Raw genomic sequence first — 72089 nt, 5'->3', positions numbered from 1 at the left:
AATCTGTAGGGTTGCTTTATCTGCTGATTTCTTCAGTTATTTCTGACTGAGGCGGCCAAATCTCTCATCTTTTCAGCCAGATTGTGTGTTGCAGATTGTCTCCGTGTGTACCCGATGAAAGGGTTTTCAAAATATTATAATTGCTAAAAGTTTGCAAACCCTAAATTACTCGGTGTGCTACAGTCAAGCTTTGGAAGGATTTTTAAATGCTGATGGCAGTCGCTCCAGATTTCCTCTCTTGCAGGTTCAAAATCTTTTACAGAAACCACAGCGATTCGCCTGCCATTATATGTATGATTAGTAAATCAATAATCAATAAATAATAAACCATAACAAAGTGACTAATTGCCTTCTAAAAGATGCGAGTATAAGATTGCTCTCAAATTTTTATAAGCAATACCAGTGACTAGAGTACACCAAGACAAAGGATTTAATCTATATGAGCATGATATTAAACTAAATAGATGCAAGACGAATGAATAATTTAAATAATAATGATTCAAGCAATAATGGATTCAAGCAACAATGGATAAACTAAATATGGATGCAAATAATCTAAAAAAGCACAATGTATTCAATGACTCTAGAGCAAAATCCACGTAATAATAATCTCCAAGCATGTTCTCAAAAATCCTTGGGGTGTTTTGAATGAGAGCTGAAGGCTGAATTTATAGAGAATTACAAAAAAGCTCAATTTAGGATTAATTGAAAATAATTGAGAAATCAGGTTCAGTTAACCTTGAGATAGATTCTAATTATAGTTTAATTGAAATGCATCTAAATTAGAAGTTCAAGTTGCATTGGAAATAAGATTTAATTAATTCCATGCACTTGTGATAAAAATAGATAAATCTTTGATTTATTCAAGAAAAGAGTCTTTTCAATGCAATTGAACTTCTTTTTCTGAAAAGCTTTGAGTTCCAATTTTAGAGAATGATCAATAATTCAATTAATTGTTTTTCCAATTTCAGGTTCTAAATTTAGAAGAAATAATATCTCAAGTTTGATTTCTCTCTCAATTCAATTATTTTATTTTATTTTCAATTCAATTCTTGCTTTGTAATTAATTCCTCTTTTGTAATAATTTTTTTTTTTTTGCATGATTAAATGACAAATTTATTAATTAATTAAATATGCTAGGATATTCAATAAATTAAACAGGATAATTGATCAAAATGATATTCTTGGAATGATTCAATTAATTAAATAAATATTTAATTAATATTGAGTAATTGATTTGCCATGTGACATTTGATGATTAAAAAATTAATAATGTGTTCAAGATTGATTTAACTGCTTTTGGTTAGGACCATGGTAATGTTGTCGAGATTAGGGGCCCATGGTTTAGATGACCATTTTTAGGGTATTACATTTGCCCCTTTTTAAATTAATGTGCGAGCGATGCATTGGTTCAAAGAATAGTGGATGTCTAGGAGATACCAGTTCTGAACTTGATTGATCATGAACCAGATAAAAAACGAGGTGTTTAGCTTGATTTGAAGCAATGAAGTTGAACATAGTCTGATTAAAGCGATACCGATCCCGAGCTTGATTGAACTAGGAACGATAGAGAGCAAAGATACCGAACTTGAACTTTATTGATCAAGAAGCAGATCTTACTGATCTAGAACTTGATTGAACTAGACACAGCGAGAGAAGATAAAATTGATCTTGAACTTGATGGATCAAGACACAATGAGCGAAGATAAATTGTCCAGCTTGATTTGATGTAATGAAACTAAACACCTGCTTAGGTTGAGCATGTGATCGAAGATACTCTTTAAACCCTTGATTGAGTTTAAATAAATAGTCAGCTTGATGTAAAGCGGTGAAGTTGATTAACGTTAAAAGATTGATTCAAATGAAGACAAATATCAGCTTGATTTGAAGCAATGAAGCTGAGATGCCCCTTAGCAATAAGGATTTGTTTGATTTTCTTTAGTTGAAAATATTTTTGCTCGACTTTTGATGAAGATTTGAAAATTTTCTCGACTTTGAATATGTGACGTCATAAAGTCATGAGTATGCCCCCTCGGGAGAGAAATCGAAAGATAGCGAGGGTACATGATTATAGGCAATTTTTGGTGATGATAATTATTTGAGCACAAATGATTCTGAGGAATATTTGAATATTTGGTTTTGATGTTGAAGTTGAGTGCAAAGTTGTTGTGTAGGATAAAATTGAGATTCAGCGTTGATTCATGAGAAATTGAGCGCAATTTGAAGAAAGAATGAGCATTTGATGAAAAAGCGCTAAGTGGTCCAAATTTTGTGAAATTGACTAGCAAAATGATCTCGAATTTTGATTTTGATCCCGAAAATGGAATCAGAACGAGTGAATTAGCTAAGGGTACAATTTTCATGTCCATCGGAGCAAGTTGAAAAATTAGGGTTTTGGCTATATAAGGGGTAAAAGTGTCATTCTCAAGTCATTTTAACCTTCCAAGTTTGAAAATTTGAAAAGCCTTTTGTGAAGAAAAATGGTGGTCCCCATCCATGAGCATCGATTCGAGTGACAAAGATGACATAATCGACCTCGGGACTATGAGCCAGTGGTAAGTGATCGATCTTAAGTCTGTTATTCATTTTAATTTTGAATTTTTTTATTGATTTTTCAAGTTTTTGGCACGTTTATAGTTGTGCTTTCACGTTTTGTCGTGTGAGACAAGATCTTGTCTCGTATGACAAACTGATAAAGTGTATTTTGTCATTTAGAGTCATTAGTTTTTTCATGCGAGGCCTACCCTTGTATTGTACGACAACATTCATAAGAGACCATTTTGTCGTCCTAAGTCTAGTCCTGTATCGTATGGGATTATTTTGTCCTACGGGCTCTAATCCTGACTCGTACGAGTTTCTACCCTTCTGTGTTTTATCGTTTGGAAAACAGTGAGCATTTTCGAAGGTTCAAACTTGAAATTTTGACTTGGCAATTGACGTAGTTGAATTTGCGTGTTTTTTTACTTCTCTTATAGGCTTATTTGGAATGTTTTCTGATACTTTGTTGTTTGATTTTTTGCAGGTTCGTTTGCCTCATGTTCTTTTCAGATGCATATATCCACCCACTATGACATTAGTTCAGCAGTTGTCAAATGTTGAGCAAGCAGATATTTAAATGTGCAGTCTCACCCACCTTCATAGGTTACCCGGTATCTGTGTGAATCACAGGATGTTCACAGCGTTGGTAGAGAGATTTCATTCTGAGCATAACACCTTCCATTTTCCAGTTGGGGAGATGACCATCACTCCCAAGGACATTTACAAGATTCTTTGTATCCCTTTTGTTGGGGGTAAGGTAGATTATGATGCAGCACAACTTCCTAGATTACAGGCTGTCAGACGTGTATTCAGGGATCCAGATATCTTGACACGTTCTATCAGTTGGGACATTATGATGAGCAGGTATAGTGATTCTTTTCCTCTGGCTTGTGTTATAGTAGGGTTAATCAGTTTTTTTCTTATGCCGGATAGAGGACAATAGGGATTCCTTTGTGGATGGGGTAGGATGCTAGAGAGGCTTGTTGAGACCCCTAAGAGACTAGGTTGGGGTTCTTGTATATTGGCCCACATCTATCACGAGATGCATGAGATTGCTTATCGGGAGGGGAAGAGCATGGATGCAGGAATCTTGATTTTACAGGTATGGGCCTGGGAGCACCTTCCAGTTTGCAGGTCGATTGTAGATGACAGCAAGGAGCCTGGTCAGCCGATTGTATATAGATATTCAGGATCTGTCACGTAGCCCCATCTGGGCAAGACTGATTTCTAGCGATAGGAGTTAGATGACTTGATAGTTGTGGTATGGAGACCTTATAGGAGCCTAGATCCATGGGATGACTGGAGGATTGTACGTAGAGATCTGTTTGTTATGCGCCCACTCATTGGCAGATCGCAGAATGTGGTGGAGCGATTCATGGTATCTCAAGTGATGAGGCAATATGGTAGGCCTCAGGGGATCTCGTCGGAGTTCACAACATACACGAGATATGTCGATGAGGAGAGGTGGGGATGGGCACTGAGGTTAGCTTATGCCTTAGGTATGCAGGAAGTGACTGGATTGCAGCGACTCCAGTGAGACTACATGGATGGCATTGGAGATGCGAGGGTATTGCCCCAGTACAGGGATTGGTTCCAGCATCATCCATTCCCTAGATTTACAAAGCAGGAACCTCATATTGAGGAGATTGAGGATGATGCCCCCACACAGGGAGAGGGACAGAGAGTCAAGGCTCCAAGGTGGATAGGTGGTGATCCTGGTGCTAGCAGCAGCAGGGTTCCAACTAGAGTTAGACAATAAAGGGGTGAGGGTGGATCCCTAGGTAGTGTTGGTGTTAGGTTGGGTGGAGGTGAGGAGGAGCAAGTAACACCTAGACAGGTCCGACAGAGGCGAGAGGAGCAGGGTGGAGGTGGAGGTGGAGATAGGGGTAGAGAGGTTGTGAGAGAGCAGGGGGCCAACACAGCACGGTCGATGAGGGTACGTCTAGCAGAGATGCAGTCACAATTGACAGTGGCACAGACTCAGCTGGCGGAGCGAGACCAACATCTAGCAGAACTTAGACTAGAGAGAGATCATCGAGTCTCAGAGATGAGAGCAGAGAGGAGGGCAAAGATAGATGCTTTGCGACAGGAGGTTTTGCACCAGATCAATCAAGTGGCTTATTACATTGCAGCTTACAGTGTATCTATTCCTGTAGCGCAGTAGGTTGTACCGTACTCGTAGTATATGGCATGATCAGAGGGAGCTCAGGCACCTCGTCAAGATCCCAATCAGTAAGCTTCACCTCCTCCACCAGGCGATGAGGGAGAGGCCGAGAGCTAGATATTCTTTTTGTAGCTCTGAGAGTTTTTGTAGACATGCCCATTTTTCGTAACCCTTACGATTCTTGCTCCGATGGGAGTTTGGACATGTCAGTTGACATTTTTTTTTTGTATCCTGAGACTTGATGATTATATATATACGAGATCTGATTGGACTTCATAGTACTTGTGTTGATCGATTATGAGATGCTTTCTATATGCTTTATTCTATATGTATGCATATTTATTTTATTTATTTTTTATTTTTTTTAGGACTTTCTGATTTTTATGATTTTTTTCAAGACTTTTTCAGATGTACAGATTGTTGGAGCAGAGAATGCTAAGTGAATAATTTCTTCAAATGGATGGTGTTAATCAGTTCACAGAGTTGTTCTCCTTTCGATGTTGAGAGTTGATAGGCACCAAAGCCGAAGACTACAGTAACGATGTAGGGACCTAGCCAGTTGGGTTCAAACTTCCCTTTGTTGTCTTGAAACTGCTGATTTTTAGGATTTTTTCTCAAAACTAAGTCACCAACTTGAAATTCTCTTTGGCTAACCTTCTTGTTATATCCTCTGGACATTCTCTTTTGATACACTCTAAGATGATCAAACGCCACTTGTCGACGCTTATCCAGCAATTCAAGTTCTTGCAATCTAGATATTCTATAGTCTTCATCAGTAACAAGACCTTGCAAAGAAACTCTTAGTGATGGTATTTCCACTTCAACAGCTAATACTGCTTTGGACCCATACACCAAAGAGAAAGGTGTAGCCCCAGTAGGTGTTTTGATACTTGTTTTGTAAGCCCATAATGCAGGATTGAGCTATAGATACCAATCCTTCCCATATTTGTTCACTGTTTTGTGCAAGATAGTCAGTAGATTTTTATTGGATGTCTCAACTTGTCCATTACCTTGGGGGTACTATACAGATGACCAGTGTTGTCTAATTTTGAATTTCTCATAGAGATCATCCAGATCTTTATTCTTGAATTGTCCTCCATTGTCAGCCACAATGGACGAAGGTATCCCATACCTACAAATGATATGATTTAGAATGAACAGAGCTACTTGTTTGTTGGTTGCTTTGATGAGTGGAATTGCTTCTACCCACTTAGTGAAATACTCAGTGGCAGTTATGATAAATTTATGTCCATTAGATGATGCAGGATATATCTGACCAATGAGATCAAAGGCCTGTTGCTGAAAAGGCCAATGTGTAATGAAGGGTATGAGATCCCTTGCTAGAGCATGTATGAGATTTCCATGTAGTTGACATTTCTCACAAGTCTTAGAAAACTTTATAGCGTCCTTCTCCATGTCTGGCCAGTAGTAGCCAACCCTTAGTAGTTTTCGAGCTAAAGTAAGACCATTCGAATGAGATCCACAAATACCTTCATGGACTTTCGATAAAGCACGTTTAGATTCTTCAGTTTCTAGACATCTAAGCAATGTACCGTCCAAACCTCGTCTAAATAGATCGTTAGCAATGATAATGTATCGTGAAGCGTTTCGGGTTAGGTTTCTTTTCTCATTATGGGTAAGATTTTCAAGTATAATTTGGTCTCGTAAATAAGAGTAAATGTGGTTGTATCAAGATGAGTCATGTCCAATAATAGAACAGACTATTTGGGTCTCAGGAGAATCATAGGCAGGGTAATGTAGCTCTTCCATCAAGAATTCAAAGCGAAAATTGGATTCTTGTAACTCAGGTAGAGATGCCAAGGTGGCCATAGAATCTGCTACTCTATTTGTTGATCATGGAATCTGCTGGAATGATACAAAAGTAACATATTTCTTGAGATCATCCACCATTCTCTTATAAGGCATCAGTTTCTCATCTCGAGTCTAATATGTATCATTGATTTGATTGATGATCAGCTGAGAATCTCCATAGATGTGTAATTCTGCAACCTTCCATTTGATAGCTAGCTTTATCCTGTTTACCAAAGCTTCATATTCTACAATGTTGTTTGTGCAAGGGAAAAGAATCTTATAAGACTTTGGGATTGAATAATTTTGAGTAATAAATAGTATTCCAGCACCGGAACCATTTGGGTGAAAGATCCATCAAAGAACATCTTCCATAATTGTTGAGTAAGGTGCATTATTGATTCATCTGGAAACTCTATATGCAGCAGTTGAGTGTCTTCGAGCAGAGCTTCAACAAGTTGATCAGAAATTACCTGTCCTTTGATGGCTTTACATTCCACATATTTAATATCAGACTCTGTAAGTACCATGACCCATTTTGCCAATCTTCTGGTGAGTGTTGCTTTGTTGAGAAGATACTTGAGCGGATCAATCTTATACACCAACTTGACTGAATGAGCTAACATGGAGTGTCTCAATTTTTGTGATGCAAAGACTAATGTCAAACATGTTTTTTCTATTATAGTGTAGTTCATTTCATAAGACACCATGTTATGTTGATGTAATAAATAACTTGTTCCTTTTTATTGTCATCTCGTTGTGCCAGAAGTGCCCCCAGTGATGAATCAGTTGCTGATATGTATAAGATCAATGGTTTACCCTAAATTGGTGGCATCAATATTGGTGGATTGGATAGGTACTCTTTGATTTGCTAAAAGTGTTGTTCACATTCCTGATCCCAGTTGTATATTACTCCTTTCCTCAATACTTTTGTGAAAGGTTGAGCTTTGTCTGCTAGCTGAGAAATGAAGCGTCTGATTGATTAGAGACATCCCTGTAAACTTCTCATTTGATTGATGTTCTTCGGAGGCGAAATTTCTATTATAGCTTGGACCTTCTCAGGATCAACCTCGATTCCCTTCTTTGAAATTATGTAGCCAAGTAATTTTCTAGATGTCACTTTGAATGCACACTTTTTTGGATTTAACCGGAGTTTGAATTTTTCCATACTATCTAGTATAGGGCCTAGCTCTTGAATATGTGTGGATCTCTTCATAGTCTTTACTAAAGTGTCATAAACATAATCTTCCATATTCTTATGCATCATGTCATGAAAGATAGTAGTTATTGCTCTTTGGTATGTTGGTCCTGCATTCTTTAGCCCAAACAGCATGACATTCCAGCAAAAGGTTCTCCATGCACAGGTGAAGGTTGTCTTTTCTTGATCTCTAGGAGCTATTTTGATCTGATTATATCTAGAGAATCTATCCATTAGTGAGTACATCTCATTCCTAGCAGTCATGTCGACTATCATATCAATGTTTGGTAATGGAAAGTCATCCTTGTGACAAGCTTTGTTGAGATCTATGAAGTCTGTGCAAACCCTAATAGATTTGTCGGCCTTTGACACAGGTACTATGTTTGAAATCCATTTGGCATAGTCTACAACTCTAATGAATCTAGCTTTTAGCAGTTTTTCTAGCTCAGCCTTGACTAGCAGTGCCACATGAGGGTGCATCTTACGGAGTTTTTGCTTAATTGGTTTAACTCCTGATGTGATAGAAAGATGGTGCATGATAAGATCAAGATCCAGGCCTAGCATATCAGAGTATGTCCATGCAAAATTGATCTTCTTTTCTGAAAAGAAATGAGTGAAATCTTTCAATTCTTCCGCTGATAATGATTCAGCTACATGAATGATGTGTGGTGTCTCTTGACTCCCAATGTTCACTAGCTGAGTTGGCTCAATCAATATAGAAGATATCTCCTGGAAGTGACTTGGTAGCATATCAAGTATCTCACCTTCAGGCACCTCATAGAGGTTTTCACCCTTAGGTACGTCCTTTATTTTCTCTTTTTTAGATTCTGACACCGCCACAATGTGGTTTTCACCATCAAATCTGTTATTTTTATTTTTCTGATTTTTGCGACTAAGATACTTGATATCTATTTTAGACATGTTTTCACTTTGTTCACTGATGGAAGAGTCCATAGGTTCAACTACATTGAGATAACAGGCTAACGTATAGTCATTGGAAAAAGTAGGTATATTCACAGGCTCATTTTGTAAAGTACAGTCAATTAGTTCTAGATGTAGTAAGGATAAATGTTGGATAGGTTCAAAGGAGTTCATGGTATTGTCATCACAACTGCTGATCAAATAGTCTAGTTCTAGAAGGATACCTTGCGTAAATGTCTTGAGACCAGGAAAAGTCAGAACATGATTATTAAAGTGCACATTAATATTTAGTTGACCTAATCCAATAGACATACTTGTAGCGTTGTTCTCTACGCTAGACTGGACTTCATGTCATGGTTCGACAACAATAAGATCGGTAGACTGATTTTTCATTATTTACATTAGATGATTCAAAATTTGATGTTGAGTAGATATTGTCATCAATAGGACTATTGTCAGTCATCAGAGTCATTGGATGAAGTTTCCAAGTCTTCTTTAAGTGATTTAGTGAGTATATGTATGGTATCAACACCAACACCTTTAATGCTGCAAGTTCCTCCAAGATTTGTCTCATTCATCCTTTGTATCTGACACACCTGTTGACACGATCTTGATGTTTCTGTGATTCCCTGTCGTCTACTCCATTCAGCTTCCTCTGGGCTGATGACTGGTTCTGCTTCTATTGCTTCCAATTCTTCTTTTGTAGTGCTATACCTTATTTATTATGTCTTAGTATAGGGGTACATAGATGAAAAGCTTTCTAGTATTCTTCCCTCCTTTAGTCCTTGTTCATAGTTTGCTTGTCTCTTTTGTCTAATTTCCTATATTTCTTTTTCTAGTTTTATGTGCATCAGCTCTTGAGTATCATTTGTGGTACTAGTAGACTCTTCTGGAGTTTTTGTAGTGGATGTATCTGAGAGGTGATCTGGACCCCATTCATACTCATTTGAGTCGGTCTCTGAATCTTGTACTTGTTGCCTACCAGTGTATGTGACTGAAACCTTCAGTGGTGCAAACAATTCTCTAATTCTTTCTACTTCAACTCTTATATCCTTTGGGACTTCAACTCCTTGTATTGTTGTAGCTGACACTATCGAAGCTTGAGTGCTAACTGTTTCTTCTTTCTTGATTGTTGATTCCTCTTTCTCTTTTACACGCTCTACTTGAGTTTGTTGAGTGTTTGTTTCCTGTAATGTTGAAGGCAATATCCTTTTCTGCCACTTAGACTTAGAAGCATGTTTTTGGTCTGATGTCTTTTCAGATTGTACCCCAGTCCAGCCTTATCATTTGTTGATTTCATTTGCAGCTGAATCGGTTCAATAATACCCTCTTGATGTTTGCCCAGGGTACCAGTACCTGAATATCCCATGCGTTGAATCATCTTGTAGCCAGGACCATATTGGGTTGAGGAAATCTCACAATGTCGTACAAAAAGACCATCATATATGATATTTGGAGCTGAAGTTTTTGTTCTCATAGCCTCTGATGGTTTGCCCAACTTTTTTGGTGGAGGGAGAGAGACTGATGAAAGTATCGGTTCTATCTTGTAGCCATCCATGTCGGTATTTGTAATCTTCAATTTCTTTTCTAAGTCTTTCATCAAATCTTCTGGATTTTCATTTGTAGAAGCTGCCCTATTATGAAGTACAAAAGTATCAGCACCTTTTGTCAATGCATTACAGGGGACATTTGTATCAGCAGGAATACTGACTTCAACTCCATTGTAGGGAAATTTTAAGCATTGATGGTATGTAGATGGAACTGCCTTCATTTCATGAATCCACGGCCTGCCCAGTAAGATATTGTATGACAGAGGAAGATCAAGTACCTGGAAAAGGACATCTCTTTCTATAGGTCCCACTTTGATTGGTAATGATACCAGACCTTTAGAGGTCCTTTCTTCTTCATCATAGGCTTTAATTGTTATTTTCTTGGCGGGATCAATGACATTTTTAGAAAATCCTAGTTGTGTAAGTAGACAGTAAGTACAGATATTCAACCCCGCACCTCCATCTATCAAAACATGTTTGACTCTGTGTTTATGGATCATGGCTTCAATATGCAATGGATGGTTATGTGGATGATTTAGCAAGTTGTAATCTTCTTCAGAGAAGGTCAGATAGTGAGGTGAAGTTAGATGACCCACCATAGACTGAAACTGATCAATATCTAAATCTTTTGGAACATTAGTGTTGAGAAACACTTTGTCCAGGATCTCTCTGTGATCAGAAGAGATTTTTAGTAATTCAAAGATTGAGATTTGAGCATTTGTCCATTTCAATTGTTCAACAACGCTATATCCAGAGGATGATGTTGAAGTTAGCCTTTTAAATTTATCCAAGGTTGATTCTTTTTGTTTGTTTGACGGGGCTGGTAGGTTTGATGTTGCTTGAGCCGGGTTGGAAGAACTAGCTCCTTGGAGAGTGACTTTCTTTTGAAAACGGGTCAGAGCTCTTGCATATCGTGATTCATTTGGTTTATCTTGTACTATAATCACATTGCAATATTCAGATTGGGAAGGCTCAATCATGTTAATGATGTTGTCATTGCTGGTATAAGTATAATTTACTTTGGCACCTCCTTTGGTCTTTGAGGATTCACCTTGTTTGTAAACAAGTAAAGGGTCCTTAAATGCTTTGTGATCAGCATTGGTCGGGTGATTCCCGACAACAATTTTACCAGCGTCTATGAGATGTTGAATCTCATGTTTGAGCTTCATGCAGTTGTTTGTGTTATGACCTTTATTACGATGGTAGTCACAGTATTCATTTTCTCTCAACCATTTTGGTTTGACTTCCGGATCATATGGCCTGGAATTATCTAGTAGTGTTATCAGATTGTTTGCCAACAGAGTTTTGAAAACGGATTCATATGATTCTTAAAGAGGAGTGAAATCACGCTTAGGTTTGGAAAGCCAAGGTTTCTCTTTGAACCACTCTTTTGTTTTCTTTGGAGAATTTTCTGTTGTAGCTTCAGTAGCTTTGAGCGCTTGTGTGCCACTAGCCAAGTTGAATATCGTGGGCTTTGAGTTGAGTTTAACAGTGTCTACTACTCCGTCATTAACAAAGTTCTTATTGTTGTCTTTACCATACTTCCAATACTTGTTTTTCTCTTTAGAGCTAGATCTTGGTTGTGTTTCTTTCGAAGGTGAGATGTCCCCCTTCTTTATGAGCACATCTTCCATTCGAATAGCATTATCTACCATTTTGTTAAATGATGGGTGTACTTGCATTTGGATACTATATTTCAATTCCAGGACCAAGTTGTTGACAAATATATCCATTTTCTCAGAATCTAGGATAGGTCGTGAATACCTAGAGAACATCTTTCTCCAACGTTGGAGGAAAGTAAGAAAAGGCTCCCCTATTTTCTGTTTAGTATTACAAAGCTCGATCATAGTCACAGGATGTCGAATGTTGTATGAGTATTGTTGTAAAAATAGTTGGATTAGTTCTTCAAACATTTTTATTCCTTCGGGTAGACTTGAGAACCATTCCATAACTTGTCCTCCCAAACTCCTTGGAAAAAGGCGCATGAGATACGTTTGATCATGCATGAACTCCATATAGACAACACAAAATTCCCTGACATGATCTTGATGATCTGAGGTACCATCATATTTGTCAAATTTTGGGATTTCAACTCGTGAAGGAAATGGAGGCATGTATAGATTCTTGTCAAATGAAAAGGGGCATATTGTCTCCAGAGAATATTGTTTTGGGGACTTATCCTTATTCTTCAGTTTTGTGATCTCAGTTCGTAAGACTTGTAATTGTTTGTGTACCATGAGTATAGGTGATTCTTCTTTTTTAGTAACGAGTGTCTGAACATCATATCCAGTAGGAAGTTTGGCACCTTGTTTTGCTAGTTCTAAGAAATAGTCTTCCTTTTCTAGAGCTAGAATAGATTTCATCATTTTTCGGAAGTCTTTATCCTTTTGACAGTAATGAATATCCTTTTCTAGAGGTTCAAAATCTTCAACTTCACTTGATGAGGAATCATTATCGGTTTCATGAATACTAAGGTTGTCTTCGTCATTTTGTTCTGTTCTAGGTATAGTGAGAGATAATTGTTGATCGTAAACTGGTCTCTCTGATGATGAAGGTTTATTAGTCAGGAGATCCTCTTCGTAAAATGGATTATCTTTATATGAAAAGGGTTTCCCTTTGCCTCTGGCATATTTCTTACGACAACTCCTGGTTTGAATAGGAATTTTTATTGATTGGTGTGACCTAAAACTGTTTGTGATGCAGAATTCAAGATCAAATTCAGAGCTAGTTGTTCAGTTAACGTATTGTTTCAGAGAAGCAACTAAGATTTAATCTGGTTTCATGAACAATCTATCATGTATAAGACATTTATCAAAGTTGATCCGAGAGAAGTGACTAAGACTCAGTCTGGTTTCAAGAAAGATCTATCCTATATAAGACGTTTATCTAAGTGACTTAGGTTTGCTATGTAGTCGATTGAATTAGTTGAAAAATGATCGACAAATCATGCAACACAAATGGTAGAGGTACACTATTTTGATCTGTTTATGCTTAGGATGATGATAACCAGTATTACGTTCACTGTAAACTATTTTAGGCAAGTTTGACTGCTTTGTAATAACAAAATCAGAGATTCATACGACAGGTTTAACTGAGCCGGACGACAATTTAATAGCTTCAGGACGACAACAGTTTTGTTTCGTACGAGTTACTGCCTAGTACCGTACGACATATGAGTATGTCTAGGACGACAAAAGATTCAATGCAATTATATAGCGTACAACACAGGATTCATCTTTATATAACAAAGTATTAGGATTCGTACGACAGAGGATTGAGCTTAGACGATAAATAATCAGACTCATACGACACAGGATATGAAGTAGGACGATAAATTATCAGATTCGTACGACTGTTCTTAGGATAGAGACAAAAATTTTGAGTTTTTCAATAGCTGAGTATGACAACTGAGTATGACCAATTCTGAGATGGACTGAGTTTTGACTAGGATAAACTAGTTTTGGACAGAATTTTGACTTAGGATGGACTAGTTCTGACACGGACAGAGTTTTTGATCATTGAGCTATTTCTTGTTTTCTCCAATTTTGGTATTCCAGTTTTAGTTTGAGGGATGAAAACACAGAAAACACGTAGTATGAATAGTAACTCCAATCACAGCATGCAAGCCCTATGGAATTTGGTGAGAGAAGAAAACCTTTTCTTGTAGACTCAGGTACACACCCAATAGCTAATTAGAATATGACCACTGAGTCTCACACAATGGATTCTCAACACTGTATTATCCAACTCCAAATGCTAATGGGGGCACGAAATGACAAGTATCTTGGGAGAGTTACTATCTCTCTTGCACAAAGATTATCCCCCTTTTGGAGGTGAACCAGATAGCTTCTAATTTTAATTGGATCTAGTAAAGGGTTTGTTTGGCGCGTCGAGGTATAAACTCAATTAAGAGGTCTCCCAGCCTTGAAAACCAAGGTTCAATATACCCGAAGGTACTGAGGAGAGCTATTCTCGAGCACTATCGTTGACTTAATTTTCATCAAATCACGTTTATTTTATAGTGGGTTGGAGTACTTGGCGTTTAGCCGTTTCCACTTAGGTCATTCCCCTCACACCGACCGTAATAGCTTTAAGAGTTTTTAAGCTCCTCGGGAGGGCAGGCCTGCTAGAGATGTACAAATCTCAAACAAAGAAAATGCCTCAAGGGTTTGGATTTTTGATTGTCTAGAAAAAGACAAGAGCATACTCTCCTACCTCTCACAATTTACTTAAAACATGAAATATAGATTTGGTCTTTAACTAGATAGCAATTTAGGTTCCTAAAAATGAATTTAAAGAATACACGATGTTTGGTCGATTCTCTTCAAGCAACCTACAAATACAACAAATCAGTAGTCATATTGTCTTTGTGCGACAAGCATTCTACAAAAACTAATTAGGCTGTGAAATTTTTTAAGATAGATAGATAAACAACCAGGGTTAGTCGTTAGTATAACCAATCTGAATAGAAAACCAGAATCATAAAATTTTCTTTTTTGTCCTTTTAACCAAAAAAATACAGAATCGTACGACAGAGTTTACCAGATCGTACGATACAGGATTTCAGTTCGTACAACACCTGCAGTTTGTTGTTTTGGCCTATGAGAAATGTTGTACAATATGACGCAGAAGTTGTATGACCAAAAATCCAAAGTCTAAAATCTGAAAAATAAAAAAGTTAGTCTTGGAGGCCGAAAAATGTAGTCTTCTGCCCCACAGTGGGCGCCAGAAATGTGTGTGTGAAAAAGTAAAATAAGTCTGATAGTTGCAGGCACAACACTTCAATTAAGTCATTATATGTATGGTTAGTAAATTAATAATCAGTAAATAATAAACCATAACAAAGCGACTAATTGTCTTCTAAAAGATGTGAGTATAAGATTGCTCTCAAATTTTTATAAGCAATACCAATGACTAGACTACACCAAGACGAAGGATTTAATCTATATGAGCATGATATTAAGCTAAATAGATGCAAGATGGATGAATAATTCAAATAATAATGATTCAAGCAATAATGGATTCAAGCAACAATGGATAAACTAAATATAGATGCAAATAATTTAAAAAAACACAATGTATTCAATGACTCCAAAGCAAAATACGCATAATAATAATCTCCAAGCGTGTTCTCAAAAATCTCTGAGGTGTTTTGAATGAGAGCTGAAGGCTGAATTTATAGAGAATTACAAAAAAAGCTCAATTTAGGATTAACTGAAAATAATTCAGAAATCAGGTTAAATTAACCTTGAGATAGATTCCAATTATAGTTTAATTGAAATGCATCTAAATTAGAAGTTCAAGTTGCGTTGGAAATAAGATTTAATTAATTCCATGTACTTGTGATAAAAATAGATAAATCTTTGATTTATTCAAGAAAAGAGTCTTTTCAATGCAACTGAACTTCTTTTTTCTGAAAAGCTTTGAGTTCCAATTTTAGAGAATCATCAATAATTCAATTAATTGTTTTTCCAATTTTAGGTTCTAAATTTAGAAGAAGAAATAATATCTCAATATTGATTTCTCTCTTAGTTCAATTCTTTTATTTTATTTTCAATTCAACTCTTGCTTTGTAATTAATTCCTCTTTTGTAATAAATTAATTCTTTTTTTGCATGATTAAATGGCAAATTTATTAATTAATTAAATATGCTAGGATATTTAATAAATTAAACAGGATAATTGATCAAAATGATATTCTTTGAATGATTCAATTAATTAAATAAATATTTAATTAATATTGAGTAATTGATTTGCCATGTGACATTTGATGATTAAAGAATTAATAATGTGCTCAAGATTGATTTAATTGCCTTTGGTTAGGACCTTGGTGATGTTGTCGAGATTAGGGGCCTATGGTTTAGATGACCATTTTTAGGGTATTATAGATTTCTTATTTCCCTAAACCTACGTTTGAGCAACTTTTCCTTTTCTTCTGAGATTCTTACCTCCTCAGATTCTGACCATTTCCCAATTTCACTCAATTTTGATAAATTGGATCATGTTTCCTCTGCTAGACCTTCTTTTAAGTTTGAGAAAATGTGGTTCACTCATCCTCATTTTCTTTCTTTACTAAAGCAATGGTGGATAAGTGCTCCGTTTTGCAAAGGTACTAAGATGTTTCAATTTTATTCCAAACTAAAATTTGTGAAATCTCAAATTGTGGCTTGGAATAAATTGGTCTTTAAGAACATTTTTCATGAAAAAGAGGCAGTTGCCAATGATTTGAAAGTTGTTAATGAGGAGATTATTAGACATGGCACTAATTCCTCCACTAATGATGCTCAAAAGAAATTGTAACCTTACTAGGATATCCTTTGCTCCCAGGTTGAAATCTATTGGCAGCAAAAGTCTCGTGAGGTTTGGCTTAAAGAAGGTGATGGGAATAGTGTCTTCTTTCAAGGTGCTGGTAGGGTTTACGTAGCTTGCTCACACTTCACTTAGTTGGTGTTGCTCAATTCCACCAACCTCACCAGGTCTAGCTATGCTCCAAGACCTCCAAGTCCTTCCCAATCTCTGTTAGGACTTTCTCTTTTCCAATCTCAAGGTGTTTGCAACAAGTGTTTTACTAAGAACCCTACCATTTCAATGTGTTTCCCATATGCTCAATCTTGCAATATTGACAACAACTTATCAATTTATCACTTTTCACCCCCATGCTGTTGTGAGTCATTGCAGAGGTATGGCAGTGGCATTTACTATGAAATGAATTTAATTTGGTCCATTTGAGATTTTGCAATCTCTATCTTCCTTACCGGTTTCATAAATTTGCCTAGAAATAGGGCTACAAGGATGAGCCCCAATTAGGCCTCCTCAATCCGGTTTTCAAGGGTTTTGAGGGAATCGGTCCAAAAGACCCTGCAACAAGGTTTATTTTTCTTCAATAACTCACCCATCCTCAATAGATTTTGTAGGTTTTAGCTTTCCAACTTTCCGTACAGTGCCCTAACCCAAAAGTGAGGGTTTGCTAGGGTTTCTAGGCCTTAACCGACAGTGATTGTCCAACTTTGTGAAATGGGTATCTAAAGGACTTGTCAAGGCTTCTCCTTGCATTTGCAACTCTGTATGGACCTGATGAATCATCCCAAAGGATTTGGTTAAGGTTTTGTATTCACCCCTGTAGTATGCATTCAATTTATACCTTGCTTCCTCTAGTCGGGTTGCTCCTGGACTCGCCTAGAACAAGGTGCTAACTATGATGAAATCCACTTCCAAAAATCCTCCTTGCATATTTACACTCTACATAGGGTTTCCTTCCATGTCCCAATAGTTCGTGATGGTAGCATGGAGGGATTTTATGGGGAAACCATTTTACATGAATTTGTTATTTACAAACCAAAACTGGCTGATTGAAAACAAAACAATAAATGTACTAACACACACTATCTACAAAGCATGAAATGAACCAAATAGTATTGGAACACACCAAAGAACTACTATCCAAAACTGGATCAATGGATTCAATCCATTTGTATTCACATTTATGCAAAATAAGACAAAAACAATGATAACGGTTCGAAAATGAGAGGTTTCAGATTGTCATCCACTAAATTTAATGCTTCCAACCTTGGTAACCATGCAAGAGGAGGTTTAAATAGTCTTCCCCATGTGTGGAGGCATCCTAGGTCAACGTGCTAACCCTAACTCCACCGCTAAGCTCTTTTAGGACCAAAATTGTCATGACAACTTTTACAACTTTCCACTTTTTGTCTTTTCAACTTGGGCAACCTATTACAAGTCATTACTCATGTCTTTTTCAACATTCCTAAGACTATTCTAAACCTATATAATGCTCTCACCAAGTTATGCCTCTTTCGACCAACAAGAAGGCCATTAACCTACTCAAACTACCACCTACTCACAAAGTGCAAACCTAGAAAGAAACTAACTCAACTAGGCCTACACTTGACTTAAATCAAACATTACACACATACCTTGGACCCTCCTGGAGTCCTTATTAGAAACCTGACTTGGCTAAGGTCAGTACAAGCCAAAATTGTAGAAGCACTATGAGCCTAAGTCCTAGATGCTCCTTCACCATTCTTCCAAATAAAAGAAAATTAATTCACCTCTTTGGGGATCAAATTCTAATCAATGCCTAACTTCTTGAACTCTGTCTCAAGCACCCATGTAGCCTCAGCATTATCCATACCCTGTCACTTGATTAGGTGCTCCCAATAAATTTGGTGTCTTGTCTTCTTAGTGATCCTTGAACTCAATACCTTTTTAGCCTTTGGACTTGATTTTGCTGGTATTTGAAGGTTATTTACATCATCTAATACCTCTAAGTGACTGCAATCTAAACCTGGATTCAACCCTTTGTAAGCAACTAAGTCTTCTATGTTGAAAACCGGTGACGGTCCTATTTCACTATGTAGGTCCACTTTGTATGCATTTTCTCCATACTTGGCTAGGATGGCACATGGACCCAACCTTCTCATCTGCAACTTATTAGGTACTCCTTGTTGTAGCCTTCCCTTCTTAAGGTGCACCATGACAAGATCACCTACTTGGAATTGTAGGTTCTTCCTTCTTTTATCAATCTTTTGCTTTATTTTACTTGTGTTCTCCATCAATGCTTGCTTGACTGATTCATGTACCTCTTTCATTGACTGAGGAAAATCTTCAGCATATCCACTCCTTGTTGCTGCATTTCCTAAATCCCTTAACTCCAAATACCCCTTGGGTGAAGACCATAAACCACTTCAAAAGGACTCTTGCCGGTGGTTCTATTTATTGTGTCATTGTAAGCATATTCAGCTTGTGATAACACTTGATCCCATGTCTGACCATACTCCTTGGTAAGGCACCTCAACAAGTTTCCCAAGCTCCTATTAACCACTTCGGTTTGCCCATCTGTTTGTGGATGGTAGGCTGATCCAAAAGATAGGTTGGTGCAAAGCTTTTGCCAAAGTGTCTTTCAAAAATGACTTGTGAACTTTGAGTCCCCATCTAAAACAATGCTCATGGGTAAACCATGTATCCTTATCACTTCCTTGAAGAACAAATGAGCTATATGACATGCATCATGGGTAGTCTTGCAAGGTATAAAGTGGGTCGTCTTACTAAACCTGTCCACTATGATATAAATGTTGTCACATCCCTACTTTGTCCTTGGTAAACCTACTACAAAATCCATGCTAATGCACTCCCAAGGCCTATTTGGTATGGGAAGAGGTTGGTATAAACCGGCACTTGAAGAAGTGCCCTTCGCCTTTTGACAAACAATACAAGTTTCCACATACTTCCTAACATCTTGATTCATCCTAGGCCAATATTAATACCTTTGAACGAACTCTTGAGTCTTGTTGAATCCAAAATGACCACTAAGACTGATAACTCAATGATGAACGAATAGTACCAAACCGGTACTGAGAAGTGGGGGGTGAATCAGTACAGACAAAATACAATCCTAAACCAGTTCAACAACAAATACTCCAAATGACTGGCAAACAGTGACACTGGTTTGAAACAGAGTGCAACCGGTAAAACCCAGAACAACTAAAACAATCATAAACCGGTTACTCACTTAGCTTTCCACTCAACTCAAAACTACACTACCATTTCACCCTTATGCATGAACAGGTAATCTATCATCATATCTTCACAACAGCTAGTTCAACATGTTTTATTGACAGGCATAAAACACAGAACCATCATATGCTTAAAAGGCAATAACAAAACATCACAAGATAAAAGCATCACACATGACACACATATTTTTCACGTGGAAACCCAACTAGGAAAAACCACGGTGGGGATGAATACCCACAATCTTGTTGTTGAACTCTTTGAAAGTCTGCTCTGTTAGGAGCCTTGTCCTGTTAAAGACATTACAATAGGTTCTGCTAGGAACCGATCCTGTTAGGGATCACCTGGTTAAGGGATGGCTAAAATACCTGGTTAAGGGTTAAACCTTGTTACAGGTTACCTTGTTAGAGGATTTCAAGAACTCAATAGCTAAAGGATTTCCAGAGCTCTCTAGCTTTCCAGATCTCAATAACTTCGAGTTACCTTGTTAAGGGATTTACAACAAGTTGGTTAAGGCTACCTTGTTAAGGGATTTCACAACTGTTGAAGTGATTAAAGATCAACAGGTATATCAATGATCTGATGATAGCACTAAATGCCAATGCAGATCCGCTTAAGCTCCTCTTCACCTTCTGCACTTACACTCTGCAGGTATCACTTCTCTCCTCTGGTCTGGCAAGAAACACGTATCTTTTCTCTTGGATACTCACACACAACTTTTGCCAACAACTTTAGAAAGAAACACAACACCAACCTTATAGGAAACAGACAGGTTAGTAGCATAAACCCTAAACCCTAAACCTGTTAGGTTAAGCAATTTCAAACGGTTCAATCTTGACCGTTGAACATACTGCATTAAATGCAATAGATCATGAATAAATCTCAAGACATTCTCCATCATTCATTATCCACCGATTTCATGGCAATTGATAATCCATCACGCATTTCCACTATTTACAAAACTTCGCACATTCCCAAGGTAGATAGAGATAGTCTTCTTCATGCAAGATCCTTCACGCGCATAAGGCTGACGTGGCAACACCATCTGTTCTTTGTTATACTGCTAACTCATCACACAAAGATCACCAATTGAGTCACACAGGCTTGAGGTACTCCAACCGTAAATCCTGAAGTGGAACTACCTACCAACCGGTAATCATACAATGCTTCCATGTGCCAATTCCCATGACTACATGTCGGTTCACCTTGACATGCCAGTTCACCTTGATCAAATATACTGCTTTACTTTGGTATATATACCGGTTCTCACATATGCGGGTTCTCTCTTCATATCACATATTGACATCAATGACAACATACAATATCATTATGTCCTCATACCAGTTCACATAATGCCAACAAAGACTGCCATTATGCTTCTCTTGTATGAAATTTTCTCTCATTGACCGTCTAGGCACACAAAGTTGTCCTCTAAACAATAACCCATCTTGCAAGGTAAAATCTGAATACTCACTTTGAAAATGATTTTGATACTTCTTTGCATACCTTGTAGACATTTGAGAAGTCTTCACCATCCAGGTATAGGTCTCTAAAACTGTCAACATCTATGCTTCTTAATTGAATTTCTTGTACTGTCAAGAGTCTCCTTCTCAATGCATCAACAACCCTATTTAGTTAACATTTTTTTATGCTTGATTGTGAATGTGTAGGCTTGCATATACTCTACCCACTTCATGTGTTTGTGACTAAGTTTGTCTTGTGAGTTTAGAAAGCTTAAAGCTTGATTGTTTGTGTAGACTACAAATTCCCTAGGAAGGAGATAGTGTCTCCACTTCCTCAAAGCCTGCACTAAAGCATATAACTCCAAGTCATATGAGGATTATTTCCTCTTTGCATCACTTATCTTCTCACTATGGAAAGCTACAGGTCTTTCCTCTTGACTTAAGACAACACCTACTGCAACATTTCTTGCATCACATTCCACTGTGAAGAGTTTCTCAAAACTAGGCAACACCAACACTGGTTGAGTAGCTATCTTTTCTTTCAAGGTTTCAAAACCTCTATTTGCTTATTCATTCCACTGAAACTTTGCCTTCACTCCACCTCTAATAGTGTCCAACATTGGTGCACATATAGCACTAAATTGCCTAATGAACTTCCTGTAATACTGAGCTAGTCCATGGAAGCTTCTCACCTCTTATGCTGACTTAGGAGTAGGCCAATTTACTATGGCTTCAACCTTGCTAGGATCCATCTTGAGATTCCCATGTGACAACACAAACCCAAGGTAAACCAACTCCTTTTTAACAAATTCACACTTGTCCAAGTTCATGGTAGCTTCTCTTCATACAATCTTTGTAGCACACTTTGCAAATGATCTGCCCTATCCTTACTGAAAAATGAGAATATCATCTAAATATACCACCACAAATCTACCTATGAAGTCTTTCATCACCTCATTCATGAGCCTCATGAAGGTTCTTGGAGCATTAAATAAGTTAAATGGCATTACAAGCCATTCATAAAGACCCTATGTTGTCTTGAATGATGTTTTTCATTCATCACCCTCCTTAATCCTAATTTGGTGGTATCCACTTTTAAGGTCAATCTTGGTAAAGTATTTGGCTTCCCCTAAACAATCTATTAGGTCTTCTATTCTAGGAATTAGAAACCTATATCTAATGGTGATCCTATTTATATCCCTAGAGTCGGTGCACAATCTCCAAGTACCACCTTTCTTTGGGGCTAAAATGGTAGGTACAGCACAAGGGCTAATGCTTTTCCTAATAAGGCCTTGGTCTAAAAGCTCTTGGATTTGTTTGGTAATCTCAACATTTTGTTGGGGAGTCATTTTGTAAGCTGCCTTGTTAGGTAAGGATGCTTCGGGTATGAAGTCTATTTGATGGCTTATGGCTCTTTTAGGAGGTAAGGTGGCTGGTTGTCCATCACTCACTATCCCTTTGAACTGTTTCAATAGGTCTTGAACCTCTATTGGCAAATCTGGTTTTTCCTTTTTGTCTTCCTCTTTAGGTTTCATTACTAATGCAAACCCTATACCTTCACCTTCCTCAAGTGTCTTCAAGAACTGTTTTTCACTCACTAGGAGGACATTAGGACCTGCTGCTCTCTTTTCACCTTCCTCAAGGATAGATTGAATCTTGAATGTGACTCCATCTTTCTTGAATGAATATGCATTCTTGGCTCCATCATGAATAGCTTGTCTATCAAATTGCCATGGTCTTCCCAATAGAAGATGGCATGCATCCATGGGTAGGACATCACATAACACTTTGTCCTTATACCTCCCAATGGTGAAATCCACCCATGCTTGCTCATTGACTAGGACATGTTGGCCTTTGTTCAACCAAGTGACCCTATATGGGTTGTTGTGAGGTATCCTTTGCGATTTAAGCTTACTCACTACCTCTTCAGACACAATGTTGTCTGTTGACCCCGAGTCAATGATTACTTTGCAAACTTTGTCCATAATCTTGCATTTGATCCTAAATAATGATCTCCTTTGGCTAGGTTCTTCTCTGACACGTTATTTTATCAAAGTCCTTCTTATCATTAGGTTGTCACCTACCTCTGATTCTAAGGCAACCTCTGAAGTCTTGCTTCTTGAAGTCTCTTCTTGAAGATAGTTCACTCTCCTTTCACTACTTTGTGATGATGACCCCTTCTCTAGACACCTATATGATGGATGACCAAACTAATTGCAATAGTAACATTTCATTAAGGCAAAATATGAGGAACCTCTACCTTGTCCACTAGACCTTCCTCTAAAACCATTGTTTGACCCCCTTCCTCTATTGAATCCTCCTTTACCAGTGCCACTCTCTTGTTGCTCAGCGAGTTTAGACTCACCTTGTATTCTTTGCTCTGAATTTCTTCTTCCAAAGCCTCCCCTATGGCCTACCTCTACCTCCACCCCTATTACTACTTGAATCATGTTTTCTTTTCAGTTTTTCTTCCACTTTAAGGGCAAGTTGATAGCTTTGATGAACTGTCTTTGGGCTCATTAGACTGATTTCCTCTTGGATGTTCCATCTTGGTCCATTTAGGTACCTAGCTACCTTAAGACTTTCTTCTTCCCCTGCTTGAGATCTAAGACTAAGTTTGTGAAACTCCTTTGTCTTAGGTTTTGTCTTTTCCTATGGATCTACACTTCATAGCCATCAGGGAGATAGGCTTCTTTGATTTTGACTAACATCCCTTTCCAAGAAGAGATGGGAGTTTTACCCACTTTCTTCCTCTCATCCTGCACAAATTTCCACCATGTGAGAGCAGCTCCCCTCATCCTAGACTTGGCCGCTTTAACTCTTTGTGCTTCAGTTATGCCTTCACATTCAAAATGGTTCTCTATACCCTATATCCATTCTAGAACCACTTCTACTTCCATCTTACCAGTGAACAATGGCAATCCTTCTAGTGATTTACCACTTAAGGCTTTCAATGCCTTTAGGAAAGGTTCTTGTTCTAAAACAGAATCAGGTTCAGGTACTTTGTCTACTTTTGATACATATTTACCCTTCCCTTCTGCTCCTTCAACCTTTACAAACACTTTATCTGCCTTGGTTTCAATTTCACAAAGCTTACCTTCTAATTCTATCAACTTTTCCTTCAGGAGCCTATTCTCTTCCTCATGATCATCCACTTTCTTTGCCAACTCTGCATTGGTCACCATGGTGTTGTCTCCTACAGATTCCACTAAGGACATCTACTCTCCTAGCCCAAATCTTATAGGCTTTGATACCAATTTGATAGGGTTTACCTAGCTTGCTCACACTTCACCTAGTTGGTGTTGCTCAATTCCACCAACCTCACTAGGTCTAGTTATGCTCCAAGACCTCCATGTCCTTCCCAATCTCTGCTAGGACTTGCTATTTTCCAATCTCAAGGTGTTTGCAACAAGTGTTTTACTAAGAACCCTACCATTTCAATGTGTTTCCCATATGCTCAATCTTGCAATATTGACAACAACTTATCAATTTCTCACTTTTCACCCCCATGTTGTTGTGAGTCATTGCAGAGGTATGGCAGTGGCATTTACCATGGAATGAATTTAATTTGGTCCATTTGAGATTTTGCAATCTCTATCTTCCTTATCGGTTTCATAAATTTGCCTAGAAATAGGGCTACAAGGATGAGCCCCAATTAGGCCTCCTCAATCCGGTTTTCAAGGGTTTTGAGGGAATCAGTCCAAAAGACCCTGCAACAAGGTTTATTTTTCTTCAACAACTCACCCATCCTCAATAGATTTTGTAGGTTTTAGCTTTCCAATTTTCCGTACAGTGCCCTAACCCAAAAGTGAGGGTTTGCTAGGGTTTCTAGGCCTTAACCGACAGTGATTGTCCAACTTTGTGAAATGGGTATCTAAAGGACTTGTCAAGGCTTCTCCTTGCATTTGCAACTTTGTATGGACCTAATGAATCATCCCAAAGGATTTGGTTAAGGTTTTGTATTCACCCCTGCAGTATGCATTCAATTTATACCTTGCTTCCTCTAGTCAGGTTGCTCCTGGACTTGCCTAGAACAAGGTGGCAACTATGATGAAATCCACTTCCAAAACTCCTCCTTGCATATTTACACTCTACATAGGGTTTCCTTCCATGTCTCAACAGGTCATGATGGTAGCACAGAGGGATTTTATGGGGCAACCATTTTACATGAATTTGTTATTTACAAACCAAAACTGGCTGATTGAAAACAAAACAATAAATGTACTAACACACTATCTACAAAGCATGAAATGAACCAAATAGTACCGGAGCACACCAAAGAACTACTATCCAAAACTAGATCAATGGATTCAATCCATTGTGTTCACATTTATGTAAAATAAGACAAAAACAATGATAACAGTTTGAAAATGAGAGGTTTCAGATTGTCATCCACAAAATTTAATGCTTCCAACCTTGGTAACCATGCAAGAGGAGGTTTAAATAGTATTCCCCACGTGTGGAGGTATCCTAGGCCAATGTGCTAACCCTAATTCCACCGCTAAGCTCTTTTAGGACCAAAATTGTCATGACAACTTTAAAAAGTTATGACAACTTTTACAACTTTCCACATTTTGTCTTTTCAACTTGGGCAACTTATTACAAGTCATTACTCAGGTCTTTTTCAAAATTCCTAAGACTATTCTAAACCTCTCTAATTCTCTCACCAATTTATGCCTCTTTTGACCAACAAGTAGGCCATTAACCTACTCACAAAGTGCAAACCTAGAAATAAACTAACTCAACTAGGCCTACACTTGACTCAAATCAAACATTACACACACACCTTGGACCCTCGTGGAGTCCTTATTAGAAACTTGACTTGGCTAAGGTCAGTACAACCCAAAATTGTAGAAGGACTATGAGCCTAAGTCCTAGGCGCTCCTGCACCAGGTGCAGCCAAGCTTAAACAAGTTGCGTCTATAATTTTTACTATTAAGGATTCTAAGTCTGGTTATGTCCTTAATTCAGATCAGCAGATTAGAGAGGAGGGGGTGTCTTTTTTTAAGGAATTGTTATCTCCTTCTTTTTCGTCTTTCTCTATGGATCATCATGTGGATTTGCTTTTAGATTCTATCCCCTCCCTTGTTTCTCATGAGGATAATGACTTTCTTATGAGGCCTTTTTCTTTAGATGAGCTTCATTCTGTTGTTTTTTCCATGGCCCCTGACAAAGCTCCAAGTCCTAGTGGGTTTACTATCTTGTTCTTTTAGAAATATTGGGATTTTATTGGTTTTGACTTATTAATGGCTTTGGAAGAGTCTAGGAGGGGTGGGTATATCCTTAAAAAATTTAACATCACTTATATTGCCCTTATCCCAAAATCTAAGAACCCCCAAACTTTTGCCAAATTTAGACCCATTTCTTTATGCAACTCTATTTACAAAATCTTCACCAAGGCTCTTTATTTAAGACTTAAAATTATCCTTCCTCGTATCATCTCTCCTCAACAAAGAGGTTTTGTTCCGGGCAAGGAAACTGATTAGGGAGCAATTGTGGCTCATGAAACTTTGCATTCCATAAATTCATCCAATATCCCAGCTTTTGTGGTCAAACTTGATATGATGAAGGCTTATGATAAAGTTTACTGGGCTTTTTTGCTCAAAGTTTTAAGAAAATTTGGTTTCTCTGAAAGCTGGTGTAAATGGATCAAGAGTTGTATTTCTACTACTTCATTTTTTGTCATCATTAATGGAGCTTCCTTTGGATACTTTTCTTCAACCCAAGGTGTTAGACAAGGAGATCCTTTATCTCATTTCTTATTTATCATTATGGCAGAAGCTTTTAGTCGATTGGTTATTAAGCAAAGGGATCTAGGGTTTTGGCAAGGGGTGTTAATTCCTAATTCTGATATTTCAGTCACTCCTAACCTTTTTGCTAATGATACACTTTTATTTGGGTCTTCTTCTATTCAAGAGGCTACTCATATTAAATTTATTATGGATACTTATACTGCTGGATCTGGCCAACAAATTAGCCCCCATAAATCCAAGATCTTCAATTTTAATACTCCTCAGCTGGTGGCTGATAGACTTGTGAATATCTTAGGTTTCCCACTAGACTCTCTTCCTTCTACCTATTTGGGGATTCATTTCTTTATGGGATCTGCAAAGTCTTCTTTTTGGAATTCGATTATTGAGAGACTTAAATCTCGTATTTCTTCTTGGAAGGATAGGTGGTTGTCTCTTTTAGGCAGAATACTTCTCATTAAAACGGTCCTATCTACCATTCCTAATTACTATATCTCAGTTCTTCAAGCTCCCAGATCAGTCATCTCCCAAATTGAAAATATTATTCGATCTTTTCTTTGGAAAAATAACATGATGGAAGATAAAAAGATCCCACTGATTTCTTTGACCAAGATGTCTCTTTCCAAGCAAGTTGGTGGTGTTGGGATTCAAGACTTATGTAAAAGAAATAGGGCTTTTGGGGGCAAACTAGTTTGGTTTATGTATACTAAGCCCCAATCTTTGTGGTGCCAAATTATGCAGGCTTAGTATTTGGATTCCCATAATCCTGCTAGGATCTTCACAATTTCTAATCCTCCACAGGGGTCTACTATTTGGAACTTTATGATCTCATGTAGGGAAGTGGTCTCTAATTTTCTCTCCTGGTAGATCCATTCAGGGGAGGATATTCTTTTTTGGAAAGACTCCTGGAATGGCTTTCCCCTTCTTTCGCAGCATGATTATCTTGCTTCTGTTTCAATTGTTCTTTCTCAATCATGGGGAGTTAGATTGGTTGATTATGTAGATAGTGTTGATCTGTTTTCTAACAAGGTATCATGGAAGGGTCCATCTACTCTTCCATTGTCCTTGTAGGAAATTCAAAATTTTAAATTTGTTTTGCGACCGAGTGGCTTTCCTTTCTAACATCAAAGATCAACTTATTTGGTGCCCTTCTAAATCGGGAAACTACTCTATTAAAGAAGGATATTTTGTTGTTCAACAAATGGCCAATCAAAGTGCTCCTCATCGTGCCTTTTTGTTCTATTAGAATAATTCAGTATTACCTAAAGCTGGTGTTTTTTCCTGGCTCGCGCTGCAAAATAGAATTTTGACTAGTGATCGTTTAGTCAAATTTAATATTGCAGCCTCCTTTTCTTGTGTCTTATGTGGTAAATCTCTTGAAAATGTCAATCATCTTTTTCTTCATTGTGAGTTTGTGAGTAGTTGTTGGCATTTTATCCTCCAAAAGTTCTCTTTCATTCCCTTTGCCTTTATCTTTATGGGACATGTTTCAGTCTTGGCCAGTTTTGTATTCATCTTCTCTATTTGCTTGTTTGTGGTTTATAATTCCCTCTTTAATCATATGGGCCATTTGGTGGGAAAGAAACAAGCGCATTTTTAGATGTGACTCATCGGATTTATCTGTTGTTCTTGGGATTTTGGAAAGAAGTATTATTGAGCAAGTTAATGCTCATGTTCAGAAATATTTTAATATGAATTTAGGTTCTCTTCCTGGGACAATTTTATGATTTCTTCTTGGAAAAGTATCATTATTCCTATATCACCCGCCTTTCCAAGGATTCGGAAAACACCCGTAGATAGAAATTCTATAAAATGGCATCCTCCTAATGCCCCTTTTTGTAAATTGAATTTTGATGGATCCTCCCGTGGAAATCCTGGTGATTCAGGAATAGGGATAGTTTGTCGTGATCAATTGGGTTCTTTATTAGCATTAAAAGCTATGCCAATTTCTTCTGGCACAAATAATATGGCCGAGGCTTGTGCTCTTTTAGAAGGTCTTGTTATAGCTAAGGCTTTGAATTTCAAATACCTTCATATTGAAGGTGATTCAGTTATTGTCATTAATGCTTGCAAGGCAAGAAACACAGATAATTGGCATTTACGGTATATTCTTGAACAAATATGGACTATTCTTGATACGTTTGAGCACCTCATCATCTCACGTGTTTATCGTGAAGGTAAGGCATTCGCTGATTGCCTCGCTAATATGGGTTGTGACAAAACTGATATTGATTCTGTTGGTGCCCAAAACCACAGATTGGAAAACCAAAAGACTTGCCAAATCCTTAAGTAGTCCAATCAACCTTGGCCAATGAACGGGGATGGTCAAAGACCAAATCTCTCTGCACTTTAGGCTCCACTGAACCTAGGTGGGTGTGCCTTTTCCTCTCAAGCACAAAAAGAGGTTATTTATAGTGGATTTAATCCTTTTAGCAAGTTTACACAACTGGCAAATTATTGTTCTGCAACTATGCTTTATTATGTGCTTTAATTGAATGCTTTGAAAAGAAATGATTGTGAATGTATATTGAAAATGAGATTTCTTTCAGGACTTAAATAAAATCTGCATAAATCAGTTCATATAGGATTTGGGAAGAACATTTCTCTATCAAGGACCTTGAATGCATACAGATCAAAACCTTAAAAGATCAATAACAGACCAGTGCCTCTATCCAGGGATATATATGACACTTTGTGGACAAAATATCTTATCAACTCAAGAGACAATTTTTCATCAACTATGAAAGTTCAGTATGCATTACACAAACAATAAGAACTCAATCTTTCACTTAATGCAACGACATGTGATTCACATCATAGCAAATTTATAAACAGATTTATCAAGAGGATAAAGATAACTCATCAACACAAAAGTGTACACAATATTTGGAAAAAGAAACAATGAACCTTGTATATTAATCTTTAGGAAATAATTGTATACATAAGCTGCACTTGTAAATATTTCATTACAAATTGTTTGCACAAAAGTGATACTTCTTCTTCCTATAGACTTCTCTGATACAAAATGATATTCAATCCCTATACCATTATGTTGTTCTTGTAACTCACCCCCTTTTACATAAAAAATGACTCCCTATAAGTATGTGAATCAAAAGACATATATGAAAGGACACACCCTTTCATACACAAAAGGGAGTTACAGACAGTTTCCCTCCAAAGGACACACCCTTTGGTTTAATAAATAATTACAAATGAGAACCCTAAAAATACTAAATGATGCTTTAATAATGTGTCTTCTATTCTCCGCCTTGATAAAATTCCTTAGCAAGTATTCATTATCTTCTCATTATTTTCTGCACACAAAGATAAGCCAATCATATTCCTTAATTTTGAAAATTAAATATACTCCACCTTAGATTTTGAAAAGTCAATTATCTTTGTATAAATACTTGTTTAAAATAGTCCAATAAAACCAAAGTATTTATATTTTAAGAAAATAATTCTGCGAATATAACATCCAATTATAAAAAATAATACTTTACCCTAAGATGTATATTCAAGGCATTCATTCAAATAAAAATAAATTTTATCTTTAATGCATATTCAATTAATAACGTAAAACAGGTAATATTCTTCCCTTTATGAAATTCAGGAATCGGATTTCCGACCATATTTCCCCCTTGTAGTCTGAGCTATACATTTAATTTTAATTTTTCCCTATGCTGTACATCCATTCATGCCATGTATCTTCTTCTGGTTCGCTGGCGGATCACCCTTTATCTTTCAGCCAAACTTCCTCATTGGATAGCTATTCACAAGTCTTATCGATTCTACAGTTTCATCGACACCTTTTATTTTCGATGGGACCACTGCTGATTTCTTCGATGAACCTCATGTCAATGAAACTGCTGCTTTCAATAAGTCTATTTTGAGTTTCATCACGGCCAAGGTTTGTTCGATAAACTCAACACCGCCAAACTATTTCACTTCAACCATTTGCCTTAACCGCCTCATTCTACCGCCTGTCGCTAGCGGTTAGTTGCCAAGTTGCGATGGATAACTAACGAGTAGTTTCCAATTACGGTATAGCGATAGACATTGATCTGCCTCCCTTTGCGCTCTGCCACGTGTCTACTTTTGATTGGCTCCAGGGTCTTTATCCTGCCACCTCAGCACGGCCTGGGCTCACTGCCAGAATTTGGTCTTTTGAATTGCTTCCTTAGCAGGCCCCACCACTCAGTCGCCATGTCGCGGTGAATACACATCGAGCACCTTACAATCGCGGTATAGTGACCACCATTGGATTGATCTGTCTGACCGTCTGATCTTCCTTATCTGCTCGTCCTTTAATCTTGCCAGAGCGGCTTTCTCTTCTCTTTGTCTGTTCGTGTTGCGTGTCATTTTTTGGTTCGCCCACGAATCCACCTCGACTGCCACTGGACCCTATCTGTCTTGCCATTTCATCTGCCACTGGACCTGGGTTCTTCTTTCGGGCTCCACCACGTGGCACATCCTGATTCGCTTGCGAATCTAACGGGACGACACCTCATCTGCCACCTTGGCAGTCACTATATCGCAGGGGATATAGGTCGTGCAACTCCATCTTGTGGTATAGCGACAACCGTTAATCCACTTCGAACTTGCGTGCTCATTAACCTCACCTTTTCTGCATGTTCTTAGTCGCCAAGTCGCGGGTTTAAACCAGCGTGCATCTCTATCTTCCAACATAGCGATGACCGTCATATCCTCCGCGATCACCGTCCGATCAGTCAAACTTGCTCAATCTTTAACCTCCATCCTCGCTAGTCTATTGTAAAACTTTGGTTTCCTCAGGATACGCGCACATGTGGGGTCCACCGACTTCAGCCTTCTTTGCGCCAAAAGCCTTTTGTCTTTTGATAGTTATCATACGGGCCACTTTGGACTTAAACGTTAAAAGAGCCTATCCCACAAACAATGTGGGATAAAGGCTTTTCCTTTTATGACGCAACTCCATGTTCTTTGGCTATGCTCCTCGAGCTGACCTCCTTGCAATTCACCATCTGCCATAACAATCTTATCGGAATTCGGCGTAGCATAAAACTCCTCCTCTCGACGTCCCGATGATTCTTCAATCTATGTTGCTTTGTTGGTATAACTCACACCGATATCCCCACAAGTACTTTTATCTTCATCAGGGGTCAGAATAGCCTTTTTCTATTCCTCCCGAAGTCCCGATGTTACTCTGATGCACTTTCATGTTGTATACCTCCAAGTTTGCTTTATCGGTATAGGTAATACCGATGGTTCCGCCTTCAATTCCCTTTAGTCATTGGCTATCAGTATAACAACTTTAACACTTTCCTGATAAGTCGATGCATGCTGATAGAAAACACCCTCCTTCTGCCTCATTGGAACAAGCTATCTTGATGGTATGACTTTCCTAAGAGTGTGTATCATGCTGAATATCGTTTAAGTGCTTTAGTGAGCCCGCCTTCTGATTTATCAGTAAATGTCATGCCGAGAAACCCCTTTTTTTGCTTGCCAATGTTGTTTCATTGGGACTACTTATGCCGATAATTGAAATTTTGCAGTTTTGAACAAATGAGTCATCCACCATGAATAATAGTGATCCCAACTATCCACAAGGTCTGATACACACTTGACACTCCTTAAACAGTCGATCCTTAGAGAACTTTGCCCGTGCTAATAAGGTTCCTGCACATGCAAACCGACAGTAAATGCTCATATGATAGGAAAAAAGGCATCCATATATAGCACAAAATATTTTATAAAAATATGTGCTAACAGATTCCTCTCGATTGGGGTGTGATTTGATGAGCTTCCCAAACCTATTAAGTATAGCCTGTAGAGAGTTGAGTAAATAATCTTTCTTATTATATGATTGCTTGTTTATACGAGTTGATATTCTCTCCTCTTGGTGAGGTATTCCTTTTCATAATTCCGTTTGGTTTTGGTTTGAGGTACTTTGCTTTACTCGATCATCACTTGGCATTCATTAATGATGAGTTGGTTGTTATTGATGTTGTTCGTGTGTTTGGTACTCTCTCCTGGAGCAAAATCTGGAGATATTTATTTTCACATTGGGAATCCATCCTTCATATGCCATTTAAAGTTTGGTGTGGTGTTATTTTCATGATTATCTTTGTACGCCGCTTCTTTTGGTTTGTCAATTTTTTTATGATATATCTCCTCTTTCTTTTCATTTATGGCATAAAAATTTTGGGCTTCATTTCTCTCTAGCATTTCCGCATTCACCTCTTCTCCTTTGGTATTTGTCTATAATGGCGGGCCGCAGATCTCATGTCGTTGGTATCAATTATGTTTTGGACTGTTGTGTTTCTTGTAAATTCTCTGCATTCTGTAGTATATATATATATATTTTGGTTGCAAGTATTTTTTGGTGCAGGGGCATGTCAATTTTGGTTGCGGGAGTTCTTTGTTGCAGGGCCTTCAAGATATCCCATGAAGATGGATCTGTCCTTCGATGTTGGTTTAGTCCTCTTTCTTTTTGGAGCTCTCTTCTTCATTCACTAGGCAGCCTATGTTATTTCTTTTTCATGTCCTTGTTTTGTAAATAAGCTTGCATGCTCCTATTCTGTAAAATGAGCTTACATGCTCCTATTTGTAAATGAGTCTGCATGCTCCTTTGTTGATCTCTATTTTGTAACTAGCTCCAGCTAGAGGATTGTTCACTACTTCTCTTCTATAGTCATGTTGATGAGCAATGATTGGAGTTTTTATTGCTGGCTCTTTTCTCTCGGAGGTCAGTTTGAACTAGTTTTTAAATATATTGTAAAAATTATATATTATTAATAAAATATATCAAGTGGCATTGCCACCTTGCCAAAAAAAAAAAAAAACATTTGAAATCATTTTGCTTTCAAATCAAATGAAAAATCTTAAAGGTAAAAATGTTACTAAAATATTCTTAAAGTATAAATCATTTTACCTTTTGAAAATAAAATCATAAAATGTCACTTTAATAATATGTTTTGAAAATATTTAACTATAGCTTTCAAAAAAGTGAAAATAATATCTTAATAATATTCTTGCACAAACTCATAATTATTTTACCATTTGAAAAAATCAAAATGCAAAGTATTTAATTTAAAATACTTACCTAATGGCAAAATTAAATCATATTACCTTAAGCTCATCGAGGTAGCTAGGCATTGTCGGGGAAGTACATTTTAAGTTGTGTCGATTCTCGATGACATTTTTCCCTTATGCAAAGCTCATCGGGGTAACTCTACTCATCGGGGTAGTGCATTTTAAGTTATGCCAATACCGATGAGAAACTCACCTTTGGTCTCGAAATACATCAATCATATTGTATATATAAATTCACCCTAATATGTATTCAATTCATATATTTAGAGTAAAAATTATTCATATGAAAATAATGAAAGATGACAATCATAATAAGGTAAAGTTCATTTCAATCATCATTTCACCATGTGTCAAAAATTTAAGGTAGGAAGAACCTATGTAAATATATTTCCCTTTTGATAAAAAACATTTCTTTTACAATACATTATAAATAAAATTTATAAATATTGCCCCCAAAATAGGAAAATATAATAATTTACTTTTTGCAAAGTAATTTCGTGAATGATAAAAGATCAAAGTAAAATAATATTTTAAAACCTTTGGGTAGAAAATACTTCCTTAGTATGTACCCAATAGATATAATTTAATAAGTAACTATGGTCTATCGGGGTAACACATTTTATTTCTTGTCGATCTCTCGATAGGGTGATGAAAAAGTAATTTAATAAATTGCTTCCATCAACCAAAACTGGGATGAAACTTGTTACAAGGCGATTCCAAAGTAGTATCATTTTTTAGCAATGCTGGCTCTTTGGAAAATCCATATAGTTATGATGCTTCTGTGAATGCCACTTTTAATTTACTAATTTGACTTCCACTAATGCCCCTTTTGGCAGCATAGCGGCAAGAATGAAAAAAAAAACCAAGAGGTTGATTATTTTCAGAATTCTTTGTGATATTACTGGAATTTCCACTTGTTCAGGCCGTTATGGGCTCACCGACATTTTGAAAACAATAAAAATATCACAAAAAAGGCCCTCCAAGGTGAGATATATGGTCGGGGCAATCATATTAAGACTAAAAACATCATTAATCACTCATGACCAGCTCCAAAAGATGGCCTGAACTGCAAAAACGTGAATCAAATTTTTGCTCCTATTTTTTATTATCTTCAACTAATCTTTATGAGCTAATTTTAATTCCCACAAGATTTATTTCGTAGCTCAACCTAGCTCTTTCTTTACTGGATCCCAAGTTCATCAAGATATATTCTGCATGCTTAAATGTCTCAATTTATCACGCACAGGGACAAAACCATTGTGGGGTATTTCAAATCTGCACACCCAATAATCCTCCAACCTTCCTTCACACATTTTGAATTTTGAAACTGTTATTTCCCATTGAATTAGATTTAAGCTCTTTCATCCTTGCTTTGTCTAGAAATGCTATCCTTTTCCTTTGTGAAATCTTGTTCAATGCCTTCTTATAAAGTTTTAAATCATTTATTAAAAATGATTTGAAAATACATTCTGCAAAAGGGCTTTCTTCGTCCAAAAAAAAAGAAACTTTGATTTCCTTTTGCAATATTTAAAAGATTTAAATATAAGTTCCACCAAAAGATGTTTTCATAGTATTTTTAAAAAATTAAAAAATTAAAAAAATCATTTAATAAAATAATTCAAGAATATATATTCTTCCCCCATCTAATATCGGTATTTAATTTTTTTGAAATAAACTCATTAAATATTTTCCTTGCAGGTAACAAGACTGAACATAGGTGTCTCACATGATTTCTCCAGTGAACTCGCTGTCTTGCATGAGATTTGGAACTCTAAATTTTTTTAAATTTAGGGTTCCATCAGTCTCTATCACTGTGATCAGCTTGAGGAGAAGAGGTCACGTTTTAAGGTTTAAATACCTAGCCATTAGGACTCAGAATCAAGGTGCAGACCTAAGGAGGAGACCCCAGTACCAATTACAGAGCTTGAAAGCCAAGAATGCAGCAAGGCCGGACAAAACTCAGAGAGATTCAATGAAGATAGTGTCCTACAATGAATAATTTTGAGGGGTAAGAGTAGTAAATGAAGGTGATTAGAGAATAAAGTTGGCTCATATGGAACAATAGCCTCAAGGATGATAGTAGTCACCAAGTATCATGGAAAGAACAATTCAGTCACAGAACTCCATTCTTAGAGCAATGATAAAAAGTAGCACAACGATTATAAAATAGTCTCAAAGGCTGTTATGAATAGGTCATGGTAGACCTTACCATCATAGAGGTCTCTGCTAAAAAGATACAGAGAGCTTGGAAGGATATAATCAATTGAAAATCTTGTCTCAATACACAGATACAGTGTGACTACCTACAAGAAGCAATCTAGAAAGCATTAAAGTCGGGGAAATAACACAAAGGGCAGTCATGGTAGACAATGATTCTTTTAAGTAATGAATGTTGTCTTTCATTAACCCTTTGTAGCAGATTCAAACATGGGTAATGTAGGCACAATCAACAAAAGAGGAGTGAGTAATACAATCTTCAAGTTTTAATTTTAAATTCAAACTCGTCATTAATACCACCAAGTTCAGAATTCAGATGCAAGTCAAGGGGGCATCCAAAGACAAAATCCCACCAAATATAATAGAGATGAATTGGAAAATTATAATGAACCAAGTGTGCAAAAGAGACAAAATGTCAGTGCATTAGTGAAAGTCAGGACTCATGAAAAACTATAGAGGTCTGCCTTGTAGTAAGACAATCATATGCAGAATTATGGGCATAGCTTTTCATGATCAATAAGTAGGGTTTGACAAATATTCATGCCAAGTGTATGTACATCCTATACATTCACAAATATACAAAGCTAAAGTCTGCAAGAAAAATTGAGAGCGCAATTTCAATAAAGTCTATCATTAGGTGATTTGTGAAAACAAGTGACGAGATATAAATCCTTCAAACTCCTTGAGAAGTTTACATCTCATAAAGGTCATGTAAACTTAAGTTCACTTACAAGCGTCACTTATAATGCTCACAAGAATTCTACCACAAGGCAATATAGATGATTTAGTTTACTTGCATTGTATTGAGAAGATTCTTGAAGATTTGAAAACACTATATTGATCCAAACACTATATTGATCCTTTGACACATATCATTGTTTTCTTGAAAAGTACTGAATTTACATTCTTGCTTCCCTCCTTCTTCTCTATGCATCATGTGAACTTTGCTTTCATTTTCCTCATTTTTGACTTGGCTTTAAGCATATGACTATTAGTCCGTGTTCTTTGATTGTGTTCTCATCACTGCTCTTTGTTGTTCATAAATCATGAAAAAGATCCTCTTTTATTTTCATCTTTAATTGCACTATCTGTGGTAATGTAATTGTGATAAATATCACAACTGCACTATCATGATTATCAACGTACCCTTGGCTCATAATAGCCACTATATTCTCATTCTTGTTTGGCAAAAGAAAATTAAGTCTTTTATATATTCATGAAGGTTTTCTTACATATGTTATGGAATTAGGTGCCTAGAGTCAAAGAGAGGTATGGGTTATATTTCAAGCAAAATAAAGAAACCTATCATCAATAATTACAAAAAATATCATAAATTGATATATTAGCAATAAAAAATCAGTTAGAGTGAACAGGCCATAGCAGAGCTTATCATATAGAGGTTTTTAGAGTTTTATCATCGTATGAGCAGCAACAAACAGTCTCTCCTAAAGCAACAAAATTATTAATAAAAAACAATAAATGTAGTTGTCAAAAATTGTGGGTAGGGGGGCAGGGATCAAGTACACATTGCTAATGTGGAGTTTTACAGTAACTATGATTTTAACTGACATAAATTAGATAAAGTTATGACTAAACTTCTTTCAAACTTGTCTCCAACGTCTATAATAAATCAGATAAAGTTATAACTAAACTATTTTCAAACTTGTCTATCTTTAAAAACTTTGAACCTCTTACTGATCCTATATATTTGTGAAAAAATTATGAGAATAAAAAAAATTACTGGACACTAGTCACTATGCAATATGTTGAATCAATATGCCTTAAAATTTAAAACATGCTATCAATAGTGTACTTTTTTGCATGCCATTATTTCAAACATTGCAGAATGTTGTTCTAACTTACACGGATAATTAACAAAAAAAAATTGAACACCTTACCTCTCATTTTGATTTGGTATGCTACTGAAGATCATTCCCTTGATAACATGTTAATGTTTTAAATTATTCAGCAGTTAGTAACCAACTCTTTCTATGTATTTACAGTTGATTAAAGAGTCTTTAGTCTCAAATTTAGCTTCCTATATTTGCAATGGAAATGTTTTGTGCACTTGATTCTCATTCATAAAACAGAAGAATATGATAAACAATCAGTTGTAGTGTCTTATATTGTTTTAATTCAAAGTTTTAGAACACAATTTTATTTCTTATTTTCTCATAGTAAAACCTATCTCAGTAAGGACAAAAGTTTAGAAGTTGCATGTAAAATATTAAATCAAGTTTTAAAATCAATTTTAATAATATTTTTGATATCGAACTGTAAGCTATTTCTTTGATAACTTGTTATTGTTTTGATTTATTTCAATGATTAGTATTATTGATTGAAATAGCCAAAGATAGGAGGATAAGCCATAACCTATAAACAGAACCAGATATCAATAGGTGAATGTAGCAACAATAAGAGAAAATAAGGGAAAAAAAATAAAGGATTGAGAATGGTGTGTTTATTACCACTGATTGGCCATTGTGAATTTAGCTCTTCTAACAAATTTCTCTTCGCACCTATTGCAGAAATGCTTTTGTTAATTGCCTAGATATAATAAAATCAACATAAACAACTAAGCAGTCATGGTGGTGGGTATCATGACTAAGAGAAAACCTTCACAAAAATCCTACTGTAAATCGTTGGTAAGTTGTCATCTTAATGTGACTTCATAGTAAAAGATAGCGAGTTATTACTCTTGTTGCTTTCAAGCGCTTGAGTTGGTAATAAAATGAAATATATTTTACTTTCATCGACTTCGGTAGATTCTACCCTCAATAAAACCAGAAAATGTGTTGGTTTCTGAGACATTGCATGTCTTAAGTTGAATTTGGTAGATATGGAAATGTGCCCTCTGTCAAAGCAATCTTCGATCCATGAGTCACAAGAATACCTACTCGGAATGAAAGTATTGACAATGCCACATATTAGACAACATAATGTTATAAAAATGAACCAAGACCTAAATTCCATTTCAATTTGTAGAAGAAGAAATCTGGCTTGTCCTAGCTATTTATTCTTTATGGTTTCAAATATCTATTAGTAGAACACCAAGGTACAGTTCAATTACAGTGATCAAAGGTTGTTCAAGATAGTGAACTTCAAACAGTCCATACAGATGTAAGAAAAAGTGATTCATCATTACCAGAGTAGCCATTTATACATACCTAGGTCTGAGATGGGAATGGAAAGATAAGGATGCCACATCAAGCTTCTGCAAAGTCAAAGAATAGGGCGCAATCTACATAGTTGAACAAGTCATGATCAGAGTCAATATGGGCAACAACCACCACTAAATCATAGTGATATGCATCAAAGACAAAATATAAGGAAGACTGTAATCAATAGAGTTATGATATAGTTTGGTCTCCATTTCACACCTAGGAGTAGTAAGGGTATATTATATTGTCAAAGAATCTTTAGAAGATAGTCCCATACCAGAAGCATATGAAAACAAGGAAATAGGTCAGCTAAGAGCAATTTTCAGAAGATAAGCAAGATGACTATAATCTCAGGTCTCACCTCTACACATTCAGTCCCATCTTTTGTGATTCTTCTTCACTGATCTTAAATTCTCTTAAGACTGTGTTTTGTAGCTTAAGGACTACAAATTTGTGTATAACTGCTCATACTAAAGAAAAGGCCACAACCTTGATATAGGTATGGTGGTGCAACAATGGCATTATGATGGAACATCTAATAAGAGACTAGTTCTCTACTCAAACCCTCTTTCTGAAGATCCAAAGAGACTTTTAATCTAGCAAGACTGTGAAAAATGAAACAAACACGTAAAGATTTGGATGGGCCACTAAGCATCCATGAAACTCCCAAAAACCCCATTCGTATTCAGTAAACCCATATGCATGAAACGAACCAGATCTTTTGAAACAATATTCAGATGGAAACAATAATGAAAACAACTCATGACTCACAAATATAACAATAAGTTATGGTGCACATAAAAGCTTTAGATTCATGAGTTGTTTGGAGTCATACCTCTGTCAAACTCCTTAATTTCTGCCTATAAACTCTTGAAACTGGCCCATCTCACAAATCTAATGCCTCCACATTCCTCCAACTGCTGTTCTCGCGGGACATCTCTCCTGAAGCTCATTGTTTCCTCTTCAATCATCTGTTGTTTGACTGAAACTCTTGATTTTGGCGACCATTGGAGAGCTGAAAAGAGGAACTAGGGTTTTCCTTGCAAAGAACAGTGTAATGTTCCTTGATAATAGCTCAATTTCCAGCCATGGGTTCTAACTGAAGTTAGAGATAATGAACTCAAACAAAATGAAACTTCCCTCCCAAACATACTTTGTGAACCATGAGGTCCTTCACAAAAAAGCCTTTCTACTCACTTTTGAATAAATAAATAAAAGAATTATGCCCATTTTTATGCCATCCACAATGACATCAAAATGTTGTAAATAAAAATTCAATTTTGTTATATGCCGAGAGGTATCTACAATGACATCAAAATGTTCATAAACAAAAATTTAATTTTGAAACAATTTGACATGCAAATGATGGGTAAATGCATGAAATATGTCATCTTCTAGTTTTTGTGGAGGTGTTATTTTATTACTCCAAATAAAATAGAACCCTCGCCACTTGTCTCCAACTATATGAAACTGTTACATTCAAATGATAAGAGCGCCATAATATTTAAAAGGGCACAATCAACTCTATTATTATCCATATTTTGAAACTCTTGTATACTATTAATATTGTTGCAATCGTCAAATTCCCTTTTATTATAAGATATCTCTCGACATAATTTATCTATTTTTTTAAATATAGATATAAAAGTTTATGCCAAGAGGCATCTACAATGACATCAAAATATCCGTAAACAAAAATTCAATTTTGAAACAATTTGACATGCAAATGACGGGTAAATGCATGAAATATGCCATCTTTTGTTTTTTGTGGTGGTGTTATTTTGTTACTCCAAATAAAATAGAGCCCTAGCCACTTGTCTTAAACTATATGAAACCAAGGGAATAACCACTTGTCTTCAACTATATGAAACCAAGGGAACAATCAATAAATTCAAGTAGCAATCGTGAGATTCCCTTCTATTATAAGATATCTCTCAGCATAATTTACCTATATTTTTTAAATATAGATATACTAGTTGATATTTCAAAGGAAGTTGAACTGTGACTTGACTAAAATAAAACTTAACCTTTATGCCTAATACTCCAATAGATGACTCAAAATTTATTTATAAAACGCATCCTACTCAAGATGTCAAACTTCAAAATGACTTCACAAATACATACATACATATATACACATATATACACATACATACATATATACATAAATAAATACATACATATACATATTATACTAATTTGATCATCGGTTAAAATACACAACTAAACATATATTTATAAACACACACACACACACACACACACACACACACAACTGTTGTTCAAGCATAAATATGATGTTTAGTTGTGTATTTTATCTGATGATCAAATTAGTCATTTATTTAGTCATTTTTATTTGTGTGACTAATTATTTAGTTGTGTTTTCTTCCCTGATGACCAAATTAGTCATTTATTTGGTCATTTATAGTTGTATTGCAAAAAATGACTAGAATTTGGTAATTTTTACTTGTCGTGACTAAAAGTTTTAGTCACATGGTCATTTATTTGTCACATTTCTACTAGTGCACATTTTATACCTTGTAAGAAGACAACAGCTGCAATACATGTTGCTAACCTATTTTTCAAGGAGGTGGTAAGATTACATGGATTGCCTAAGAGCATAGTTTCTGATAGAGATACTAAGTTTGTTGGATATTTTTTTAGAACATTTTGGAAGAAGTTGAAGAAAAATTTGAAGTTCAGTTCTACTTTTCACCCATAGACTAATGGACAGATGGAGGTAGCAAATAGAAGCTTGGGAAACTTGTTGAGATGCTTAGTTGGGGACAAAACTGGAAGTTGGGACTTGATTCTTACACAAGAATAATTTGCCTACAATAATTCAGTGAACAGGAGTACCAAAAGATCACATTTTGAGATTGTTACTGGAGAACATCCTAGAGGCATATCAGTACTGAGAAACATCAGTAATGAGGATAAGCAGAGTGCAGAAGCAGAAGAATTCATAGATAATATGAATACTTTGCATAATCAGGTTAAACAATATTTGGAGGACATGAACGACAAGTATAAGGAGAAGGTAGATGAGAAGAGGAGACATAAGGAATTTGAAGTTGGAGATGCAGTGATGGTGTATCTAAGAAAAGAAAGACTCCCAGTTGGTACCTATAATAAGTTGAAGATGAGGAAGTTTGGACCTTGTAAGATCTTGAAGAATCTCAGTTCTGGAAATGCATATGAAGTAGAGTTGCCAGATAATTTAGGCATTTCACCTATTTTCAACATTGCAGACTTGTATCAGTATCATGAGTTTGAATTCAATATAGACATTGTAACACACTTGGGGAAGCAAATACCCCAGAAGGTACCAGACTAGATTGAAGAGATTTTGAACAACAAACTTGGGCATAACACTCGCAACAAGTAGTACAAAGAATATCTTGTGAAGTGGAAAGGCAGACTAGTTGAAGAGTCATCATGGATTTCTCAGGCTAAGGTGGATCATCTTGGTTTTCCTCTGACCCCAAAAAAGTGAGGGAGTTACTTTTCAATCAACCCTAGATGTCTGATGCAAGAGCATCCTTGGTTCTTGGCAATCTTGCATCAACCAAAAATATTTTCTTTTCGGTTTGTTCTTATTTTGCAGTTCAGCATTTCATTATGTGTTTCTTTGCATTTGCTCATCGGATCTTGCGGAGTTGAATTCTGATCATGGACATGTTCATCTACCTTATCCTTGGTCTGTGGGACATTTGGATCTTTTCCTGGCAAGTTATCACTTCTGGAATCTGAAACATTTTTTTGGCTTAGAACATCATAACTGCTTCAACCTATTTGCTATTAGCGAATATTGTAGATCTCTTCCATAGATTGCAGAGCTTTAGTTCATTGTTTCCAATTCTCCTTGGTGTGTGGCTGACATTCGCTTGGGTCCACACTTCATCCTTTGGATTTTCTGAAGGGATCTCTTTGGTCGAGGCCGACCTTATTATTTTACACATTTCATCTTGTTCATCGGCATTTGTTTCATCTTGGGATAATGTGGATCATCCTTGATCATATAAATCAATGTAATTAAGCATTTAAAATTAAGTTTTGAGAATAGAGAAGATAGATCTAAGGATTAGGAGTTTCGAAGTTGGCTCACATTCTTGCTTGAGATGGATGTTTCATAACATGCATGTTTTGTACTCAGGCCTGTGAGTCAAATGTCGTAGCCTGCATGTTGCTGGCAGTTTGTAACCAATTTCCATGATATATAAATATTTTTATGCATTGCCTCCATCATATTGTGTTGATTGTGTTACGTTAATTGGCTGCAAGGTCTAGATTGTTCTCCTTGAGGACCCTCCTAACCATGACTGCACCATGATCCCAAATTAATAACTCTAGTAAGGAAGAGGATGAAGTCCTCTTCACAATTTGAGTTTTGAAGATCAATCAACACTTTCTAAGCCTAAACCACCTGGTCTAAAACCTTGTTCTACATTGTCTATTAGTTATTAAATATTCATGAGAATTACCATTGTGTGTTATTGTGAATAGACTATGCATTTTCTCTTTGACTATATTGAACATATGAATATTTCTTTGTCATTTGTGCACATGCTTTTTTGTGTGATGGATTATGTAAGGACATAGGACTATCTTGTTAACTGACCCTTTTTCTAATGCTCACTGTCACAAACTCTTTCTTAATGCCCCTAACATAACTATAAAACTATGACTATTCATCATGCTAAGGATAAAGGGACACTCTATTGATTGTTAAGAAGCAACCCTATGTTAAAATGTTGCAACTTTGTGACTGTCTTATAATCATAACTCATAAAACTCTCACTTCCTTTATTATTGATGGTGAATATCTTCAAATTTGTATTCATACTTGTGAATGGATTGCCTTTCGCATTAGGGTTGCAATATTTTCCACTACTTCTTCAACACATAGATGACTATTCTTTACTCTTAACTGCCTTCTAGAAGCCAAAACTATCATTTGCCATTTAATCTTGAAAGTGGTTGTCATTTATCTTTAGATGCATTGTCTTTAAAACTATCATATTAAGTTATCTGGACTACCAACTCTCCATAGTCATTGTAGACTATCATTGAGACTTCTCATCTTTGTCTTCATAATGCTCTTGCTCCTTAACAGTCATAGATGATTGTTACTTTTGCACTATCATAAATAGTTGTCATAACTTGTATCACCCTTGTTTTTATGCCTTTTCTTTTGATGAATCATATTTGCCTTCGTCTTACACTTTAGAGGTTTGGACCAACCCTCCTTGGAATGACTTATTTATACATTACAATCATAGAGTGATTGTCCCAATCCTTATTAACTGTCCTTAATATGGTGACTATCTTCAATTCATCATTCCATGTTTTCTTATGATATTATCACCATGTTTTGTAATCATTATCTTCAATCTTTCTCATGACAATAATTAGTCATACAACCACATACTCCCAAGACAAGTTCGGGAATGTTTCATCAATTATTCAAGTCAGATTATACAGTTTTCTAAGATTGTTCATTATGTCTTGAAAGCATGGCTTCCCTTGTTTCTAATGCACTATCACAATGTGGAACCTATGTTGATGATTGTAAATTCCTTTGGATCTTTCTATCCATATGACTGTCAAACTCACTATCTTACACTTATTTTATGAACCTAAATGTGGCTATCGAACCAATACAAGTTTGTAATCATTGTTATATCTTTATTCAAGATATTAATTGCACTTTCCAACCCTATCTTTGAAGTTGGATGATGTTTCCATTGGTCTAAATCTTATCATGTCTGAGATGTGCATTGTTAAAGAAATTCTTCCATCATAGACTATCATATTTCATGGTTGGCCATTGTTAGATCTTCATCTCTTGTAGCTGAAGTTGACTGCGTGAGAAAAAGTGTCAAGTTGGAAGGCTTATTTCATGCTTAGATTTTATCATTTTTCTTTGATTGTTCATGACTCCTATTAGCTCTGCCATACTCCATCTAGGGGTATTGACCTTTGAGATTTGAATTTGTTCTCTTAACTATAACATATAATTCCAGGTAATGACATTTATAACTTTTGCACACATAACTTGAAAAACCCCCTTTTATGATAGGTTTTCCTAATCTCCATAGTTGTATCTTTTCATCTGTAACATGAATTCTCCTTATTGGGTTGTGATATACATTTTTATATGGTTTTCTTATGGGTTTTGACATGGATGGGGAAGACAAACAAAATTTTATGCAAATACAATTACAACTTTTCAAAATCTCTTAATAAGCACTAAAACCTTCTTTTCATTCGATGGTTTGGAGGAAAATCTTAAATAATATATATCAAATGAAGGTTCTATGTTAGAGCCATAAAAGAGAGACTAGCCTCTTAATAGAGTTTTATACTGAAGGATGCAACTAAAATCCTTCAACATATGGTCATGAGTTGTCCACACCTCCACATATTTCTCCTGTTTTTGTGCCAGAAAGCATCCATCTACCACAATGTTTTTCAACGTGGGCCAAAATCCTTGGATTCCTTTCTTCTCTACATCATTTCCCTGCCACTTATGTAACGTACTGTAATTTTTTATCATAAAACATGGATCAAACGGGTAAGTGCACCAAGATGGTGAACAAAAAGGGGGGTATAAGTGGCCACTTTTTTTCTTCTGAAAACAGGTAAACTTGAACTTCAAAGAGATATTTGAAGGTCATGCACTCAAAACTAGGAGTTGAGAAAAGAATAAGAATTGCAGTACTCTAAATCTAGTTTCTAAACTAATAATTTTTTTTAAAATTGGATAAGATTAAGAGGGTGAAACCTTTCACGCACGAAAAATTATTCCTGATTTTTTTAGAAAAACATAACATAGTTGTTTTCGTGTGTTGCACAAAATATATAGTTAGATTTAGTATTTTGCAAAACCCTTTGGTAGGATGATAGGTAAAAGTGAGATCTAGAAGTTGTTGTTTTTTTGTAATTTTCCATTGAGTATTGTTTTTTATAATTTTTTGAAGTGGCCGCATCCTGAAACTTTGGTACCTGTTCGTGCGCTGGGCATAACTTGCATCAAAATAATCAAAAAAGGAAACCTTTTTTTTTAAACTGTATAGAATCTAGTGTAGAATAATAATATGTAATTTATTTTGAATTTGGTCAAGTATATCAAAATTTATTAAAAAAATGGTAGACATATGTCTGTGAGGACTGTCAAGGCACTGATAAAGAAAATTAAAAGTTTACTATGCTAATGTTGTCCAAAAATAGAAAAAAATATATGGTCAGAAAACTGAGAAGATGTGTGAGATTATGGTGGTAATTTTAGAGATACCCACTTGATCATTGTAAACCTGATGATGACGAAGTTGAGAAATAATGTAGGAGGATAAAAAACATATAAAGGGACAAAAATGGGGGGAAAATGGGCTTGCAAGCCTTAGGATCATTTTCCAACCCTCTTACCAAGCCAAAACTTGCACTGGTTTTGAAAAACAAAAAGTACTATTTGCGGTTCTAAATAACCCGTACGGGTTATGTAAAACTAAAAACATTTTTTTGTGTTTCACAAAACCCGTACGGGTTATGAAGACATAATAATGTATGCTTGTAAACTTAGCATTTACTACATATATGTTAGACATACCTATATAATATGTGTTTATGTATGTATGTATGCATATCTATAGTTATATATACACATATTTATATAGATATATGTATATATATTTGTATACATGCATGTATCTCTTCTTTTCCTCTCTCTCTCTCATCTTCCTTCCCCCATCACCGTCTTTGTCTATTTTGAGCCCTAATTATCCTCCTTGAGTTCTATCTCATCTCTCTCCCCCTCACACTTCTCTCTTTTTCGATTCTCTCACCCTTTCCTCCTCATTCTCTCTCTACCTCATCTCTCTCTCTCTCTCTCTCTCTCTCTCTCTCTCTCTCTCTCTCTCTCTCTCTCTCTCCTTTTCCTAATCTCCCTCTCTCTCTCCCTCTCCATCCATCCCCCTCTCCTTATCCTACTCTCTCTCTCTCTCTCTCTCTCTCTCTCTCTCTCTCTCTCTCTCTCTCTCTCTCTCTCTCTCCCAATCTACCTCTCTCTCTCTCCCAATCTACCTCTCTCTCCCTCTCCCCCTCTCCTTTTCCTAATCTCTCTCTCTCTCTCTCTCTCTCTCTCTCTCTCTCTCTCTCTCTCTCTCTCTCTCATTTTTCCAATCTCCCTCTCTCTCTCCCTCTCTCCCTCTCCATTTCCCAATCTCCCCCCCTCTCTCTCTCTCTCTCTCTCCCCCCCCTTATCCTATTCTCTCCCTCTCTTCCTATCCCCTATTCTCTCTCTTACCCCCTCCTCCCCTCTCTCTCCCTCTCCTTTTCCCAATCTCCCTCTCCTTCTCTCTCCCTCTCCATCCATCCCCCCCCTCTCTCTCTCTCCTTTTCCCAATCTCCCTCTCTCTCCCCCTCTCCTTATCCCAATCTCCCTCTCCATCCATCTCCCTCTCCCCATCTCCTTTTCTTATTCTCCCTCTCTCTCCCTCTTCATCCATCCCCCTCTCCTTATCCCCTCTCTCTCTCTCTCTTTCGCTAAATTTGTCCATGTTGAATTTTTCATTCATTATGATATTTATCACTATATATGTTGCACTTTGCACACTAACAATGTTTTGCAGGAATGTGGTCTACAAGAACCTCCTAAGTAACCGAGAGAATTTATTTCAAGTGTACTATGTAGACAAGATGATGGGTGCATTTACTATAAGATGATGTGTTTGAGAGGTTTTTGTCCTACATGTGGCAGTTTGCAACAATTGCATATATGCCTACATCTAGATAGCACACATGAAATTGGTAAGGAAGTAGTTTCTATTGGAAAATACAAGTCAGTCACATATGGTGTTAAAGATGGAAAAGAATTAAAAATGTGTGAGTTAGTGATAAGGGATATATGCTTAGCTGATTTTATGAAGATGTTTCAAGAGAAACTAGTGTATGAGTACATAGGTCACACACATAGAGCTAGGTGGTTAGATGAGAAATTTAAGTTGCGTAAGGACACTTTCCCCCTCGGCACTATTGTCTTAGTCATTAATTTTGTTGAGACTTATACACTAAAGCTGCAAAATGAAGTACAATCTATGTATTACCACTCTACACAAGTTATAATTTTTGTACACATAGCATTCATGCATGCACGTGATAGCACCAAGGAGGACAAAAAGGTTATAAGAGAATATCACTTCTATATCAGTGATGATTGTACTCATAACTCAGAGTTTATGCAAGGATGCTTTACAGTCTTCTATGATAGTTTAAGGGAAAGAGATATAAGATACAACCAACACTTAATATGGTCAAACAATTGCACCGCACAATTCAAGAATGCAAGGATGTTCTATTGGTTGACTAGGATGCATGTGATAAGTGATGTACAACATTTTTGGAATTTGATTGAGGTAGGGCATGGAAAGGGAGAGCATGATGGTGTGGGAGCATGTGTGAAAAAAGCTCTTACCAGAGAGGAATTGAAGTACGAAGGTGGTGCAATGCTAATAGATGCAGAAACAATTGTGCAATGGTGTAACTCTATGATGGGACCAAGTAATGCAAGTAAGTCTATGGTTTCTAGATATTTATGGTTAATAAATGAATCTAACATTGAAAATTGTCTAGATTGTTGTACACTTACTAGATCAAGTGACATGTGATAAGTCAGTGTATTGACATGTTTTTTATCAGGACTCTTAGGGTTTTGGTATCTTTTGGGTTGCATTGTGATAGTAAAATATTGTGAATTGAATATATGTAATCCATGTTTTAAAACTAAACTTAAGAAATCATGTTTGAACCTTGTCTGTTAATTCCTGCAGCCATGCCAGTTTATTCCTGTAGCCAAATGGTTTGTTCCTATGATATGCGGATTATTTATGATGATTTCATATATGAGTTAATGAATGTATTAGTTAAGTAAGATGCATATGCATGTCCTTGTATATTGTTTCTGTTTTAGTGCAAATAATAATTGATGTCGTAGTGGAGAATTTTCCTTCACGCCTAAGGACTGGAGAATCACGTTCAGATAGCTGGAGGTCAAATTGAAGGAGATTCAAGCGAGTGCAATCTATGGCATAATTGGAGCAGTTGTACTTCACCATGGGAGTTTAACTTCGATGCATGTTTAATTTGCAAAATATCTCTTTGGCGTGCAAAGACTGTGGTTCAGTTTCAGATCCATAGTTCCTAAAGCCAAGCTCTCTGTTATCCCCTTCATCTGATAGCTATCTGCCTCTTCTTCTGGGCATAACTGGAGTTGTCCATTGTAGTTTGTCTTTTCTTTATAAGAAGCTCTTCCTTCTTTTCTAAGTTAGATAGAATGGAAAGGGATTGAGCAGAGTTTTTGTCATGCATTCTGAATTTTTCTCTTTTAGAATATGTAATCATCTTTCAAGAAAAATGAATAAAGATATGTTATTCTGATCTACTAATAGTTCTTTGCTGAGAGTTTGATATCACTCATCCAAGGGGGCCCACTTGGTGAGTGATCCCGTGTTTTTCATTATTAAAGTTAGTTTTTACTTAGTTGCAGTAGAAGTTCATAACTGGATTGTTCCTGCAGCCACTGGAAATAGATCCTTTGATTGTTCCTGCAGCCAAGGCAGAACGGTGTGATTCCTGTTATTTTTATTAGATCTTTTCAACAGAGTTTTGTAAAGCTTTCATTTAGCCTTTTATGATTTCCATTCCTACCTTTCTTGCAGTAATTAAGAATAATCATTTAAGGAGCTTAGTGCATATATATTGCAGACCCATTTCAAGTTTTACGTTCTTGGATTGACAACTAAATGAACACCAACCATGAGAATAGTAAACTCTACCATTTGAATGTCCAAACTTCAGATTGAGATTTCAATTAGAGGTATTATTATTGTCATTATAGTTGGGGTAGACATTTTTGGCGCTGCTGCTGGGGATGGTGTCAAGCTAAGAGCCTTTTATGATTATTTTAGTTTCTAGTTAATTGTTTGAATCTCATGAATCTGCATGCATAATAGAAGAAGAGATGCCAGAGGTAGATTTTTACCCACTCATACTACTCATGCAAAAGATAGTTTTCCAGATATAAACCCTTTTTCTGAGCTGTATCAAGTCCCACAAAATTTGAATCACCCTGAGTCTAAATTTCCAAATGGTAGTCTTCAGTTCCTTTTTGGTCCACAAGAAGAAAAATTGCCTATTGTAATAACCCCCACAAGTCCAATGCAAGGGAACCCACCTCCTGGTGGAAATAATCCACCACCACCACCTGGTCCAACATTTGAGTTTCCCATCTCTGACCAGCATTATAATGCTAACCTCAAGAACATTCCAGCATCTTCACTTCCTAAGTTATATGGGTTGGTTACAAAGGATCCATATACATTTCTGTTTAAGTTTGATGTTCTCTGTAGGAGTTTTGACTATACTACAGATGCCCATAGACTCAAAAATTTTCCAGCCACTTTGAAGGAGTCATCCTTGAGATGGTTTATGAGCTTGGGTAGTAGCACAATCAATACATGGGATGAGATGAAATGGTTGTTTCTTGCAAAATACAAAGATTACTGTAAAGGCACTGATCGTCATGGGGATGATATCTTTAGAATGACACAAACTTAAGATGAAAGCCTTGAGGATTATCTGGAAAGGTTTTTGTTTAGTGTCAAGAAGTCCAAGCATAGTACTCTGAATGAAGATTCCCTCAAATTGATATTTTTGAGGGGTATCAGTGATGAATGCATCGATTCCTTAGATATAATGGGGGGAGGTGACATTACATAGTCTACTTGGGCTGAAATAGGACAAATTTGCAAAAAGTATTCCAGATCCACTTCTAAGAAGAATAGGAGATTTAAGCCAGGAGCACTATCATCATCATCTAGAAATGGAGTTTCTAGGTTGGAACTTAGTCATTTATTAAAAGATTTCAAGGAGGATATTATAAACAATATGGCTACTCAGTTGGATACATTGGCAGCCAAGAAGAAGCATGAGGAAGCTAATGCATTTCTTGCAGAATTATGTCCTCATTGTAAGCAACAAAAGAAAGATTGCAGATGTAAGATGGTTGCAAATGTTGAAGTACCTGAGTTCAAACCAGTTCAAGGGGAGGATGAACAAGTCTTCTATGTTGCTCAGAGAAGACCAAATTTTCAGAGACAAGGTATGCCACCTGATCCACTTTCCTTTTCTGGTTATAGTGGTAATTCTTATGCACCAAATAACCAATGGCAACCACAGTATTCTCAAAAGTTTGGTAATTATCCACATTGGTATGGATCACAAGGCCAAGGATAGCAATTTGCTAATCAAATACCCCACTGGAAGCAGCCACAGGAAAACTGGTATCCACCTCAGGGTGTACGGAACCAGTTTCAAGGGAATTGGCAACCTACCTCTCAATGGAGGGGAAACCCATCATGGTCATCCCAATCTTCTGTATATCAGCCCCCTGCTCAGTAGCCATAACCTCCTGCTTTAATGCCACCTCCTGTAGCCATAGCACCACCTCCCAAGCCAACACAGCTGCCTACTCAACCGTTGCCTAATCCAAATATCAAATCTCAGCAACAACAACAAGCTTATTCAGCTGATGCTAATCAATACCCAACCTATTCTTATCACTAGATGATATTCACCTCCGATCTGGAACAACACTACCTAATCCCTCTCAGCCAATTATTACTGAGGTACAAGAAGAGCAGCCAATCTCTGATCCTAATGATGTAATACCTCAGACTCAAATATTACCACCATTTCCCCAAAGATTGAAAGACAAAGAAGTTTCAACTGATCAACAACAAAGCTTTGATATTCTTGATCAACTAAAGCACATTTGTGTTAAAATTCCATTGCCGCAAGCAATAAAGGATGTTCCAATATATGGTAAAGCATTGAGAGAGGCATGCCTAAAGAAACCTGGCAGAAAGAAAAAGGATCCACAAACAGTTCATGTTATGGGTCAATTAGCTGATATTATGTTAGGAAAAAATGCTATTCCAAAGTATTCTAATCCAGGCAGTCCTATTGTGAGTATAGTCATTAATGGCAGTCAAATAAAAAATGTTTTAGTTGATCTAGGGGCAACCATTAATGTAATGACAAGGGAAGTAATGAAACATCTAGAGATAGATAGTTTAAGGGCTACACCCACAGTTCTTCAACTTGTTGATGGCTCTGCAGTAAGACCTAATGGTATGATAGAAGATATAGTGGTCATTCTAGATTCCTGGGAATATCCTGCAGACTTTATGATTTTATCCCCAAAAGCAACATTGGGGGGATATCCAATCATTTTGGGAAGGCCATGGCTTGCCATAGCTGATGCATATATTGGGTGTAGATCAGGAGACATGACTATTTCAGATGGCAGTTCCACAAAAACATTGGCCTTGTATTCCCCTGCACAACCTCAGCTTGATCAGCAGCAAGTTGTTTGGCCTATTTTGGGAGAGGAATCTGATGAAATTGACTCTATTAATCACCTTATGATGATTAATCGAGTGCCACTTATGCAGTTATATGATGAAGAATCAATCCTTTATAAGGTCTTGATAAACAAATTAATAGAAGACCAAGAATTGCAAGAATTGGTTCCGAATATTGCAGGGTTAGACTTTCCTGCAGCCACTGATATCTTACATACCTTGTTGCCGCAAGAATTGTCATATTCCCATGTTTCTGATATAAATCAGATTAATCTTACTATCAAGATAGAGGTTGAATTGAATAAATATTTGAACATCAACAAGAATATAGCAGATGCTCAAAAAGATAGCCTGGTGGACTTACTAAAACTCCATAGAAATGCCTTTGCATGGGATTACAAGGATATGAATGGAATTGATCCAACAGTTTGTACTCATCACATTTACATAAAGGATGAGTGTTGCCCCTTCAAACAACCTCAAAGAAGAGTTAATCCTGCCCTGAAGGAGATAGTTAAGGAAGAATTGCAGAAATTGTTGAAAGCTGGGTTTATCTATCCTATCTCTGATAGTCAATGGGTATCACCTTTGGTGATAGTTCCTAAAAAGGGAGGCAAATGGAGAGTATGTGTTGATTATGGAGCTTTGAACTTAGCCACAAGGAAGGATCATTTTCCACTGCCATTTGTGGATAAGGTATTAGACTCTCTTGCTGGTAAGAGATATTTTTCATTTCTGGATGGATTTAGTGGCTATAATCAGATACAAATAGCTCCTGAGGATCAGGAGAAAACAACATTTACTTGTCCATGGGGCACTTATGCATATTTTGTTCTTCCTTTTGGGTTGTGTAATGCTCCAGCCACTTTTCAAAGAGTAGTCATCAGTATTTTTTCTGATATTTCTCAAGACATAATGGAAATTTACATGGATTACTTTACAACCTATGGTTCTGAATTTGATCAAGCATTGGGTAATTTGAAGAAAGTTTTGCAGCTATGTGAAGACTACAACTTGTCTCGAAACAGTGAAAAGTGTTTCATTATGATGGAAGAAGGGATAGTCCTTGGTCATCATATATATGTACAAGGCATACAAGTGGATCCAACAAAGATTGAGGTTATTCAGCATATTAATAACCCTGTGAAGCAGAAAGATGTGAGAAGTTTTCTTGGCCATGTTGGATACTATAGACGGTTCATCAAATATTTCAGCAAAATTGCAAGTCCCTTATATACATTGCTTACTAAAGATGCAGAATTTAAATGGACTTCAACATGCAATGAAGATTTTTTAAAGCTTAAGAATGCTTTGACTCAAGCACCAGTTCTAAAAGGACCTAATTGGTCTCTACTATTCCAAATCCATACTGATGCATCTGATTATGCTATAGGAGCAGTGCTAGGACAAAAAGTTGATAAGTTGGAAAATGCAATATATTATATCAGCAAGAATTTGCAGGGACCTAAATTGAATTATACAGTTACTGAAAAGGAAATGCTAGCTGTCATATATGCCCTTAACAAGTTTAGATACTATATTACAGGGTATCCAATATTTGTGCATACAGATCATACTACAATTAGATATCTTATGAATAAGCCATCCATCACCAGTAGACTGGCTCGCTGGTTATTGTTGATGCAGGAATTTGATATCACAGTTGTTGATAAGCTAGGGAAGTCTAATGTTGTTGTAGATTATCTTTCACGTTTTCAATTGCAGGAAGACTCTACAATGATAGATGACACTTTTTCAGATGAGCATTTGTTTCTCATACAGGCTCATACTCCTTGGTATGCTGATATTGCCAACTATTTAGCTGCAGCTAAGATGCCAATTTCTTTTTCTCCTAAGGAAAGAAGGTTGCTAGTTGAAAAAAGTTTCAACTTTTCATGGATTGTTGATTGTCTATTTTATACTGGACCCGATCAAGTCATGCGAAGATGTGTTAGAGAGGATGAAACATATGACATCTTGCATGCATGTCATGATGAGCCATGTGGAGGTCATTTTGCTACCAAAAGAACAACACTGAAAGTACTCAATACAGGTTATTACTGGCCTACACTACACAAGGATGCAACTCAGTACACAAGGAAATGTGATAGATGTCAGCGAATGGGCAGACCTACAAAATCTGATGAGATGCCACTAGACCCTCAAATATCTGTTACACCATTTGACAAATGGGGATTAGATTTTGTTGGCCCCATTGGTCCACCTTCTAATGGCAAATGTTATATCTTGGTATGTACAGACTATGTGACAAAATGGGTAGAAGATAGAGCTATGCAACATGCAAGAGATAATAAGGTAGCTGAATTTCTCTATGAAGAAATATTTACAAGGTATGGAGTACCTAGGGAAATTATCTGAGATCAGTGACCTCAATTTACATCAACATTGATAAAAGCTTTGGTCAATGAATACAATATAAGACATAGGAAATCTACTCCATATCATCCACAGTCTAATGGCCAAGTAAAAGTTACCAACATAGAGCTTGAGGCTATTCTTATAAAAACAGTGTCTATCCACAAGAAAGATTGGTCTAATCGGCTTTCAGAGGCAATTTAGGCATATAGAACAACATAGAAAACACCAATTGGATTCACACCTTTTGAGATGGTTTATGGCAAAACAACAATGATGCCTATTGAATTTGAGCATAAAACCTTGAGAACAGCTCTACAACTGAATATGACATTGTTTGAAGCACAGAAGGAACGCATTCAACAGTTAAATGCTCTTGGTGAATGGAGAAAGATAGTTGTTCAATAGACAAAGTTGATTCAAAACCAAAGAGCTAGATGGCATGATAAATATATCTGAGAAAAGAAATTCAAAGTTGGTGACTAGGCACTCTTGTATGATTCTAGATATAAGGATGCTATGAGAAAACTCCAAACAAGGTAGTTGGGTCCTTATGAGGTAGAAGAAGTTTTTCACAATGGAGCAGTTTGGTTGTCCACAATAGATCCTGTTCGATTTAAACTCTTAGTGAATGGACACTGTCTACGACTTTATCACAAGCCAGCTACTAGAGAAGAGTTCCTGAAGCAGTTTGATCCTCAAAATGAAATACAAGTTCTTGCAGCAACTGGTAATGTTCATGTAGCAACTATCAATGCTTCGGTATCAATTCATGACCTTCCTGTTGCATTTGAGCATGTTGATAAAGGTGATGTTCCTGCAGCCTCTGCAGTGAACTTATTGACCGTATCATAATAAAATATTTCCATGAGGAATATTGTTCTCCGTACATAAAGTTCCATCCACTACACTCTATTCCACTTTCTTATATATCACTTCATTTCATTTCGCCATCATTTTCACCCAATTATAGGCATGTGTATATTGTACTTTGTTTTAATTATGCATTTATTAGGTCATTATGATTTTAATTTTGTTTTAATCTGCTCCAAACCTGAAATCTCATCAGCCTATGTGGACATGTGCTAGGTTAAGTTTGGGGGGGGGGTACTTTATGGTCCTTTTTCCCAATAATATTTATTATCCCGAACTGATTTCCTAACTGACATTACGTATGATGATTATTATTTCACGTGAGTGAATATAACTTCTGCCGCCAAATTTAAGATATGTAGATTTTAGCTTTTGTGAATCTGTCAAACATTTTGGTGAAGCTGTGGAATTATCAGAGTAAAAGATGGGTGGTGATCTAATTCGCCATGAACCAACTATCCATGAAGGGTTGCTACAGGATGTTATCTGTGTGCATTATTTCCAAAACCACAGCTGGCTAAATTAATTCTTAAGAATCAGGGATTTCAATGACGAAATAGCTGCAGAATTTATGTATTCTTTTGACGAAGGAGAAGCTATAGTTAAGGGGTTGAGGGTAATTGCTACAGAGCAGCGAATTGCAGAGGTCACAGGGTTGCTACAGGAAGGAGAACTCTTTCCAGAATTGAAGGATGCAAGGAGTGCCAGGGAAGAGTTCACAGTTCCTACTGACAGACCCTTAATGGTGGATAGGCAAGGGACTAGAAGGGTTTCTTTGCCAGCACATTGGCCTCAGGTAGCTCTGTATATTATGAAATATATTACCTGTGAAGGATGGTATTCAAATATCCATTCACCTCACTTCAAGTTACTTAGTCATCTGCGTCATGACTGATGAGTTAATGTCCCAAATTTCTTGTATCATCTCATTTCTATAAGTGCTAAGAAGACAAAAAAATATGGAAAGCACTCTGTTAGCCATCATGGACTGGTGAAGTTGCTGGTACAACGGTCCCTGAGAGATGTTTCATAGATGGAATGGGGTGTGTTTGAAGATATTCTACAATTTAGGGTAGATGAAGCCCTTATTGAAAATAATCCGCTGGTTCAAAAAGAGATAGTTCTAGAAGGTCTTTCTGGTGAAGATGAGGGTTTGCTGGTTGCTGAAGGAGCTACAATTATTTTAGAAGAAAATATTGAAGTAGAGTCAATCGAAGGACAACCCTCTACCTCTCTTCAACGAGGTTCACCTATTTTGTAGAGGGAAGGAAAAGAATTGGAAAAAGAGGAGTCAGATGAAGAATTTGTTATCCGACTGCAGGAAGTGCATATCCCTCCTGCAGCCAAGAGGCGTCGAACAAAAACAAAAACTCCTACGTCTGTTTCAAAAGTGTATGTGAGGAGAACGAGAAGGAGGACATAGAAGACTCAACCAGTGAGTAATCCAGCAGAGGTGATTGTAGTATAAACTTCAGAAGAAGAAAACCCTACAGAAGAGGAAATTCAAGAAAACCCTACAGAAGAGGAAATTCAAGAAAACCCTGTAGAAGAAGAAATTCAGGAAGAAATTGTAATGGATAAGCTTGCAAATATGGTTTCAGTGGCATTGCAATGTGAGGAGATTATTGATGATGTTCCATAGCAACCTAAAGAAAATGTGGGAGATATGCCAATCCAGAATGAGGAAGTTATTGAAGAAATCCCACGGTCTAAGGTAGGACCCATAAGAACTCCTTCATCCCTAACTAGTTTATCAATTGTTTTAACATTCTTTAAGCAATGGGAAATAGAGAAGGATAGGTTGCAAGGGATAATTAATAAGCAGCAAAAAGAGATTGAGAAAAAAGATAATAGAATTAAAGAATTGGAGACTAAGGTAGAAGAGATTTATGGTATGATTCCTGAGATAATGCAGTGTAGGGCTCCCCCAAGAATTTATGTAGTGCACTTGAAAGAATGGTATTTGAATTTCAGATTAAACCGCATAGTAAGGGATCTTAATCCATCCTTGGAAACACCTAAGGAATTCTATCATGCTTATCAAACCTCCCCACATTCTATAAGGAACCTGTTATGTGAATTATATTTACATAATTATGTTGTACCCCAGGACAGAGAATGGAATCCTTTGTTGTACATTGGGGATATCCATCTCAGAGCTCTATTGTCTTGGATACAAAATGAAATGATTATAGGACCACAAGCCAGGGAGTTTAAAAAATTGAAACTTGACTGTCCATTGCCATTGAGGAGGGAATCAGAAGCACCTAGGGTTTTGTATTATGATTGGAAAAAGTTGCTAATAAGAGATGATGTTAGTAAGATAGTACTTCCAATGAGAGAGGAAGTCTATCAAGCGTATGAGCAATTGGTTCATACCCACAGGACAACAACACTAGAAGGATTAACTCAACGCTGGAATCATCTACCAGATCATTTAAAACTAGGAGAACCCTACTCATTACAGAATTTTCATGTAGCTATACAGAGAGCCTCCAAGTACATACAGCTAGGCAGGGAGAAATCCAATAATTGGTTGCCATTAATCTTTCAGCCTCCTATCCTTATCTGGCCGCTTTTGGCATGTCAACCAACAGAACAGAAGTATGATGTAGATGTGGAAGAAATAGCTAGATGGTCCAGGTTAGAGAAGATGAAAGGATTTTATTGGAATTTGCCTTCCAAGGGAACCAGACAGGACACTATTGGTGATTTCAAAGTTTCAACAAAAATCAGAAATTTTCCTTTTGCTATAGGAGCAGCAAACCCTTAAAGTTGGGGGGCATGATAAGTCGGTGTATTGACATGTTTTTTATCAGGACTCTTAGGTTTTTGGTATCTTTGCATTGTGATAGTAAAATATTGTGAATTGAATATATGTAATCCATGTTTTAAAACTAAACTTAAGAAATCATGTTTGAACCTTGTCTGTTAATTCCTGTAGCCATGCCAGTTTATTCCTGCAGCCAAATGGTTTGTCCCTGTGATATATGGATTATTTAGGATGATTTCATATATGAGTTAATGAATGTATTAGTTAAGTAAGATGCATATGCATGTCCTTGAATATTGTTTCTGTTTTAGTGCAGATAATAATTGATGCCGCGGTGGAGAATTTTCCTTCGCGCCTAAGGATTGGAGAATCACGTTCAGATAGCTGGAGGTCAAATTGAAGGAGATTCAAGAGAGCGCAATCTATGGCATAATTGGAGCAGTTGTACTTCACCATGGGAGTTTAACTCCAGTGCATATTTAATTTGCAAAATATCTCTTTGGCATGCAAAGACTGTGGTTCGGTTTCAGATCCACAGTTCCTGCAGCCAAGCTCTCTGTTATCCCCTTTTTATAGACAGCTATCCGCCTCTTCTTCTGGGCATAACTGGAGTTGTCCATTGTAGTTTGTCTTTTCTTTATAATAAGCTCTTCCTTCTTTTCTGAGCTAGACAGAATGGAAAAGGATTGAGCAGAGTTTTTGTCATGCATTCTGAATTTTTCTCTTTTAGAATATGTAATCATCTATCAAGAAAAATGAATAAAGATATGTTATTCTGATCTACTAATAGTTCTTTGCTGAGAGTTTGATATCACTCATCCAAGGAGGCCCACTTGGTGAGTGATCCTATGTTTTTTATTATTAAAGTTAGTTTTTACTTAGTTGCAGTAGAAGTTCATGACTAGACTGTTCCTGCAGCCACTGGAAATAGATCCTTTGACTATTCCTGTAGCCAAGGCAGAACGGTGTGATTCCTGTTATTTTTATTAGATCTTTTCAGCAGAGTTTTGTAAAGCTTTCATTTAGCCTTTTATGATTTCCATTCTTACCTTTCCTGTAGTAATTAAGAATAATCATTTAAGGAGCTTAGTGCATATATATTGCAGACCCATTTCAAGTTTTACGTTCCTGGATTGACAACTAAATGAACACCAGCCATGAGAATAGTAAACTCTACCATATGAATGTCCAAACTTCAGATTGAGATTTCAATTAGAGGTATTATTATTGTCATTATAGTTGGGGTAGACAACATTCATTCATTTATAAGTTTAAATGCAACATCACTAGTTATTTATAGTACACAGATTGCATGCTTTTGCTCTTCGTGTATGCATTTTGTGTGGGATGAATGTGAATCAAAAGAGTGGGTTGACCAATGGTCTTATAGACCTTTGCAAACCTAGATACATATCAACTTCCTAGAGCACTACATATGAACCAAATTGAAGCATCAGTGGATTTTGACCATGTACCAGACATAGTTGAACCAGGTAAAGGGTTGCAATTTTCTACAATTTTAAGCTCAATTTATTAGTATTAACTTATGCTAATTTTGGTATTAACTTATATCCTTATATTAAATGCAGGTCATGTATATGCAGTTATTGCAGATGAGAACAATGAAGAAGGAACATATTAATTTTTGTGTCGTTGTATTGAGGCCAAAAATAAATTGACTTCTACAGTGGTTGATGGAGAGGGTATTGAGTAGCCAATAGGATCCGTTGTTGTGATAGGGACATGGATTAGAAGGTACAGTTGTTGTGTCGAGTTGTATTGAGACCTCTTAAACTCATTTATTTAGCAATCATTGTATTGATTTTGGCATTAACTTATCCTTCTATAAAATGCAGGTACCCAATCAAAAATTCTAATGCCTGGTTGTTTGAGGACTTTGAGACACATATACATATTCTTCATTACTCAAACCTTCTTGTTGCAACCAATATTCATTTGATTAAATATCGTGGTAGAACTCTTAACAAGGATTTGTGGAAAGTTCATGAATCTTCCCATGAGGCAATACTTGAGACACTAAGGGTTAGAGCTGATCTAGAAGGTTCACTTGATTGATTTTGGGCCATCTAGAAGAATAATTCTACAACATGGTAGAATAATTTTGACAATTTTGTATATATCTTTTGTGAAACGTTGTAACTTCACTTTTTTGGATGTGCTCTACTTGAATATGCACTGTAATATGCATATGAGTGTAATGTGCATATGTAGATGCCAAATTTTGTATAGAAAAACATCAATGAGTTGTAATGTGCATATCTAGATGCTCAATTTTGTATAAAAAAACAATGAGTTGTAATGTGCATATCTAGATGCTAATTTTGTATAAAAAAACAACAATGAGTTGTAAATTGCATATTTAGATGCAAAATTTTGTAAATATAAACAGTAATGAGCTTGATCGTTTGTATTAGATGCCAAATTTTATATATGAAAGTGTCCATGGGGCTGATTTGCAAATTTTGAGAGCCCAAATTTGTACGATTTGATTATAAATACATTTGTAATAAACTTGTACCATTTGATTATAAATTTGTACTATTTGATTATAAATAAGTGTGTCTGATTTTGACATATATTATAAATTTGTCCATGTTGAATTTTTCATTCATTATGATATTTATCGCTATATATGTTGCACTTTGCACACTAACGATGTTTTGCAGGAATGTGGTCTACAAGAACCTCCTAAGTCACCGAGAGAATTTATTTCAAGTGTACTATGTAGACGAGATGATGGGTGCATTTACTATAAGATGATGTGTTTGAGAGGTTTTTGTCCTACATGTGGCGGTTTGCAACAATTGCATATATGCCTACATCTGGATAGCAGACATGAAATTGGTAAGGAAGTAGTTTCTATTGGAAAATACAAGTCAGTCACATATGGTGTTAAAGATGGAAAAGAATTAAAAAGGTGCGAGTTAGTGATAAGGGATATATGCTTAGCTGATTTTATGAAGATGTTTCAAGAGAAACTAGTGTATGAGTACATAGGTCACACACATAGAGCTAGGTGGTTAGATGAGAAATTTAAGTTGTGTAAGGACACTTTCCCCCTCGGCACTATTGTCTTTGTCATTGATTTTGTTGAGAATTATACACTAAAGCTGAAAAATGAAGTACAATCTATGTATTACCACTCTACACAAGTTATAATTTTTGTACACATAGCATTCATGCATGCACATGATAGCACCGAGGAGGACAAAAAGGTTATAAGAGAATATCACTTCTATATCAGTGATGATTGTACTCATTCCTCAGAGTTTATGCAAGGATGCTTTATAGTCTTCTATGATAGTTTAAGGGAAAGAGATATAAGATACAACCAACACTTAATATCGTCGGACAATTGCACCGTACAATTCAAGAATGCAAGGATGTTCTACTGGTTGACTAGGATGCATGTGACAAGTGGTGTACAAAATTTTTGGAATTTCATTGAGGTAGGGCATGGAAAGAGAGAGCATGATGGTGTGGGAGCATGTGTGAAAAAAGCTCTTACCAGAGAGGAATTGAAGTACGAAGGTGGTGCAATGTTAATAGATGCAGAAACAATTGTGCAATGGTGTAACTCTACGATGGGACTAGGTAATGGAAGTCTATGGTTTCTAGATATTTTTGGTTAATACATGAATCTAACATTGAAAATTGTCTAGATTGTTGTACACTTACTAGATCAAGTGACATGCATTCATTTAGAAGTTCAAATGCAACATCACTAGTTATTTATAGTAGATAGATTGCATGCTTTTGCTCTTTGTGTATGCATTTTGTGTGGGATGAATGTGAATCAAAAGAGTGGGTTGACCAATGGTCTTGTAGACCATTGCAAACCCTAGATACATATCAACTTCCTAGAGCACTACAAATGAACTAGATTGAAGCATCAGTGGATTTTGACCATGTACTAGACATAGTTGAACTAGGTAAAGGGTTGCAATTCTCTACAATTTTAAGCTCAATTTATTAGTATTAACTTATGTTGATTTTGGTATTAACTTATATCCTTATATTAAATGCAAGTCATGTATATGAAGTTATTGCAGATGAGAACAATGAAGAAGGAACATATTAATTTTTGTGTCGTTGTATTGAGGCCAAAAAGAAATTGACTTCTACAGTGGTTGATGGAGAGGGTATTGAGTAGCCAATAGGATTTGTTGTTGTGATAGGGACATGGATTAGAAGGTACCGTTGCTGTGTCGAGTTGTATTGAGACCTCTTAAACTAATTTATTTAGCAGTTGTTGTATTGATTTTGGCATTAACTTATCTTTCTATAAAATGCAGGTACCCTATCAAAAATTCTAATGCCTGGTTGTTTGAGGACTTTGAGACACATAGACATATTCTTCATTACTCAAACCTTCTTGTTGCAACAAATATTCATTTCATTAAATATCGTGGTAGAAATATTAATAAGGATTTGTAGAAAGTTTGTGAATCTGACTACGAGGCAATACTTGAGACACTAAGGGTTAGAGCTGATCCAGAAGGTTCACTTGATTGATTTTGGGCCATCTAGAAGAATAATTCTACAACATGGTAGAATAATTTCGACAATTTTGTATATATCTTTTGTGAAACATTGTAACTTCACTTTTTTGGATGTGTTCTACATGAATATGTATTGTAATATGCATATGAGTGTAATGTGCATATGTAGATGCCAAATTTTGTATAGAAAAACATCAGTGAGTTGTAATGTGCATATCTAGATGCTAAATTTTGTATAAAAAAACAACAATGAGTTGTAATGTGCATATCTAGATGCTAATTTTTTGTATTAAAAAACAACAATGAGTTGTAATTTGCATATTTAGATGCAGAATTTTGTAAATATAAACAGTAATGAGCTTGATCATTTGTATTAAATGCCAAATTTTATATATGAAAGTGTCCATGGGGCTGATTTGCAAATTTTGAGAGCCCAAATTTGTACCATTTGATTATAAATACATTTGTAATAAACTTGTACCATTTGATTATAAATTTGTACTATTTGATTATAAATAAGTGTGTCTGATTCTGACATATGTTAAATAACTTGCAAATGGGTATCTGAATATGCAAATTTTTTTCCAAGTGTTTTGGGAAAGTTTTGAGTTATTGTTGAATTACTTGATTTGAAGGGCTAGTAGGAATAGTCCAAAACCAAGAAAGGCCCTTTTAGGGAGCGAAAAAATTACCCCATAGGTTCAAACAGATCATCCATAAGTGCCACGGTCTCCGAGTTACGCGATGTCAAAGTTTGACCATTTTTTCCACTTTGAGCGCTCAAGGGAAAACGTCGCTACGAGGTGGCTCGGAATGATCAGACATCTTGGGGAGCAAGACAAGGGCACACCTATCATAAACTCGGCCACCTAGATGTGCTCGCGCGAAAGGTGCGTTCCCACAATGAGAAAAATGAAAGATGCACTATTTTGCCACCTCTCACTGACAGTTTTTGATGGTTTTTTATGCAACAGAAAAAATCTCACCACAATAAAATGTAATCGAGCTATCCAAAACCAAGAGATAATTTTTTAGGCAGCGAGAAAACGAACCCATAGGTTCAAATAGATCATCCATAAGTGCCACGGTCTCCGAGTTAAGCGACGTCAAATTTTGACTGTTTTTTCCACTTTGAGCGCTCAAGGGAAAACGTCACTACGAGGTGGCTCAGAATGATCGGACGTCTTGGAGAGCAAGACAAGGGAACACCTAGCATAAAACCAGCCACCTAGATGAGCTCGCACTGATGATTCATTCCCACGATGAGAAGAACGAAAGATGCGCTATTTTGCCACCTCTCACTGACGGTTTTTTATGCGATAGAAAAATCTCACCACAAGAAAATAGAATCTATTTGTTTGAAATTGAGAGAGGAATCTTTAGGAAGAAACAACATGACCCCATAGGTTCACATAGATTGTCCATAAGTGCCATGGTCTCCTAATTACGTGACGTCAAAGTTTGACTATTTTTTCCACTTTGTGCACTTAAGGGAAAACGTCGCTATGTGGTGGCTTCGAATGATCGGACGTCTTGGGGAGTGAGACAAGGGAACACCTAGAGTAAACCCAAACACTTGGACATGCTTGCACTAACGGTTCATCCTACAATGAGCAGAACGAAAGATGCACTATTTTTCCACCTCTCACTAACGATTTTTGATGCGATAGAAAAAATCTCACCACAAGAAAATGGAATCGAGTTGTCTGAAACAGAGAGAGGATTTTTTAGGTAGAAAAAAAATGACCCCATAGGCTCACATGGATCATCCATAAGTGCCATGGTCTCCAAGTTATTCGACGTCAAAATTTGACTATTTTTTCCACTTTGAGCGCTCAAGGGAAAACGTTGCTACGAGGTGGCTCCGTATGATCGAACATCTTGGGGAGCAAGACAAGGGCACACCTAGCATAAACCCATCCACCCAAACATGCTCATGCTGACGGTTTGTTCCCATGATGAGCATAACGAAAGATGTACTATTTTGCCACCTCTCGTTGATGGTTTTTGATGCGACAGAAAAAATATCACCACAAGAAAATGGAATCGAGTTATTCGAAACCGAGAGAGGATTTTTTAGGTAGTGACAACATGACCCCATACTTTCAAATGGATCATCCATAAGTGCCATGCTATCCGAGTTACATGATGTCAAAGTTTGACCATTTTTTCCACTTTGAGCGCTCAAGGGAAAACATTGCTATGAGGTGGCTCCGAACGATCGGACGTATTGGGGAGCAAGACAAGGGCACACCAAACCCAACCACCCAGATGCACTCGTGCTAATGGTTCATTCCCATGACGAGCAAAATGAAATATGCACTATTTTTCCACTTCTCACTGATGATTTTTTATGAAAGAAGAGATAATTGGTTTGATTTGATGTTAAAATGATTGCTTCAACTCTTCTTTTATAGGCGATTTGGATGAATAGGTGTGTCTCTTACCCTAAGGCCGACTTGTTATGGAATAAAATTTAAATGAAAACCTTACCTAAGCCAACTTATCCTTAGATAAATTTCAAATCTGCTTTGTCCGCTCAAATCTTGTATTAATTGGTTCTTGAAATGATGAACTTCGCTCCATAAGCATGAGTTTAAGAAATAATAACTTCACTCCAATCTCTTCATGCACGAAGGACTCAAAGAAAATTCACTCAATCAAAATACACAATATCAATATTACTGGTGTCGGTACTTGGGTATACACAATATGAGAAATAGATAGTTTAAAAGTATATGCCATATGAGTTACAAGTAATGAACAAATTGGATCACATTTCAAGACATATACACAATGAACAAGTTTGATCACATTTCAATAGAAAATAACTAAGTTTCAAGAATATCAAGTTTCATATATATCAATGAACAAATTGGATCAAATATCAGGTTTCATATATATCAAAATGAACAATAATCATGTACATATCAAAAAATGGCATAGATGCCAAATCAATAATAGTTACAAAAATGTGGCATGTGTCATGCCTGTCAAAGTCGATATATAAACAAATGTTGAATATATAAAAAAATTGGTCCTTCAATGACCACAACATAACTATATGTCTCTATCAGTATCTATGAGTGTGGCAAATCATCAAAATCGAGCCTCTTTGAAGCAGTACGTGGCTCTGCAGGTGGCTGCACAAGGACAATTCAAATGTCGAATCAAATATATTTTCTTAATATAACATCAAAATAACTAATTACTAAACTCTAAATTGTTTGAAGTTGAAATGTTTATTACCTCATCTTTGTCCTCTACAATTGGGTGAGGCAGAGGATCCATGGGATGTCTTGAAGGGGGTTGTAACTAATAAAACAACATTAATACGTGTTAATAACATATATGTCAAAATCTTGATCAGATTCTATGGCGAAAGCGAGAGCAGCTGGTGGTAATGGGCAAACTCAAATTTCAAATTCTTAGCAAGGCGGGAACCCTGGTTCCAATGGTGGGAGCGGCCAGATCAAAGCTGCTGGTCCCATAGGCGATAAGGATAAGCCTCCGGACATCCCAGAGGCTTTTGTTGACTTACAGTCTAATGGTACTCTGCCAAAGGAGACAGCGGGTTCATCTGGGCTTCTGGGGGAAGGGTCCAATGGGGGGCCCATTCCACGTGATGACTCCGTTGACAACGGAAGGGAAAAAAAGAAATGGTCATCCCTTTTTGGAACTAGACCTACTAGTAAATCCTCCCTACCTCCTGTTAAGAATATTTTTGACCCTTCTGGTGGTAAGTTCGCTATCTCTATCCCTGACCAGGTTCTGGACCATAATATCAATAGTATGTCGAACTCCTTGGTCGGGAAATTTATGGGTTCACGTCCTAATATTGAAGTTGTAAGGGCTTTTGTCAAACGAAAATGGGTCCTCAAGGGAAATGTTGAAGTATCGGCTTTACCTAAGGGCCTTCTGTCTTTTTCTTTCATGCGAAGAAGATAAGGTTAAGATTCTGTGCGGGATCCCCTGGATGGTAGGAAAGACAACTCTGGTCCTTAGAAAATGGTATCTGAACCTAAACATGAACGATTCTCTCCTGGCGCAAGTTCCAGTCTGGATAAAGCTACCAGGATTGCCTCTTGAATATTGGGTAGAAAGTATTTTCTCTGGAATAGCAAGCTCCTTTGGCGAGTTGCTCTCAATAGACCCAGTCACTGCTTCAAAAAGAAGACTAACTCATGCAAGGTTCTGTGTAGGAGTAGCCCCTGAAGCAGATATGTCGAAACAGATAGATCTAGTTTCAAAGCTGGGAACTTGGAAACAACACATTAAATATGAATCTATCCCTTTTGCATGCTTCCACTATAAAAAAGCAGGTCATTGGGCAAAATCCTGCCCAAACAAGCCAAAGGTGGAACCTAAGCAGCCTAAACCCCAGATTGAAAATCAAAAGTTGCCAGAGAAAATGGTGTGGCAAGTTAAAAATCCAGAGAATAAGGAAGAAAATTCCAATCGCTTTAATCCTTTGGGGGAAAAGAAGGAAGTCACCTCAAATTCTATCTCTAGTCCCTCAACTCAAGAAGTAGTGAGAAATGAACCAACCAAAGTTAGCCCCTTGGGTAGAACTCAAAAAAAGGAAATGAAAGATCAGAATGATCCTTCAAATGAGATAGTTGAAGTGGTTGCTAACACTTATGAAGGCAAGGAACTGGAAACAAAAGATTACCAACCTAAGGAAGGAGAGATCCCTAACCCCCAAGAAGAAAGGACTGCTTCTTCTCTAGCCATGCCAAGTTTTGAAATTCAAGAAGCCCAAAAATGTGCAATTTTGGGTATGAACCTCTCAGACTCAAAACAGAGCTCAAGAACAGTGAACAATGTTTCAACTGATTCCAAAACTCCTAACTGGGGCAATGAAGAAGAAATCTCCAAAATCCTCAACAACATGGAAGCGGTTCCTATGATAGAAACTGAATGGAAGCAACCAAAATACAGGAATAAGAAAGGATCTACTCCCTCGACTTCTCTACTAAGGAAATCCAGCAAAATAGCTCAAGTTGATGTGGGGTATATTTCCTCTTCCCCAAGACGACCCTCTAACCACAAAGTCAGAGACAAGGAGGCTAGCAAGAACATTGCAGATGGAACCCAAAAGACTCTCAAGGAGCTAGGAATTGGTAAGTAGCTATGAAGATAATCTCTTGGAATATTAGGGGACTCAATAATCCCCATAAACATGATATTATTAGGAATATGATAAGAGATAATAATCCTGATATTTTTCTAATTCAAGAAACCAAAATGAGTAGAGAAAAAGTTGAATCTTTGAAGTTCTTCAAAAATGGTAATGTTAGTGGTGGCAGTTCTGAAGGTGCTTCAGGAGGCATTGCTACCATCTGGAATCTTAATACTGTTAAATGTCAGGTCATAATTCAGGACAATAATTTCTCTTGTATCAAATTTGAGCATTTAAAAGATGGTACTTCATGGGTTCTTACCAACATTTATGCTCCTAATACCTTAAAGGCTAGAAACTCTTTTTGGAAAAAAATCATTCAGGCTAGGGATAGCTTCAAAAATCTTAGTTGGATGGTTATGGGGGACTTCAACACTCCTTTGAGAGAGGAGGAAAAATTTGGAGGTATTCCTCCTCAATTGGAAAGTAGGATGGCCCTTATGGATTTTATTAATTCTCAGGCTCTCAATGACTTGGAAATACATTGTTGTAACTACACTTGGACTAACAGAAGAACTGGTAATGACCTTATCCAAGTGTGACTTGATAGGACTCTCATCTCTGATGACTGGTATAGTCAGTACTTCTATTCTTTGTTGGCCCACATTCAGGTTGGATCTGATCATTTCCCTATCACCTTCATTGCTGACTCAATCAATAGAAAGAGAAACTTTCCCTTCAAATTTGAAAAAATGTGGACCCTCCACCCCGAAATCAGAAGAAATATTCAGAAATGGTGGAGCATCCAAGTTGAGGGAACAACTATGTTTAAAGTTATCAAGAAGCTCAAAATTGTGAAGGACAATATACGAATCTAGAACAAAACCAGTTTTGGAAATATATTTGAGGCTAAGAGTAAAATTTAGCAAGACCTTAAAGAAATACAGGATCAGATCCAGAAGGATGGTTTCAATACTGTGTCTATTGCTGATGAAAACGAGACTCAAAAAATACCATGATATTATTGCCAAAGAGGAAATGTTCTGGAAGCAGAGATCGAGATGCATCTGGCTTAAGGAAGGAGATAGGAATACAAGATTCTTCCATATGTCGACTATCAAGCATAAAGTAGTTAATAGGGTGAACAAGCTAGTTGTGGAGAATGGGGAGCTGGTCAAGGAGGATGAAATAAGGAATGAAGCTAAGAGGTATTTCTCAAACCTCCTCAAGAGAGATCATAGTCTGGATGCTGAAGCCCAATCCTCTTTTCTTCAGAACATTCCTTGTCTCATTGATGCTCAAAAGAATGCCTCCCTCTCCTCCATTCCCTCTAGCTTAGAAATTAAAAATACTGTTTTCTCCTTTGATGGTAACAAAGTGCCTGGCCCAGATGACTTCCCAATGTTCTTTTTTCAAGATTTTTGGGAGATTGTTGGAATTGATGTTTCCAATGGAGTTAAGGAATTTTTTGGGGCTAGAAAACTCTTGAAAGAAATCAATGGAACTTTTATTTCTCTCATCCCCAAGACTCAAGGTGCTGATTCTTTGGACAAATTCAGACCTATTAGCCTCTGCAATTCATTTTACAAGATTATTTCCAAGGTCCTTACCTCTATAATTTTGGCTGTCCTTCCTACCTTAATTAAACACCAGCAAAATGGGTTTGTTCCTAGAAGACAAATTCTTGACTCCATTATTACGGTCCATGAGAACATTCACTCTCTTGTTAGAGCAAAGAAGAAAGGTCTCATCCTAAAGCTAGATCTCTCCAAATCCTATGACAGGGTTGACTGGTCTTTACTTCAAAAAATCCTCACTTCTTTTGGGTTCTCCTCTAGAGTTGTCAACCTTTTCTCCCAACTTACCACCTCTGCTACTTTTGTTGTTCTTGTCAATGGTTCTCCTTCTACTTTTTTCCAAGCTTCTAGAGGTCTTAGGCAAGGAGATCCTATCTCCCCCATCCTCTTCATTATTATGGCTGAATGCTTTGGAAGGACCATGGAAAAAATGGTGTTGCAAGGCTTCTTTAAGGGCCTCCAACCATCCTCTACTGACCTTATCTGTTCCCACCAACAATTTGTTGATGACACTATTATTATGGGGGAATCAAGTATTTCAAAAGCTAAAGTTTTGAAGAGCACCCTATGTAAATTTGCCTCTGCTTCAGGTCAGCTTATCAACTGGGCTAAAAGTGAAGTCTTTTTCATTAATACTCCAGAGAGAAGATAATAGAGGATTAGCAGAATCTTGGAGTGTAGGATTGTTGACCTTCCTGCTACCTACCTTGGTCTCCCCATGGGAATTGCCCCTCCTGATCCCTTCTAGAGTTCTCTAGTGGACAAATTTCATAAAAAACTTGCTAGTTGGAAAGGGGCCCTCTTAAGTCAAGCTGGCAAGCTCCAACTCCTTAAGGATACTCTTCAAAGTATTCCAATTTATGCTCTTAGTCTTTTCAGAATTCTAGTTAAGTATGCTGAAGCAATTGAGAAAATTCAAAGAAGATTCCTATGGTCTGGGGTTGAGGATAAGCAAAGAATGTCTTTGATGGCATGGGACCAGGTCTGTAGGCTGAAAAGAAAAAGAGGTCTGGGCCTCAGGAGGATTCATACTTTAAATGAAGCTCTCCTGTCCAAACAAGTCTGGAGAATGTTTCATTTCGATTCTGAATGGTGCAAAATTTGGCGAAGTAAGTACTCTCTTCTGTCCTCCTCTCTCTCCTCTTTTATCAATTCGGATCTCAGTATTAATGGATCCCACATTTGGAATCATGCCTCTAAATGTAAAGAAAGTATAGCTAAAGGACTGATATGGAAACTTGGAAATGGTAGGAAAGTAAAATTCTGGGAGGATCCTTGGCTTTTTGATAAACCTTTAATGGACTTCAATGAATGGCCCCCCCATGCTCCCTCCTGTATTAGATCTTTTGGCTCCTTAGTTGTTGAGTACTGGGATGGTAATGAATGGCAAAACATTGAAAGTATCCACCCTAGCCTTTCTAAGCTCAAGATCCATCTGTCGGTGGTATGCTGAATAATGAAGAGGACTCCCTTATTTGGAAACATGATCCCAAAGGAACTTTATCTGTGTCTTCTATGTATTGTGTCCTTCCCCCCCCCCCCCCCCCCCTCCTATTAACCCTTATTGGTCTAAAGCCCAGATTAAGGGTCTTACACCCAAAATCAATTTTTTCTTCTGGACTATCCTCCAAAATAAGATCCTAACCCTTGACAACCTCAAAGGCAGAGGTTTTCCCCTCCCTAATAGATGTGTGTTGTGCCTTCAAGAGGAAGAGTCTGTGGACCACCTTGCTCTCCACTGTTCCTTCTCAGCCTCTATTTGGGAAAGCTTCCTCAAGAGCTTTAGTATTGCTTGGGTGTTTCCTAATAACATCAGAGATACATTCTCCTCCTGGAATATTCAATGGGCTAACCCTTTTTTGAGATGTTTGTGGTAGCTCTCTCTTCCTCGCATCTTATGGGGTCTATGAAAAGAAAGAAATAACCGAATCTTTAGGGATGTCTTCCTCAATCAAGATATTGTGTTCCAGAAAATTCAATGGTCTATTCAGGAAAATATAGAGATCATTGAGGGTCCTTGTTACTTGAACAACCCACTGGATTCAAATA

The 72089-nt window shown here is 36.8% G+C and overlaps 1 long non-coding RNA gene across 2 annotated transcripts; it reads right to left on the bottom strand.

Annotated features, from left to right (window-relative positions):
- Positions 1-29808: 29808 nt before the first annotated feature.
- On the bottom strand, positions 29809-40577 carry LOC131062654 (uncharacterized). Of its 2 annotated transcripts, XR_009110924.2 has the most exons (4): positions 40211-40577; positions 39382-39455; positions 38683-39107; positions 29809-30237 (listed from the first exon to the last, which is right to left on the bottom strand). It is a non-coding gene; the product is annotated as an uncharacterized LOC131062654 (long non-coding RNA). The 2 variants fall into 2 exon arrangements; XR_009110923.2 differs by lacking the exon at positions 29809-30237 and having other exon boundaries at positions 38640-39107; positions 40211-40564.
- Positions 40578-72089: the final 31512 nt, after the last annotated feature.

Source organism: Cryptomeria japonica, chromosome 8, assembly GCF_030272615.1.
Source record: "Cryptomeria japonica chromosome 8, Sugi_1.0, whole genome shotgun sequence".
In the NCBI taxonomy this organism is placed as follows: domain Eukaryota; kingdom Viridiplantae; phylum Streptophyta; class Pinopsida; order Cupressales; family Cupressaceae; genus Cryptomeria; species Cryptomeria japonica.
This window is presented reverse-complemented; position numbering and strand designations above follow the sequence as displayed.